Below are 72,089 nucleotides of genomic sequence, written 5' to 3'. Positions count from 1 at the left end.
GAGGTTGCACTACTGTGTAAATTTCCCAGCGGGGAGCTCTGTCGACCCACATTATTACATGTAAAACGTACAGACATATGTTTCCACGCTGATCAGCAGCCACAATAAAATCCTTGACAGGTGAAGTTTATCAGATATTCACATCAAACTGTGACGTTCTGCCAGAAAAAAACACAGTGTCCTAGACTCCATGTGGAGATTACTGTGACACATGCCGCCCACCTAAACACTGTGGCAGACCGCGCACTCCCCCCAATGGTGACTGCATTTCCTGACACCATCCACTACAAGGACAAAAAAGAAACTCCACAATTCAAAAAAAAAAAACCTCTTTATGCCTCGACCTCCAGACTCCCCCACATACAAAATTTCTTCCTGCCTTTTTTGTAGAAGCTGACACATTCGCAAGCGCAGACATTTCGTACGGTGAGAGGAGTTTTATTTCGATAAAGATAATGGAACACTGAACCCTTTTTTTTATACACGCAAGCCTTAAGAACTTGTTTTAGCTCCAATACAAATTAAATGTATAGGTCCTGCTAATCAGACAGTGAGCATTAATATCTAAAGGTCTCGAATGCTCCACACAATCAGACACTGCAAGACGGCCCTCAGACTCCATGTTCATGATTTAATGAGTCATAGCTGTTGGCCCTCTTGCACCTAATGTATCGTTAGGCAGGAGGTTTTAATGTGACTGATACAGAGCAAAAATATTCACTTCGCTTGAGCTTTTTCACATTTTGTCCTATTGCAACCATAAACCTCGCTGTGCTTTGCTAGGATTTAAGTGATGCACTAACTCAAATTAGTGTATGATTTTAAATTGAAAGGAAAAGAGAAGTGCATTCATTTACGTTTAACCCATTTACTTTGATACACCTGAGTAAAATCCAGTACGATCAACCCAGGAAAGAAGTCATCTAATTGCTAAATAAAGTCCAGCAAACAGTTGAAGACCTAAGAGGTTTGTTAGACAACATTACTGGAGAAACAGCATCACGATGACCAAGGAACTCAGTAGAAATCTCAGGAAAACCTATTAAGATATCCTCTTTAACTGACAGGCTGGCAAAGTGAACATTATATCTGACAAAAAGGCCAGAAGGCCTTTGAGGAGCTTGTAACACTGGAGGAGCGTTAGAGATCCACAGCTCAGGTATCAGAATCTGTTGACAGGAGAACACCTAATGGTGCGTTCTACAAACCTAGACTTTTATGGACAGGTTGAAGGATTGTTGAAATTTACAAAGAAAACCCAAACAAGTCATTTCTACAGTTTGTCACAAGCCATGTACGGGACAAGAAAAAAAAACACACAAAAAAAAAAAAAAACATGTGGATGTCACAATCCAGAAGTTTTTGAATGTTTTGGTTTCTTTAGGTTTCATTTTTTTCCTGTTTATATTCTTCAGTTGCTGCTATTTTAGTTCATACATTTGTGAATTAGGTTCTTAGTTCGTTCTTTTAACATTTTGTATTATTTCTGTTCGATTCCTTCCATGCTTTCCCCTCCAGTTGCGGTTTATGATCTCCTCGCCTCAGCTACTCTGTCGTTATTAGCATCACCTGTTCCCCAGCTCCACCTGATTGCGTTCACCTGTTTCTGCCGCACCTTTTCCCACACATCCTTACGTATTTAAGATCACTAATTCACATTATTCATTGCTGGTTTCTCTGTTGTTTTCATGCTCTCTGTTGCTCTGCCTGAATTTGTTGTTTTGTTTTTCCTTCTTGCTGTGCCTGCTTTAAGTTTGCTATTGAATCTTCTATTAAATCCTCGTTTTCATCTTGTGGCTTCCAATTTCCTGTTTGCGTTTTGGTCCTGCTAAAGCCTCACAAAACATAACGGTGGAAGAAGTGTACTCCGGTCAGATGAGGCCCAAAATTGAGCTTTGTGACTAACATGCAACATTTTATATGTGGTGATAATCAAACACCCTGAGCACACACACTAAACCAATAAACATGTTGGTAGTAATGTCATGCTAAGGGGAAATTCTTCTTAAACAAAGACAGGAAAGTTGGTGAAAGTTGATGCTAAGATGGATGGAGCTACTTCTAGGGCAGATCTAGAAAGAACGCTTGGTAGAGATTGCAAAAAAATTTAAATTGGAGTGGAGGTTCCTTTACATAAGGAAAATGACCCTAACCCTACAGCAAGAGCTGCAGTCCAGTGCATCTTTATGTGTTTGAATGGTTCAGTCGAAGCACAGACCTGAATCTAACTGAGAATCTGTGGCATCTGTGTGTGCAGTTGCTCTCCATCTAATCCAACTAAGCTTTTGTTAAATACTGCAAAAGACTTGCTGTTGTGGTCCTGACAAAAAGGCGGTTTCACAAAGATCCGACTGAAGAGTGCTGAACACAAATGCATAGCACATTTTCATATTTTTATTTGCAAAAAAAATAACTTAAAAGATAGTGTGATTCTTTCCATAGTTATGTACTACAATGTATTTATCTCTCACATATAATCCAAACAAAACACATTAAGATTTGTGAATGTTTTGTGGAAAAATGGAAGGGGGTGATCAAGAGGGATAAATACTTACCGACAATAGAAATATTTCATACTATTGTGAATGTTTATTATATACATATACTTTTAAAATTACTTTTATTCATTGTTACTTTTCAGAAAAAAAATTAAAATTCTCATCAGTACCAAAGAGACAACAGATCTGCTTGTGTTAAACAATACAAGTTGGACCTTTGTAATCAGGATTCTTTTAGGATTTGAACTGCCAATCAGAGCCGATCAAGGGAAAATTGGCTGATTCTGATCCGATTGATTGGTGCGTCTCTAATCCGGAATAAACTACAGTATAAACCGCTTACAGATAGTGAGTAAGTCCAAATTGTCTTTGCTTGTATTTCATGCTTTAGTGCATCCAAAGCAAAACGGGAATAAAAATCTTCGGAGGTGAATCGCCTTGCCGTGGCTTTCAGAAATCGATTCACAAACGATAGTAAATATTTCAGAAATACCTCAAAATAGATCGTGTTTTTGCAAAAGCATTAATAATTAATGTATTGAAAGGTTACATTATAGCTTCTTTATCTTAAACTCTAAATTTAAACCTCTCTTGAGCAAAACAGGAATTGTACAGGTTTTGAGCGAATGCTATGAAACAGAGAAAAGGTATATTCACATGATCCAATATGGCTGACCTCCATATAAGATTTAGACGATTGTGCCGTGACGTTGTGACGCGCGCACACAGTTCTGCCTTCTTTGACAGAACTTTGAGAGTCTTATTTTGTTTGGGCTTTAACGGCCGAAAAAATTTGACTGTGGAAAAATTACATAACACTGATGAGGATTATGTAAGAAAGGATGTATCTTTAACCAGCAAGCCTTTTCTTTTCCGTATAAAACACCCACTCATACGCACAGGGACACATACTTACACATGCACATGCTGTTAAAAATATGTCATGCTACAAGAGGCAAAGAGAAAAACCTCCCCCCGCGGACGGGTTTGGATGCTGAAAGCAATTCGGCTGGTGTAGACAAGCCTCCATTATGATAGTCCTATAATAAAACTTCAAAAGCACTCACCCAGAAATATGCAGAGTCCATCCTGCTGTGCAGCTTTGCTTAAAGACTAAAGTGTATTTGGCTCTAATGGTGCGCTTGTGACCCAAAAGTAGGCCAAGGACAAGCTTTGGTCATCTAAACAGGCTGGACCCAAGCAACGCGTCCAGATCATGGGGCTGCTGTTTGAACAGTGGCCTACTTTTTCTTTAGGTGGGGCAACGGCTCAGTATTTATCACATCTACCTTTCTAGCCCATTAGATGGAACGCCGTTCTTATGCAGCGCTGTAAAAAAAAAGCACTTCTCTCCTCATAGATTTCTTCAGTTTTTGCTTTTTATGTCACACTTATATTCATGCCAGCTCAAACAAACTTTTAATATCAGGCAAAGATAACCTTATTAAATACAAAATTGAGTTTTTTTTTAATTATTTCATTTATTAAGGGGAAAAACAATTCAAACCCATCTGGCAATGTGTGAAAAATGTATGTCACAAAACTATTCTTCCCAAAGTGTTGGAGACCATCAAGATGTTTTTATTTATTCAAATATGAGACGGGGCTATGTGTTATTTTGCAGTATGCAGTGATTTTCACTGCTGTTTTCATATCCATGGATGCCATTTTAGCAAGAGTCCTTCCTATTGTTGAAACATGAAACTTAACTGAGTCAAATGTGGCCTGCAGAGGCTTGGACGTTCTAGGTTCTTTTGAGACCTCCTGCACTCCTGGGAAAGTTCACCACTGTGGTTCACTGTGAGTCCCAAAACCTTCGAAATGGCCTTTTAACGCTTTCCAGACTGATAGATGTCAGTGACTTTGTTTCTCGTCTGCTCTTGAATATCATGAGATCGGAGCATGAAGAGGTTTTTTTTTTTGGGATCTTCAAGGCAACTTCATGTTGTCAGTCAGGTTTTATTTAAAGGATTTCTTGATTCTACAGGACTTATTTTATTCAGGTCTGGGACTGGCTGGAGGATTCAACCCAAAAATGTGTTTAATCAAAGTTAACACATGACATCGCAAGTTATCTTTGTCTGATATTCAAATCTGTTTGACGTTCTGATACATCTAAATGTGACAGAAAAGCAAACAGAGAAAATGTGTGAGGAGAGAAACACGTTTCCAGAGCACTTTATAGTTTCATTTATTTGTTTATTTGGGAAGTGGACTTTTTTTTTTTTTTTTTTTTTAGAAATAACAATCAAACCATTAAAATTAGCCTATACTGATTGATTGAAGCACATATCAGCTTTTCACTTGCAGAATCTAAGTCTGCTCGCTCCCAAAATATTCCGTCTTGCATGAAAATGTGGAACATTCCTGGTTTGTCAGGGACAGGAGACACCCACAGGTGGCAGCTCACTTGCTTGAGAAAGTGCCAATTTCTTAGTGTTACATAGAGGGTCGTCACTGTGAGGCGGTTGTTAGCCATGCACAGCTGCTCCCTTTATTCCAGCAGCATACCAATCCACAGTGCCGATGATGTGTGCAATTCACCATATGTCCGGAAACATGCCACGGTTTGGATCCTGGGCTTGGTTTTGTGTTTTACAACACAGATGGCCACTGATAGTTACTGATGTAGGAAGAATTTGTTTCTGAGAGATGTGATGAAGACTGCCTCAACAGATTAGATTGCCATGGCTGGTGCAGGAAAGCAAGCTTGGGGTTTGCTAGTGGTGCAGCTGTGCACCTGCTGAGGTTTGACAATCCTAAAAAAAAAGTGGGTAAGTATACTTTTATGCCCCGCTAAAAGCACTGACATTATCTGCTTCTTTTCAAAAAGTGCCATTAAAAATAGTTGTTCGTGCTGCCCGGATTCTGTCTGCAGCGTTTGACATTTTGACATTACGCAAGCTGAACTTTTAAGCCATTTTTGACTCACAGTTTGAGTCAGAAATGTTTTAATCCTCTCAGTCGACAGAGATTGATGACCTTTTTCTAAGTAATTTCTATCTCTAATGTGTATTTATAACATTTGAACTTTTTCAGAGTTTTGTCAAGACACAACTGCAGACACCAGCGTTCGATGCTGGATCAACATAGTGTTGCATTTAACCTCAAATAAAAGGTTGATAATGAAGTGTGGTATGAATGAATTTTTATTCATTTAGTCAGTACCTTTGTCAAACCACCTTTTTACTGCAATTATAGCTGCAGGTTTTTGGGGGGATTCTCTACCAGCTTTGCACCTGCATTTTCCCCCACTCTTTGCAAATGGCATATCTTCTACAGATCCTCCGACTGATGAAGGCCATTCTAAAATATGAATATCTTAATGTATTTGATCTAATCCCTCATTTAATGTAGCTCTTCCTGTATGTTTAACGTAACTGTACACCTGGAAGGTGAACCTTTGCTTTTGCTGTTTGTTTGTTTATTGTTTTGTTTTTTGCACCCTCCAACAGTAACCTAGCAACCCAGACTGATGATGTGTAGCGCTCTATGTTCTGCACATTTTCATTCTGGTGCTGCTCCCATCATATCCATTTGGGGAAAGGAGGGACATCCAGCAGAGCTTTCGGAGCTGATTGGGCAAAGTGACTCCTAGTGCCCGCCTACCAAAGGTTGGTTTTAGCCAATCACGGTATCAAATGCAAACGTATGCAGAAGTCGCCATAAGTACCACAAGTTACACTGTTCAAGGCTCTTCCTGCTGTCCTTCTTTCAAAGAATAAGATTCTTTTTTTTTTTTTTTGTCTGGCAATAAAAATTATTGTCTTAATGTCAAAAAGAGCCCAACAGATTTTGCTTTCTCAAGTGGAGCCTTACCGCGTTCGCCATAGTGCTCCGCTTGATTTGCACATGCAAGAAGCTTTATTATAATTAATGCAGCTCTTACAGTACAGCTGTATGCCCCGCCTTAAAGCAGAATAGCGCAACACGATTTGCCGACCCCAAAAATCGTGCTCTAATGTGTGAAAAAAAAAAGTAAATACCAAGTCTGTTGCGCATGTTATTTGTGTGCATCCTTATACATGGTGACAGTAAAAGGATTCTTGATTCTTCCTGATTCTTGACTTTGGTTCCACCCTGAATGGTTGAGGCAGGAGTGGGACAAGATAGATTCCCATACTTTTTATTTATTTATTTATTTATTTAATCAGGACAGTGCACATTAATGAACAATCATATACTCTTGTACAGATTGTAAATGAGCCAGATTATAGCATAGATGGTAATTTACATCTGTCGTCCTGAGGCAGGAAAAATAAAAAAACAACAACACAAGATCACAAAATACAATATCAGTCAAAATACAGTTGTAAATGCGCAGATGCAGCAAGAATTCAGCTTGCAGGCATGGTTACTCTAACATGTTTTCTTTCAGATTTAGCGCCATCCATCCTTCTATCGGTTCTGACCAGCTTCTCCTGCCCCATTGAAGCAAAGCATGATGCTGCCACCACCATATGTCACCGTGAGGAGGTGTTTTAGTGCGATGTGCAGTCTTGGAGGGTTTTTTGACAGAAAATTGGATTTAGCGCCTAATCTGGGCAGAGCATTCTTCCATATGTTTGCTATGTGCCCTACATCAATTGCAGTTACCTGTAAACAGGACTTGTAATTACTTTCTTTCAACAATCTTTTATTTTTCTTGCCACTCTTCCATAAAAAGCCAGGTTTGTGTTTAGTTGTTGTGTTACCCACCACAGCTGTAGATCTCTGGGCTCCTTCACAGTTACCATTACCCTTTAGGTTGCTTCTCAATCAGGTGTCTTGGTAGGTTGGGGGTTGTGCTGTATGTTTTCATTAAAAAGTGCCCTGTAAGATGTTTGGAGCTTGGGATATTGCTTTGTAATCTAATTCTGCTTCAAACTTCTCCACAGCATTTTCCCCTGACCCCCATACGTTGTTTAGTTGATTGTGTTTAGGCCGATCAGAGAATCCACACCACACATTTTAATTTAACTTTTTTCAAAACCGTGCATAGTTTCCTTTCCTATTCACAATTTGGCTCCAATTTTGCTGGCATGCTGCACCAAATTCTGGTAAAAATAAATTGAAACTTTGTGGCCGTCAAAATATTTGTTCTTTTTATACACAGTTGAACTCCATTTACTAATTAGGTCATTTCTGAAACCAACAGCTATCCGAGTAAAGGATGACAAATGCCCATCACACTGGTTGTCAACACAGAATTTCAATAAAATAAATTGAAGTTTGTTGACTAACATCACAAAAATGTGGAAACGTACCAGTGGTTTATGCCACAACTTATATGAACACATCTTATTTGAAACCGAAACGTCACTGAAGTTTGACAGAAAGGTTTGAATGTGTATTTTATCCAACTTCTTGTGAGGCTTTTAAAAAGTTGCTACACTAGGAAGATTAGAACAATTAGAACCTGCATTTAACTCACACTGTCAGCTAGAACGTCTTGTCAAAACAACTCTCACTGCTTGGCAACATAAGCTAAAACAACAGGCTTAAAGAGCATAAAAAGTGGGACATATTGGTATTATTACTCTTGTGGATCTTATAAATAATAAGAATAAGAATGATATATTTTAGGCTACTTTAAGTTTCATTACAGGTTCTGGTGAGTTGCATTCTCATGGACTGATCAAATTAATTTACTCAAAAAACAACTATGGCTCTGTCTTTCACTCTCAGATATGCTTAGATTCACTCTGCAGAAGTGAAACACTCAACTTAAATAAAAAAAAAGAATATGAACAACAAACACATTGTTCATGTTTTGGTGTGGAATAAAAACACACACTAACAGAAACAATACTGAAATGACACAACATGGCAAAAGAGATGATTGTTTATCCAAAGTGCAATTTCAAATCGGTTTCAGCGGCTTGAAGCACTGTATACCTGTCACGATGTGGTAGTGTCAGGACATAGACATAGATTCAAATGGTGTTGGAGATGTTTAATGGTGAACAAGAGAACTTGGAGTTAGACGTCGCACAGGAACTGGGTATAATGAGCATGGAGAAACAGGGTCGGATGAGGCAAAAATGCACAGAGGAAGGCAGGAATGATAGGGGATAGAATAAAGGAACCAGAAAATGAGAGGGGATGACCAGGAAGCTTAATCACAGAGAAGGCAAGGAGAGCAGGTGTAAATAATCAGATGAATAATGAGCAACATCGGAAAACAGTGAGAGCAGAGGGTTGAGGGAGAAAGAGAATAATCAGCAGGGGCAGAACAAGGAGGAAACACAGGAAGAAATCTAACAGAGCATGATTCATGGCAGACATCTAAAATAAATTGATAGAACAGGATAAATATTTTTCATAAAATGCACGATTATCATTTTAAAAAGTTTTACACATTTCTTTCTGTTTAGACTTGTATACAGACTCATAAATTGTTAAACTTATAAAAGAGTAATAATATCACTCAGCAGTATTCATAATGTGCCCTGAAAACATAATGATATTGATTCAGCTTTTTAGCATATTGCGATGTTACAACTTCAAACTTCATATTATTTCATTTGGACTTTATGTGATACAGCAACACAAATTAATATCGGAAGAAAAGGGGTTTGTGGTTTTCAAGGTTTTTAGTTAAATGTCTGAGAAAAGTGTTGTTCATATGCATTTATTCCTGTTTTCTCTCATACCTGTGGTAAAAAAAAACCAGCACAACCTATTGCCTTCTAAATCCAAGTAAAAAGTGAAGGCCTCAGAGGTTTGTTAGAGAACGTTGACGAACAAAAAGCATAATGATAACACAGGAACACAACAGATGGGTCAGGGAGAAAGTTTAAGGCGTTAGGTTATAAAAGTTAGGTGAGAGTTATGTTAGAATCAGGTTAAAAAACAAATAATAAGCTTTGAAAATATAATGGAATACTGTTCAATCTGTCATACAAAACTAGTAAGAGTAGAAAGAAATAAAACTTTCAGTTTTTCTTGTTTTAAACTCTTTACACGTGAACTTACAACGATAAGGCCCACCTGGATTCAGGGTTGGGTAAGGACAGTATTAAACTGGGAAGAGCTACTAAGATCCAAGCAACTAGGAGTACCAAAAGCTGACCTTCACGGAAATGTAGGAAAACATTGCTGAAAGAAAGCAACGTGAAGTTCCATTTGTGGCTTGCATAATGCCATGCTGGGCACACAACAAATATATGGTAGAAGGTGCTCTGGTAAATTATGACTAAATCTCAACTCTCTGTTAGGAATGCAAATTGCTATTCACAAAGGACTAAACACATCAATTCAATTCCATTAATCTTTATTTGACAGGGACAATGCAAACAAACATGGTGACAAAACAAAGCATGTTACTGAAGAGCTGCGTATAAAGTGTATAGCTAATGCTTATTTTAAACTCCTGACCCTGGTTGGGCTTTTATATAAAAATAGAATTTACATACTACACTTCCTCAATTTAAAAAAATAACAAACATGATCAAACTGTAAAACATGCATATCATACCCGACTCTTACCTACTTACAATAATTAAAAATAAGTGGGGAAAAGGTGGCACAGGCCTCTGTCAGTCTGCCCCAGGGCAGCTGTGGCTACTACCAAAGCTCACCACCGTCAGGGTGTAAATGTGTGTGTGACTGAACTGTGGTGTGAAGCGCTTTGGAGGTCGTCAGACAAGGTAAAGTGCTATACAAGTACAAGCCATTTACCATTTGATGTCAGATGGTAATGAGTACCAGAGCTTAGAGCCCTTAACAGAGAAAGCCGTCTGTCCAAAGCTGGTCCTGCAGTATCGTATTTTAAAGTCATGATTTGAGGAGCTTCTAGTGACTCAGGTGCTAAATGATTAAAGCATTTGTGAATCAGTTTAAGGAGACAAAGATTGCTCAAACTATCAAAACTCATTCATTTATATTTCTTGGGGATGGTACAGTGATGATGCCATATTGGCTTTTTATAATGTTTATTGCTCGGTAACGGTTGTATAGTGAGCCGATGCGTTTGATTGTGGGAGGAACAGCTTGTGCCCATGCTGTCATGAAGTATGATATATGAGAAAACACCAAAGCATGTGTGTACAGCAGGGCTGCCTGGTTTGGTATGTAGCTTCTGATTAATTTGAGACAGTTGAGATTACTTTGTATTGTTCTTGAAATTTTCGTTATATGCTTGTCAATTTTTAGTCGAGGATCTAAAACTAATCCAAGACATTTAAATTCTGTAACACTGGTATAAACACACCATCAACATACTGGTGAAACATAGTGGTGAGGCATCATGCTTTTTTTCAGGACGGCTGGGGAACTGGTCAGAGTTGATAGGAAGATGGATGTAACTAAACGCAGGACAATCCTGGAGGAAAACCTGTTTGAGGCTGCAAAACACTTGAGACTGGGGTGGAGGTTCACCCTCCAGCAGGACAACAAGCCTAATCATACAGCCAGAGGAATGAATTAGATTAAATCATGTTCAGGGGTCGGAATGGCCCAGAGCTACGTCTCATTTGGAATCTGTGGCAAGACTTGGAACAAAAAAATAAAATTCGCAGAAGCTCTCCATCTAATCTGACATGAGCTATTTTGCGGGGGGAAAAAAAGGTTTTGACATGAGACGTGTGGAAAAATTGTGCCGCTGTTATTGCCAAAAGATGCCTCTACAATGGCAAAGCGTTCGCTGAATAAAAACGCACACCGCTCTTTTCAAAACCTTGGATCACTTGAATGCACATCCATCTGTTGTTCTATCACATAAAACTGCAATGAAATACATTAACATTTGTGTTTCTTACGTGACGCAACGCCGGAAAAGACACAAATGCTCCCGCAGGGCGCTGTGTTATTAATGCATTCAATCGCGTGATTATTGGCAGAGTCACAGACCTGTGCAAAATGACTTTATTATCTCTTTTATTGGGTCAGCCTGTGAGAGTGTCACTGAGGATAAGTACTCTTTAAGCCCTGCCTATTTTATTGGGATGTCAATTGGGCAAGAGAGGCGGCGAGAATCTCCTCTCCTCCTCGTTGCTTTCCTTCACAGCCTTGACAACATGTAGTACAGTGACAAGCATCCCATAGCTTCCTCTTGTGCAGACAGGCAGAGAATGTGTCTGACCGTCAGACTGAGCCATGATACCACTAGGCGAAGCGAAAATTGTAACTTGAGCCGTCCCTGCGGTCCTCGGTGTGCTGCTGGCTGGTAGAGGTAAAGCGGGCTGCAGCAGAGAACAGTGATTAAGCATCGTGGGTATCTCCGCACATGCCGGCAGCATGAGTAACGGATGGAAATTGGCCTAAAAGGATCGTTTGTGTTTTAAGGTTATTTACCGATGACATCAATGAGGAAAACCTGTCCAACACGAACACAATAGCTGACCTGACAAGAAAGACGTATTGTTTCTCTCTTAACAGCGGGATGATGGACGCACAAACAGAACGCTGTAAATTCCTGTTTTAACAGCCATCTCACTTGCTCGAACAGGAACAGGCTGGTTAACTAGCATTTGGCACACAGATTCAGCAAAAACCAGTCGCACACTGAACAAGGTACCATCCTGACTAACGTTCGCCTTGCTTGTTAGCTTGCGGTAACCTTTTCCTGCTGATAATGCCCACCAACCCACAAGCTTGCTAATTAATAGGCAGCTGGGGACTTCTTAGGGTGCTAATGCATTCACTTGTCCACTGCAGCATGTAATGATATAGCTCACATCGCCCTCGTGGCATATCAGCATGAGTAAGTAGCTGGTGGTGGGAGTAAAGCCCTAATGTTAATCTGAAAAACACACCAGAGCAAGAGAATGTTACTGGGATTATGTAACCCTGTGGGTACAATGTATGGACTGTATTTGCTGATATTTGTGTTGGGTGCACACAACAAATGATTATATACACAAAGATGAGGTAGATGTCAGTAGTGGATGGGGTACAGAATTTTCTGAATGTTGTTTATGCAAAGATAGCATTGATCTTCCATTGTTTTCTGCGTTATTTAACAAAAAAAAAAAAAAAATCTGGCACTTTAATCCCTCAAATTGCATAAATTGAGTCCGGAGCCCTACAATATTGCTAGTCATAATCAGGAACCGTGAGGTGTAAAATTACCTTTTAAAAAAGATGTTCGCTGAGATGTGCTGGAGCTGAAAAGAAAATCTGGTCTGGTAATGCGTGGCGTTGAACACCATCTGCTGGCCAGTTTCTGTGCTGCTACTAAACATTTGGTCTGAGTTGCACATACTGCCATATCTGATTACAGTTAGTATTCATTCATAATGGTCTCTAAGATGACTTTCAATGTAGCTTTGCCATTATTAAGAAAGAGAAATTATTCACTGGGTTCATTGGAAGCCAAAAAGGGAATCATGTGATGTTTGGTGCAGCTGCTGCATGGTCATTCTGAACACCTAGGATGCAGGACCATCAGCAAGCTTTGCAGGATGTCGAACACCTGCAGCTTGCATGTCAGGTGCTTCTTTGTCCAGTATTGTGCACTATAAGGAAGGCATTTCCTGCAATAAAACAGGAAATGAGCAGATGAATGGAAAGGCCCGATGTCAGGAATCAAACCCCAGGGGTCTAGATTGAGGACCAACATCACCCCATCTCACAATGTCTTTTTTCATGTAATTTATTTAAACTCATCTAAGAACAGTGAGCATTTTTTTTTTTTCTTTTTGTGTTGGTCGTGTCCAAGGCCCTTAGTGTATCTGTTGTTAAAAAAAAACAGTTACACGGGTTCATAAATTTGTTTTGTTGCAGCGAGACAAGAAGAAGCCTCGTTATTCCTTTATGCCTGTTTGACAACCAGATCAAATTTCCATAAACTTATTTAAATGTATGAAATAAGAAATACTAAGATGGCAAACCCCTGTATCATAAAAAAAAGGTATGCTGATACTGGTATAGGTTATACTAATGATTTTGGTCCACCGAATAGAATGAGTCTGTTCACTGAAACAGGGGTCAGCAACCTTTTCAGTCCAAAGAGGTATTTTTGCCCTGGATCAATAAAATTTCTCACAAGCCACAAACCTAAGGGTCTCTGCAAAAAAAAGACAACTCTAAGTTTTATGAGCTCTTACCACATACAATTTATTTTCTTTAAAGAACTAAAGTTTTATTTCAATCTAGATTTTGACTCAATTAAATACTTTTACAAGAAGAGGATGCTTCTCCGTCTTAATAGAATCCTCCATGTTTGTGGGAATGTAGGAAAAATGGCTGCAGCTTAATACCACCGGGCTGCAAATATTAACATAACATATCCCTAGTTCTATTTGTGTTATTCTACTGTATAAATTCTATGCAGCTTTTGCATCCAAAGGCAAAATAAAACTACTGAAAAGCAACTCATCTCTGTATAATTTTCAAAAACTATTAAGAGCCATTATGATGATGACCTAAAGGACCCCATGTGACTCCAGAGCTGCAGGTTTCAAACCACTGACTTAAAATAACATTGGACTTTTACCCTTGTACTGAACATTCAAAAACTTCTACTTTTAGTCTTATTAGGCTTTATAACCTTGCTGTCTTTATCTTTTTCAAAGAGTACAAGTTTTAATGGAGAATTCAACCAAAATATTACTTGAGTAGGTGTTGAGTTATTCTTTTTAACTTGTTAGCCTTAATATCAGACAAAAATCATATTACTCCATGTTTCCACGGTGACTGTCTAATACGTCTGGGTCAAACTCAGAAACTCAGCGAAATAACCTGAACTGGGCTGTATTAAAGCAGCCAGTATTAGAGTATAATAATTTAAACCTAATTGTTGAGCTGTTTGAAGTTATCAGATTGTTGGATTGTAACCTTTCTGATGCTTGTAAGGAGGTCTCACCTTGATCGGTGCTAGTTTGTATCAACTCTTACTCTTATCTGAATTCTGTAAGCAGCTACTTTATTAGTACACTACGGATTCTGTAAAAGTGACTTTTCCTGTGAGCACAAGCATTGTGCAAGCTCAGTCTTTGAATCTGTTCATGGTTATAGTTCATCACATAATAATTATGAGCTAAATTTCCAAATCGACGCTGAATATTTCACTTTCATTTATGTGTCAGAATATTTACTTTTGTTCTTTTTCCTTATATTCTCTATTCTCATTCTCAGTTTTCACATCAAAACAAATAAACAAGACATTTTGCTAATTTTAAAGCTTTGCTTTGATATATATATATATATATATATATATATATATATATATATAAAAACTTATCCAAAGATGTCCTCCTGAATCATGTAACAAAAAGACAGTATCTGTGCTGTTAATCCAACAATATTCCAGTTCCACTAATCACAGCACGGGAGATGGGAGTTTATGATACGTTAGTCCATACCCATAATTCAACAGCACTTCTCTGTGACCATGACAGTCAAGATGGCAGCTGCAATGGAGATTTATATTGATGATGCCCACTATTATGTCCTGAATGGAACTGGAACTCAACAACTGCGTGCTCTATGTCCCTGTTAGTCCCACCTTTGAAATTGGCCTGTACTGGGGGCTTTCCACACTGATATGTTTCATATAAGGGGTAAGTTACTTGGGCTGACCAGGCTGGAGCCTCGTTGGCATGATGGGCGCACCATGCAGTATCCCTTCCTTTGCTGGCATAGTTGTTTTTTGGCAGTATTTTTTTAGCTCTGCCGAGTTAATCAGCATGCTTTGTTTTGCACAACTATTTTGTCCTGTCAGTTTGGAGAAGATCAGACCATTGTACTTTTTTGTTTAAGCCACTGTGGTGTGAACACATTTCCTAGACTTGTACTCGTACTAGTAATCATCTTCTTCCGCCTATCCGGGACCGGGTCTAGGGGCAAGACTCAGGAGGGACGCTCAGACTTCTTTATTCCCAGACACCTCCTCCAGCTCCTCTGGGGGAAGCCTGAGACATTCAGACCAATCGAGAGAGTCTCTACAGTGTGTCTCTACAGTGTGTCCTCTACTCCTAGCCCCTCCCAGATCAAGACACTTTACAGTCATTATGCAGCTATAATGACATTTTGGTAAAATATTGGCTCTAAATGTACACATAACACACAGACACAAATCAAAAACACGCATAAAAAACCAAAGACTGAGCATTCAGAAATTCTGAAACACAAAAACACAATATGAAAATAGCAAAATTTAAGGTTACGCTGTACAACAGAGGAGAAAGACTCATCAGAAGGGGAAACATACTGTGCAATTATTAAAAGATAATATGTCATATTCAGATAATAATGAGATGTTCAAGTTAAAGAGAACTGCAGCAGTCAATTCACAGTGCGATGTAAAAAAAAATATTCATGCAAAACTAGCAATTTGCATAGATGTACCAGACAAATACTCCCTGAAAAGCAAAAAGTATGCCAAACAGACATTGGCATATGTAATGTAGTTTAATATTTCTCAGTTGGATCAAGAACCTGTGGAACCAGTACCATGTTTGTAAACATGTAAACAGACTTGAAATCAGATGGTAGTTTATTTGATTTTCAGCTGCGGATGATTGCCTTCACAGCTTTAGAGAAGATATTACGTTTATTTTTGATAGATTGTTCTTGATTGATGTGGGACAAGCACTGCTTTGCCTGGGTGGGTGGGATCTGTGGCAATGCATCTGGCCATTTGACTTGCTTTCTCTCATGTGTCATGCAGCTCCCATTCCACACTGTCACGTTGAGACACAGGATGCTTTCTGTTGTGGCTCTATAAATGTTTATGAGCATCTGAGTAGAGAGACCAGTCTGTTTCAGTTTCCTGGGAAAGAAGAGTCATTGTTGGGTCTTCTTCATCAAGTGGGAGGTGTTCTCAGGCAAGGAGAGGTTAGAGAAAATGTGAATGCCCAGGAACTTTAAGCTGTCCACACACTCCAACAACTCCATACGTATGCAAAGAGGAGTGTCTTCATTCTTCCTACACTTCCTGTAGTCCACTATAACATCCTTGTCGTTGCTGGTCTTCAGGATAAGGTTATTCCTGCAGCACCACTGTATCAGATTGTTGACATCCTCTATGTAGTGGGTTTCATTATTGTTGGATATGGTGAGGTTGTGGGGCTTCAGGGCCAGCATGTCCGGAAGCGTGCTGTTTAAGGCTGTGCGGACGTTCACAAATAGAGTCAAGAAGAATAAGGATCAAGAATCTTTACTGTCATTATATGTTACCATAATAAAATGTTTGATGAGGCAGACACCGGCTCCGAATGCACACAAATTACACATAATCCACAGACACAACAAGACATAATCTTTCTAAACTTTTTTTATCAGTTGATTGCACTGGCTAACAACACTCCCTGAAAGGCTTGCGATGCAAATAGTCCTTAGCAGCAAGTAAACAAATTTTTGGTGTCAAAAGTCAAAAAGCAGTCTGCGCAATAAATTGAGATCTTCTATATCTATATAATAGTGCATTGCCCAAATGAGTGGAATCTGTGGCAATACTTCTGGACCTTTTCTGGACTTATGCAGCATAAACAATGCCTAGAGCTTGTAGATGAGTAGATGTAGATGTAGATTGTACTTGGCATTCTTCAATCCCCTGTGCTGTCCTCATGATCCATACTAAATCATTCCTTTCTTGCACCAAGCAGCTCCCATACCACACTGTCACACTGAGACACAAGATGCTTTCTGTTGTAGCTCTGTAAAAGTTTATAAGCAGCTTAGTGTAAAGTCTAAATTTCCTGAGAAAGAAGAATTGGTGTAGGGCCTTCTTCACCAGGTGGGAGAAGAAGCCTCCTAACATAGAGTTGGGAGGGCTGTAGATGAGTCAGAGCCATGTGAATTGCTAACGAGACAACATCTGATGTTTTTTGGGCACAGACACAATGATAGAGGACTTCAGTCAAGCAGGGACTATGAAAAGCTGCAGGGAGAGGTTAAGGATGTCCAGAAAAGCCTGTGCAAGTTAGTGAGCAATGATGTGTGGACCTGAAGCCTTCTCGATCTTACGTAAGATGAAGGTTACTTGGTGCAGCTTCAGGATGAGAGGCTGAAGCTGCACCTCAGGCTCAGAAAGAAAATCAGATCTTCTGCTAATCGAGGGATGCCGTGAGGAGTCACGCTATTCATTGTATCTCTGATGGAGTGCCTGGCCACCCTGTGGAGGAGGGTCATTTAAGCCGCTTGCATCTGAGTTCTCCTTCTTTCAGTCATGTTCCAAATTTCATAACTATAGATGAGGGTAGGAATGTAAACCAATCAGTATATTGAGAGCTGAGCTTTTTGCCTCAGCTCTCTTTTCACCAGAACAGATCGATGAAGCATACACATTACTGTGGTGGCCACACCAATCCGTCGGTCGATCACCCGATCTATTCTCCCCTCACTCATGAACAAAATCCCAAGATACTTAAACACTTCTACTTGAGACAAGAATTCTGCCCACCCCAGAGAGGACAAGGCACCTTGTTTAACTGTGGATTGTTTTAGCTTTTTTATTTAGTCAATAGTGAATAAATGTTAGTTAATTCATAGCTCATTTAGTTAATTAATTAATTTGGTCACCAGAGCTTCTTGATTTTTCATGTATTTTCAGTGTTGTTTGTTAACAATTTCTGACCTTGAAAATATAAAGAAATATCCTGGTAATGTGTAACTTTGGGTAAATATAAACTGTGCTACCATATTGTTTTAAAAGAGAAAACAAGAGAATGACAAGTTGTCATCACATTGCAGGTCATTCTATGAAATACAAAGTCTTTTATTTTACCCACACAGCTAACACAGATGGAGGAAGACTTTTATTGTATAATTTCAGGTTGGCAGCTGGGCTCCAATCCTACAACTCGAAGAGCCTTTTTCTTCAATATGTGATGGAGCAATGAGAGTATTTCTACCCCAGAGCCTACCAATAGATGCTAATGGTGTTGAAGGAGTGAAAATAAGTAAAAAATACACTGCTGCAGAAGCTTTGATTTGCAGAGAGCGAGAGGGATAAGATTTTGCATCTTTAATAGACTGCCTAGAATGGAAAGTGTACATTTGGTACGTGTTTGTTCAAAGAGAGGCAAATCATTTGTGAAGAAACAACACACCTTAAAATGACTGCCTGAGCTAGTTTCCAGGTGTTGCCCTTTGTTGCAGAATTTATGCTTACGATAGGCTCAGTATTCTGCTAATCTTAAGATTATATTTGCTTTAATTGATTATATAGGGATGTTTACACTTCCTTAAAGAGAGTGTAGCAGTCCAAAATGACAGTAAGAGGACAGACTGATAACTTTTCCATTACCTGCCATGCTTCTTCTAATGCTAATCCATTGAAGTCCCACACATTGAGACCTAATGTAAACTACCCATCACGGCTCTTGTGGGGATCTTTCTTAGATTTACAACAGCTTCATTAAATTATTTTTGTTTTTGAGAAATGAAAACCATTGGTTTAGATGGCCTTACTGAGCTAGACCAAACATCACCTAAAAACACATGCAGACAGGTGCAAGACAGTCTTCCAGCTAAGTATGTTTCCACAAAACTTTGTACAAACCACTGTGTTAGAACAGTTTGCTGGCATATTGGAAATGCAATACCTAACCATCTGCATGCACCAAATGTTTGTTAAGAGATTTGTAAAAGCTGTTGGAGGCGTTAAGGAGACATTATTATGTTTAGTTTCTTTGTTTTCTCCAAGTGTATTTGTCTTTGCTTACTCTCACTACAACAGAGATTTATTTTTCCTTGTTTCAATCTGACTCAAGATTTATATCTTTAGCATTTCTTGGTTCACATTAATTGCTCACTGTTGTGGAAGCCAACATGGACATCTCTACTAAAAGTACAATTTTGTGACCTATCACTCCCATAAACACCAACATGTTCTATGCTAAAAGTCATTTTTTGCTAAATGTCCCTTTCTCTCAAGAAACATTGAAAAAATTGGTTGTGGAGATGGAGGCCCCGCATGCAGGCAAAGGACATATAGAAACGGCAAACAAGTGAGGCGAGAAACAGCATCTGGTGAAAAACCTGAGTAACAAATCACTAACAGGAGAATGTGACGAATGTGACTGTTTATGTGCAGGGAGCAGTGATTTCTGAAATTGAAACTGGCGATGTTGAAACTGATGTGCTTTAGCGTCCGGTGGGCCTCAGATAGCCAGTGAGTTAAGCTTTAGGAGATCTAGAAAACTTCCCCTTACTAACATCAGATGAGTTCATCATTGTTGGTGAATGCCTGTCTTTGTTGTCTCCCTTTGACACAACTGTAGGACTCTTGGAAGCGGAGAATGTTTCTGGTTGTAAGGTTTTGCCATCCTTATCATGTGAAAGGGGTTTTCTAAGGCTGGGGAGGCTGTATACTTCTTAAACCAATGCCATTTCCAGAGGAAAACCAACCAAAATAAATGAATAACCCCTCCTGTCAATGTCACATGGACAACAAATTGGTTTTCGCAAATAGCACACATTCACTAAATTGTCACAGTTTATTATACTACTACTACTGCTTGTAAAAGCATAATTAGACTATAACCGTGAGCAAAGAAAATGCTGTGTTATTTAAGCATTCTCATCAGCCATTATTCTTGGAAAACACTAAGTATCAAATACAACATGATAAACATCGCAGCTGCCTGTTTTACACACTTTGGCAGTCATGTGCTTTTGTGTCCACATGAAGCCTCAAGAAAGGAACCCTGTTTCAAACCACTTTGCAGAAAGCTTAAATTCTTCAGGGAGCTTAAAAAGTGAAATAATAATAAATAAATAAAAAGTCAAGGGAATAGAGCACATAAAATGTCTTCAACCAGCAAGTTACAACTAATCTGTGAAAATTCATAAATTATCTTGAAATAGTCTGATTAGCATCCCTTGGCCGATTGGTAGCAAGATTTTTCTTTTTAAAGGTCATTACTGATGTTTTTCCTTCCCCGACATTGTGTTAAAGGGGACACATCACAATCCTCTATTTTTGCCCTTGAATACATTTTGTTGTAGCCTGACATGGTCATACTCAATTCTAGTCAGAATTTGAGTCTGATACAGCTCCATAGAGCTGTGATTATGGGGCGTGTTTCGAATGAACCAGGAAAAAAAGTTCCTCTGCACTCAATTGGATAGACCTACAACCAATAAGAGCAACGGAGTGTGTGACGTATGTTGAGCGACGCATAGTTGTTGTCAACAGAACTCAACTGTTAGCCTAGCATAAGAAAATGAGCGTTAACGATTTTTGCCGGTGTTGCAAAAAGAATGTAAGGATACAAGGAGTCCTTCAATACACGAACCTGTCGATATCTTCTAGAACAGACCTAATAGCAGAATCTACACACCTCAACTCTCCAGCGGCAGCCATCTTTGTTGTAAACAAATTCAACCCAAGCGCGCTTTGGTGACGTGGTTGATTACGTTACTGTTGATCATCTGTCCATCATCGTATAAAGCCCGCCCTGACAATTTGATTGGCCTGCCAGATATTGGGCGAGCATACTCGCACTACTATTGAGCAATGCCAGACCGAACTTCCCGACGTAAAACGTTGTGGGCGGGACTAAGTTCGGAATGGCACCCAGGCTAATTTTGTTGTGTACTTGGAGTGTCTAGGATTGCAGACAATTTGAATGTAGTCTCTCCAGGCGCTGCATAGATATCTTTATATTATTTTTTGGGTAACATTTTTCAAGCTATTCTGTTTTCTCAGTTTTCTAATATGTTGACTATTACGTCACAGTATTTGCCGAGGAACTGCTAAACAAGATCATGGCCATCCAGCTTACCAGTCCCGCAGATCCGCCATTTTTATTTCTCTGAGCAATTTTGTAGTCCAAGCTGAAGGATGCCGAAGCTACAAGTGGATAAGTCATTGGTTGTTCATTATACCGTCCCTCAACATACTCCAAAAATGGCCGAATGGGTTGGAGTGGAAGGCTCCGCGACCTGGAGGAGGTGGGGTGGGAATTGGTGAAATACCTCCTTTAGATTTAAAGACAGCACCAAAACAAGTTGGTCTCAGATACACCTTGGAAGAGGGGTAAAGAGGGGGAATGTGGGAATTAATTATTCAGGAAAAAAGCATTGCATTTCATTTTTATATAGTCCACAACTGAATGATTTCAATGTGAAAAGGAAGAATTTTAAAGGCATATGTCCCCAAGCACACGAAAACCTTCAGACCAACATTCTGCCTGAACATCTGCAGTAATAGAGGTCTTCCCACAGCTAGCAATGAGTTAATCAGATGAGAATGTAATAAAGACCACAAATGTCAGCACCAGAAAGATAGTCTTAATTTTTACGTAAGCCTTACGGGTGAACTAGGTTCGCTTCACAGTTGAGACTCAATTCAAACAAAACACGAAGATGCTGCAAAAGGAAAACATTTCAAGATATAAATCTATCATTCTAAGTGTGCCACTTTAATATACAGCATGCACTTTTCAATCCCTCTGCATAGAAATATATTGTTTTTCTGTCTCATTTTAGGATGCAATGTTTATTTAGTTTGCATTTGTTTATTATCCTTTAAGTGTGGTTGATTGCATCCTTAGTGCAGTTGAAAGATAACTAGGCTTGGTTTGACCTTTTTACCAGCCAAAGGAACCAGAATTGGAGCGAAACAATTATTCAAATATACATGTAATTTATGTTATGGTTTGTGTCCTTGTCAGAAATAATTATTAAAAAAAACAAATGTGTCAATCTTTATTTTTTTCACACTTATTTGACCCCAAGGTGAACATTTAAAATTACATCATAAATCAGTTATATTGTTTTTTTTATAATTTTTTTCTGTATTTCCTTTGTCCCTGAGTTAGATCTTGGACATTCCCAAATAAGTTTTAAATAAATTTTGACCTTATGCCGTTATTGACAAATAATGCATAAATCCCTTATTTTAAAGGAGCAATAAGTGAAATTTCACAACTAGGTGCGCTGTTGAGCACTCTCTGTAGACCAAAACAAAATGTGTGGCAAGCCACACCTCTCTCTACCTCTAAAACTCTAAGACCATTTATCTGCTTCAATTCATAAAAAAAAAAAAATGCCTTGAATGCACACAAGGATCGTGGTGGGCAGCTCACAAGCCTACTGGACTGCATGGAACAATGCTAAAAGTGTTAGCTACTCGCATCACAACAGTAACGCCTGGCCCATTGCTGGTCAAACTCCAACAATTAACCCACATGCCACAATTGTGGCATTACATTGACATGAATCAGCATAGCAATACAATCTAACAAGATTGTATCAACAAAAACAAACATTTGACTTCATGCTGTTACTCACCTGTCCGGAGGAGAAAAGCTAGCTCAGAGTTAAACTGCAGCTCCTTTTGCTCTCAAAATGCTCTCCACCTGAGAAACACGAGGCCAAAGTTAATCCTCGTTTTGCCTCTTTACTTATCTGACATCTTGCAAAATACCTTTTTTATGTGGTAAAGTTGGGTCGTGATCGTCTATGGATGAACACCGCGGTGGCATTTTGCACACGCAAACTTTTGCACACGCAAAATGCCGCTGCAGCTGGCCCGGCTATGTAAACACGGAACTAGTTCTTTCTATCTAAAATAGTGTAATTTTGCTTATTGCTCATTTAATAGAATGTATAATACATTTGTAAGATAGCTTTGTATTTTACATATTTTGAAAAGAACAGTGTTTTTTATGTTTTTTTTATTTCCAGATAACTAAACAAAACTTGTTTGAAGTTTTTATCATTCTTACAAACATACAAACTGTACATTGTGGGTACGGGGCTCTCAACATCAAGGTGCATGAGTTAAAGCTACAAACTATTGCAATTTGCATAGATTAGTGTGTTCTGGTTATAATAATATAATTCTGGTTGACTTTGGAAAGTGCCTTGAGATGATATGTTTCATGAATTGGCGCTATACAAATAAAATTGAATTGAATTGAATAGAAAAGGGGGCAAGAACCGATTTAGAACAGTGCAGCAGACTTTTGTGGTGCACAAACGGCACACATGGAGCTCCACAACAATAACAGACACTCATTGTTCATTGGAGATTGAATATCTGACACTTCAGTGCAGTGCAGGGAATTCACGTCTTTACTTATCATAGCTATTTATGTGCCACACATGGCCAGCTAAGAAGCAGCTACATCACGCTAGCAGCCAGCAATTAACAGCATCACCAGTCAGCATCATCATTGCAGCAGAAGACCTTACTCTTGGCAACCTTAAATCTGTTTTGCCAAAATATGTGAAATTTCCAGTTAGACGGAAGAAAGCATTAGACATGGTTTATTGTAACGTTCCACATATGTACAGAGATAAGTGACACCAGCTACACAAACAGGACTCTCCTGGACACTCTGAACCACTTCTTCTTTAGCTTCGACTGAGGAGGCACAGTGACCCACACTCAACCAGAAGAGACGGAGGAGTAGCAATTACAACTAACCCAACACCAGGTCAGATCAGGTCAGTCAATGTGAGGAAGGCTGCTGGCTTAGACGACCAGGCAAACTGTACTCATCAAACTGTGTCCTTCAATGTTTGCAGCAAGATGCTGCAGATCTTCCTGTTGTGAAGAGTGTGATCTCCTCTGCCATCATCTCTATGGGGAGAAGCATCAGAGCATCAGGGAAATAACCTACCCCTGCACATTAGAGAGGCGCCGTTATTGCCCAATTGCCCAAGACATAGTTTGGCCTTGTTTGTTTTAAACTGGCTAAATCATTAGTATGGTATGATATTAGAAACATGTTGGATTCAGTGTTTGTAAAGCATTCTTTAAACTGTATACAGTCAAGTCCAAAGTTATTCTGTCCTTTGGAAGATTTAATCATAAAATTATTTTCTGATAGGAAATGAAACAGGTATCTATCGAAAGATAATACTACAATGTACAAGGAGTGTCAATTTTGAAATAAAATATGTAATTTTATCACAAGAAATGTACTTTTATCAAAAACCAATTGAAAAATCTTCATTGGCGTCGTGGTAATTAAACCCTCGTGATAATTGCTGACCGACTTGTACCATGTTACTTTGACGACCTTTTGCGACGGGCTCCATGTCTTTGAAGTTGGAAGGCCCTCTTGCCATCACCCTAATCTTTGGCTCCCTCAACAGGTACCTCTCAGATTCAAGTCTGAAACATTAAAGTTACTTCTAGTCAGAAGAAACCTGTTGGTGAAGTTAAAATCCAAATTTAAACCTAAATCTGCCAGAGGCATATATATATAGTCATGTTTATACAATTTCCAGATACTAATAAGGGTTACAGATTTTCCTTCTTCTTATATGAAACAGTTACGGTCAGACTTTCTGGTTGGGTGGCTCACAGGAATAAACAGAGAAGCACTCTGCCTCTCAAAGCCCACGGAGTTGACAGCAAAACAACGAAACGGTGTCACGGTCTGTATTCTTTTGAATCACTCTGAAATACCTTCTCGTGCCCACAAGCTCACCAGAGCAACATCCACATCCATCTGAAGAGTCTTCACAAGGCAGCTCTGCTGTGAAAACATCCGCGAAGACACTCAGGTATAATTCAACAACTTCAAAAACAAAAATAGCCTCTTTCAGTGCACCGAAAATGAAAGTGTCTGAGTTGTACCAAAAAAAAAAAAAAAAAAAGAAAAAAAGCAACGCACTTTTACCTTCAGGCAAATTTACAGTAAGACATGCTGCATAAATTCTAATCAGGGCAGAGGAGAGCCTCCAAACATCACAGAGAGGCTGAAAGTCAGAAGCATCTCGTGCCACTCCTCATGCACGCCTTTCATGTGCTCGTGGCAAACAGAGGTGAGATGACATGTGAGGCACAAAGCAGACAGATGAGGAAGGATCTGTGGAGACTCGCAGCGCACTGTTCTTATATCTCAGCTACAAGGCAGCCTCTGACAACGGGCCCCTGGGAGCTGAAATACTAGAGGAAGAGCTTATTAATCATTTATAGCACTTGGGCTGTGTTCTCAGAAAGACAGTTTTGTGATAACTCATTTATGTTACCTCCACTGTCTGTCTAAAAGAGACAGAGGAACTGCTTTTAACTGAACTCTCTTTGTCACCGCTGTCTGTGTGTAACATCGGCACCGGTTTGTCCTAAAAAGAAATTCTACAATTCAGCTCAAGAGCTAAAATAATAGAAATGTGTCCCACAATTTACTTCTTAGTCTTCAGTGAAAGCAACAGACCTATGCAGATTTGAAGAATTTAAAACAAGGCAAATATGAAACAGACTGTAAACAGTCTTTGGCTCCTTTGTTTACTTTAGTATTTCTTCTCAACTTCAGAGGTTCTGTGACTTGTTGGACTGCTGGCACTTCTTTAAAGAGCAAGAGCTACGGTATTTGTCTCCGTTCAAGCAACGCAACCCGAATTAGAGCAGCTGTGGACTTTCTGCAAAAAAAAAACAAAAAAAAACAAAAAAACTCACAACACCCTGCAGGAGACAGAGATGATTGCCACTAGAAAAAAAAAGAGAAAGCAGCGAGTGTTGTGATTTTGTGTCACATCTGGCAGATTTGTGATCATTTCTCGTGAGTTTCGATAAAACATGTTACAGTGATATTATCAGTGACATTCTTCAAAGCCCCAAATAAGTCTATTTTAAGCTCAATTATCAGCAAATCAAAATCAAGGACCATATATCCAAAAAAAAAAAAAAGCAAACAAAGAAATCTTTTAGTCTGTATTCATTAACAACCTCTCCCAGTAGCTCTCTTCTTCGCAAACCTACTGTACCAGATAAAATATTGCATGCTTTTGGTGTTTTATAGGTATTTCACATTTTGAATAACAAGCATTTTTCTTACAGTGTCACGTGAAAGCACATCTTATCAAGTTGCCACAACCTTTAATGCATTTTCTGCTCTTCAATTTAATCATCAAAATAATGTACAAAATCAAATTTGGGGGGAAAAAATTGTTTGTGTTCAGAGCTGCTGAGGGGAAAAAAATAGCAAAGTAAGAAAGGCTGAGTTATTAGGGTGGTACTACTAGTTATATGACATAATGTAAAGCTTGTGCATGCAGCCAATTACCATTCGATGTTGCGCTCAGAAGAGGCCTTTTACTGTCTTGACTGTTCTTCATTCTTATGGAAGCAACACATGCACGACAACAACACATTTGTATTCACCCCCCTTGGGTTCATATTTTGCAGAATGACCTTTTGCCGTAATTACGGTCTTTTGGGGGTATGTCTCTACCAGCTTTGTAAATGTAGAAAACGAAATCTTCGTCCATTATTCTTTGCAAAGGAAACCCTGTCAGATTGGATGGAGAGCATCTGTGAACATCCATCCTGAAATGGCTCCGTAGATTTCTAATTGAATTCAGGTCCGGACCTTTTGACTCTGCTGTCCGTTGTAGCTCTGGCTGTAAACTCGGCGTCATTCGGCTGCTGGAAAGGGAACATTCCGCCCAGTATTAAGTATTTTGCAGGTTTACTTTGAAGATTGCCTCCATCCATCTTCCCATCAACTCTGAACAGCGCTTTTGTTTGTTCAAGAACAGCAACCCAACAGGCATGATACTCCCCCCAGTAGCGTGTTTCGCATGTTGGGGCGGTGCGTTTAGACTGATTGGTTATCCCCCCTAGAAATTCCTTTCACATGGTGGTGAAATAAAATCTATCAAGGTTTCATCTGACTCAAGCACCCTCTTTCATATTGTGTTTCCTACACCTCTTGTAGCTGTAACTAGACACTTGGTGGCGTTCTTTCAACAATGGATTTCTTCGCATCCCTCTTCCATGAACAGGTGTAATAAGCTGAGGAATCTCTACAGCTCCTCCAGAGTTACCATGGCTGCTTCTCTGCTTGTCACTTTATTTAGAGGGTCAGGTTTTGGAAAATTGCACCACATTCTTTCCATGTTTGAATGTCAGATTCAACGGTGCGTCATGAAACGGGATATGGTTTTGTCACCTAACCCTGCTTTTAACTTCACCACCACTTTCTCCCTGACCTGTAGCCTGTAGTTGGTCTTCCTGGTTCTGTTTTTTTTCACGATGGCAATGTTTCCTTCACAAACCTCTGAGGCCTTCGGAGAGCAGTGAGAATAACAGTGGATGAAATAAGACACAGGTAGACTTCTGTTGATTCCCTAGAAATCATTGAAGGAAATTGGTTGTACTAGATTTTAATAAGAGGTATCAGAGTAAAGGGAACTGAATATAATTGCAAACCACATAGCTCAGATTCTTATCTTTTCATTTTTGAAAACCGTGTCTCATTTTCCTTCCATTTTATCTTCCTTCCGTTTCACAGTCTAATACATACCCACCACCAAAATAATTTTTTTTTTTAATCAAAATGTTGTAATATGGCAAAATGTGAAAGGGTTTAAGGGGGTGAAGGCTCTGTAAACTAAAAACCTAAAAAAAAAAAAAGACACAACAAAAACTGTCAATCCTTCACTAACCGAAATGTTTACTCAAACCAAGAAATTGTGTTTGATTAAAAAAAAAAAAAGGACCGTTTCTATCAGATTACAAAACGGGACAACCATCGTTAACAAAAAAAAACACACACACACACATTCATAAATACTGCATGTTTGTCCTTGTGAGTCATCTTGAATCACCATCGCGGGTGGAGCTGCCAGTATTGAGGTGTGTCTGGCTGACTCGCATGTGTGTGTGTGTGTGTGTGTGTGTGTGTGTGTGTGTGTGTGTGTGTGTGTGTGTGTGTGTGTTGATCTGCCTGGATTTTACGAGCACCCTTGCTCGACAAAATACAGGCAAATTTATTCTGATATGTTGTTGAGGTGACACGGAACATGGCATGGCATGTGCTATGATTGAGAAGAGGTTGGAAGAAAGGGTTAAGTCACTTAAAGAGCATGGAGGCCCTGAATTTATTTCATGCTTAACAAAGACCAGAACCAGCATAACAGGCACATACGAAAAAAAGGAGATAGGAAATGCAGTATTTATTATACTTAACAAAACAAAACAAAACATGATTCAGATTTGTTTGAAAAGCTGGAGAGATGGAGGACATGAACGCATTCCTCATAATTAAAGAAGTCCCTGAAATAAATACATGCTGCTTTCACCCATCTTTACCTCCAGGTGGGTTTAAAACAAAGCAGGCGATGTAAAAGGAACAACATTTGAATTGCACATGCCCAAATCGGCTTGCACATTATCAGTCACCTTAATGGTCGTTACGTCTTGTCTATCTGCAAAATGAATAACCTGTGGGCCATTCGTTTTGAGCAGCGCGGAGAAAAAAAAAACGAACAAAAAGAAGCACAAGGACAACACCTCCGAGTGCACTTGTACTGCACATATTTTATCTAATCTACAGAAGCACCGGGACTCTTGCTGCTCTCTAGTCGAATAGTGAGTGCGTTTAGCTCCAAATCATGCGTAAATCCAAATGGTCAAACAGAGAGAGAGAGAGCAGGATGATGATAGTGTATGAAACCTTAAAAATAATTTGGAATCGGTTTACAAGTGCCTGTGTGCACCTTTATGTTCATACGTATCAAAACAGCACTGGTCTCATTTGCAAGAGAGGAAATCAATTCAAAGCTTCTATTTGAATAGGGAAGGGCTTCAAATAAACGAAATTAAAACCAAATGAGAAAAATGCCTATGAAATTGGGTCTCAGTGCTGCCCTCTATTGGCCTCGTGGAATGTTGTGAAACACGTGAAAAACAAATGATGTTCCATTTAAGAAGAGAGCAGCGTATTTTTGCGAGATAGATAATATTTTTTGGGGGAAAAGAAACAGACAAAAGTGGTTCCTTTAAAAGTAACTTAACAGTGTGAAGTGTAAAAAGACTAAACTGAAGTGGGGGAAATATATATATATATTGGGCTATATTTCATTCTGTTTGATAAGAATGTGTTTATAACTTTATAACTGTACAGCTGCTCCTTACTGATGAAGAAGTAAAGACGAAAAGCAAGTATGAGCAGGAGAATTTTCTTTTTTTTTTACATCTTTGATAAGCTTTTACTATCTTTTTTAACAAAATTTTGTTAAGTTGCTGTAAGGACATAAAGTCCATTGCTTCAAAATTGATTTCAGACACTATAATGTTCCCACAACAAGCAGCAGTTTCCATTACATCCCTTCTCATTGGGTGTAACATGATAGACAAAGCTTTTGTTAGTAGTGAACATGCAAGGGTTAAAATATACAAATAGCTTATATTGGTTTGCATTGGGATGATACAGGTTTGTACAGTGTGCTCGTGTCCTTTTTTTTCCCAAACTAGGAACAGGTCTGATTTACACATGCAATTGTGCAAATGTTTGTTGTTGCTTACATTTGTTTTTTAATTTTGACACACTGGAAGGCATAATTATTTTTTTTTCACTGTCTCATCAATTGTTTTTTTTTTTTATATATATATAGATATCAAAAATGGTCTGTCTGTTCATGTGAGGGAACATTATGGTAAAAAGTTTCTTAGTTATTTATTTTAAAATTTGTGTCATAATCTAGTTGGATGCATCTAGGCAAAATTGCCATTTTAATATCATACATTTTAACAAAATTGTTCATGATATAAAAAAAATATAAATAAGATAGATTAGATAAAATAGTTATAGCTAGACTTTTTTTCCTTTATTATTAGATTCGTCCTTTCCAGAAAGGAAATCTTTATTTTATTTTGACCATATTTTAGATGGATTTCTTGAGCAAAACACAATAACAAGGCTTTTCTGAATTTTGTTTTATTTATTTATTTATTTATTTATTTCATTTATTTATTTATTTTGACTGGGACCATGAAAATTGCAATTGCTCTAAAAGCAGAAAAATGCTGTAGCTGCTCAAGTTCTTTATATTTGCTTTAGTTAATTTTAATAGTTCTTTGTGTGGTGGATTTATATGTTGCTTACTGAGTAACAGTTGTTCACCACATTGGCCATCTATGTGCTAAGCAAGTGAAATTTGATTTCATTTGACAGCTCTTGTCCTCAGGTAAATATGAGCCACAATAAACCCGGACCTTAATAACACAGATATAAAAGCTAATCCCACGCAGCTCAGCAAAACTAAGAAACCACTTCAAAATGTTTTCTTTGATTTTTCTACTTGTAAGTATATGTTTGTGTATAATACATTTGTTTTATTCTCTAAATTTCTTTTGAGTATTTATTTGCAGAAAATAAAGAATAATCCAAAAATACAAATCTAGTTTTCTGATATTAAACAGCACTAAGAAATGTTATTCATCTTCATGTTTAAACCAAACAATATGCCCCACTAATAGGGTGACTTAAGAGGAGTTTATAAATGAATATTTGGTGGAACAAGCCTGGTTTTGACTCATAGCTTCCATGAGTCTTGGCATGCTCTCTCCACCAGTCTTTCATCTTATTGTTGGGTTCGAGTGATCACCCAGTCAGAACCTCATTAGGTTGAGTGAGCCCTGCTTATGTTGGAGTTTAACAGACGCTGGGTTGAAATGGCTATCGTACAGCAACAGATTTCCAACATGTTTCTTCCCTTTATAACTCCTAACTTCTCAGTTTTCATGAAAAGTTTTCACAGACTCCTACGAGTGCCTCGCGTTTTTAAAAAACATTAAAAAATATTTTGGCTAACGACAACTGCATGTCCACAAACGCTTCATTATTCAGTTATGATACAGACTAGAATAGAAAACCAACTCATAGCATCCAGGACCCAAACAATATACAATACTTCAACATCTTTTCTTTTCTTTTTTAAATTTAGCGCTTGCTTCAAGAGCCTGTTGAGTAAATATGTTGCTAAATATACTTATTTTCAATAAAGGACAAAAAAAAACTTAAACAAAACTTTTGAGTTACAGCTACAAATGTTGAAAGAAAGCAAAAATATATCCAGCCCTCGAAAATGTGTTTATAATGCATACAGAAATGCATCTTTTTGCTCATCGTTATATGACTGCAAGAGCTCAGGTGGCAAATATGATAGAGGAAGATGTGAAACACAGCCCTGGTTTCAATAAAAAATAGTTTGGTTTTATTAACAGCATAAATAAACTTTTAAATTATGTAAAGGTATTTCTGCAGCCTGTACCTCCTATTGACTCAAAAACACCGTATTGAGTAAATATGTTACTAAACATATCTCACAACTTAAAATGAATGGGGATAAATATATTTGTCACATAGTATTAATAACGACAAGGTGGAAACTGTTTTTGGGTATGTGTTTGTATGCAAATGCAAATGTTTTTTGCTTTTGATAACCGCATGATTGGGAATGCCTTATATGTCGGGGATGATAAAACACTTGAGAAAACTAAGCAATGCTTCCAGAAGCATCCAGCAAACACTTCACTTTAAAAAAAAAAGTTTTTGCAAAGAATTTGTTGTCAGCTATTAATTATACAAGAAATTCAACTTTTGTTTTTCTTGCAGACCCGTTTATTCATTTATTAAAGATTCATTTCTACCAAATTCACAATGTGGAAAAAAAAAGTAGTAAATGAAGCTGACGTCACGCATATACTGCGTTAGTATAGTATTGTTTTGGTCTAAACATGCTTGTGTTGATTGCAGAAATATTAATACTTTTTTTTTTCAAATACTTCAACCTTCAGTCCGCTCAAAGCATGCAAAGCAAGTTTGTCAGACACTGGTCGTTGCACGGTGAAGCCTCCCCCCTGCTCAGGTTGCCGGTTGAGCCGGTAAATCAGGCGACGTAGAAACGCGGATGTGCACCTTTCTGCGTGTCCCGTTTCTGATGCCAGAAATGAATCCCCGACGCTTAATTGATATTAAAAAGCCGTCCTGCAGGCCCGCGTAGGCCCGGGTGATTTATTGAGGGATTTCAAACTATCGCATTAAGGCCGGGCGGCGGTGTTCCTGGTTAATGTAGGTCAAAGCAGTGACGGAGAGGGGTGTCCTCCGTTGAACCCGCGGTATATTAATCCTCCAAGCAGACCTGCAGATGGCGCGCACAGTCAAGGGAGGGCCCCCGCGGGTGCTCACTACGGAGTGTGCACTCACGAAACATATCCCGCGCGGTGCTGGGAGATGGCGATGGTCTGAAGCGACACCTCTGTCTCCTCTCGCACAGCTGTGCAAAGCAGGGTTCAAGAGGGCAGCTTTTCTTGGAGGCAGCTCGGGTCCCCGGATGGTTGATCTGACTCGACGGAGCGTTAACCTTACTTGACCTCTTTGGCAATTAAAAACAAAACAAAACAAACAAAAAAAAAAAAGATTCAACCCCGTCAGTGTTTACTATAAAATAATGTTTCATTCAAAGTATGTATTTATTTATTTTATTCTACGTGGGTCATTATTCCGATGTGGGCAACACACACACACCTGTCACTGTCTAGACAAGGAGGGGGGAGCATTAAGGCGGAGGGGATCCCACATGTGACCCGACACGGCTTCTTTTTCTTTTTTCTTCCACCAGCCAGAACATATCTCAAAGCTACCTGAAAATGACAGCACCAAACAAAAAAGCGAGGCGGAAAAAACACCCGACTCTACCACATCTGATTGGCCGCTTTTGAACCGACACCATTTTGTTCTCCCCCCCGGCTCCCAAACCCGAGGTCAGCTCGGGACGTTAAAAAATAAATAAATGAGAAAATAGAAATGCGTAGAAAGTAGAAGACGCGGGCAGACAATCTAGCTTGTTGTGCGCCGGCGGAGGATTGACGGGCGCCGCCGTCCAATCAGCGACCGCGGAGAGGCTCGCTCACCGTACAGGCACCGGCGTCGTCCAATGAGAAGTTCAGACGAATGATAGACGTAAAGGTGACCCCACCTTCCCATCCCCCCCGCGCGCTCCCTTTTGATCCAGATTTTAGAGTTCATTCACATTTGTGAAGCAAGCGTTAAAAGCAGCACGTTGCGTATACGGTTTACGCAAAAAGGGGAGGGATTTATAGGCTGAAGTGGCATTGTGCATACTGTGCCGAACTCATATATGCAGTCGCTGCTTGTTGTGGAAATGAACTTGAATTAGTGGAGTACTATCACTACAACTCCCCACCACCTCCCACAGAGAGCCACAATGGTCCCACCGTGATTCCCCTTCGCCCTGTGATTGGGGCGCTGTGATGTGGACGGATTTCTGCTCCAACCCAAGACAGCGCGCTGCGCTTCCAATGGCAGCTTCAAGTGAGAAGGCGTGCCCGCCCATAGACTTAGGACTATAGACGCCGCATCGGCGTTACGTGTCGTACGTCTGCGTCGCCGCCATATTGTGAGTGGCATGTCTGAAGCAACTCACAAGAAACTCAGCAACACAGCTCTGTTTTTACAAGTCTTAAGTCAAGCATTGTGGCAGTTTGCTTCTGTGCTGATAAATAAAGGGAAAATAATAACAAAACATGAGTCATAATCAAACACGAATAGATCTACAACAACAAATCTACCAACAATGCATAGATTGTTATTCATCTCATAGTAATTTCTTACTTGCATTCAGTGGTGTTCTGTCTGCCTCATTATTATTATTATTATTATTATTATTATTATTATTATTATTATTATTATTATTATTATTATTATTATTATTATTGTTGTTGTTGTTGTTGTTGTTGTTGTTTGTTGTTGTGTTATGCTTGTTATGATCAACCATAATTTATGCTTAATCTGTCACAACAAGTGCACAAGTTTGGTTACAATTTATTTATTTTTTATTTTGTAATTTCTATGGATGTTTATCTATATAATGCACAAAGATTGGTCACTGCAGAGAAATAACAGAACATGCCATGGTGAGTACAAAATGTTTCTTGTTTCTAAGACTAAATCAAATTAAGTGGTCTAATATTCAGAGGTGAGGTAAGTTCATTTTAGCAAATGTTTCTTTCACGGGTTCCAATTACTAACAATGAAATAGAAAAAATAATACAATATTTTTTATCTATATAATAAACAGACCCATTAAACTGAGATAAACGTAAATCTCGTGCGTTCGGAAAACTGCGCTTGAGAGCTTCCTTGCCCCTCGCAACATGGCGCATGCGCTGACGTATCATTTCTACTGGACTACGAAGCCAATGGGGCGTCTACTCCTCTATGTCTATGTGCCTGCCCATACACCCCCACCCCGTCTCTCCCCCCCCACCTCCTCCACCATCACCACCCCTCAAAGTACTCGATGTATAGTTAAAAAATGGGAGGGCACACTTGAACCTAGCTCTTCTATGAAGGTAGGCTGCAGCGTGTGTTTATTGATGAGATGAAAAGAAGATGGAAGTGAGAAATGAAACAAAGTAAAGGAACATACTGAGAAAGAAGAAAAGCAAAGTAAACACGCTTCGTCGGGGGGAAAAACAGGGAAACACTGTCGCCACTTTTTTGAACGAGCTTCGAAGTGCAGGTAAGAAATTTGAGGACAAAGTAGGAAAGGGGGGGATTGGTCTTTCGGCTACAGCGGCTCGTAGGGTATTATATTTAGGGGAAAGGCATGTTATAGAATAAAACTGTGATCGGGGAGTTGACAATGAGCACACGCGTGAAATGCAAGGGACTTCAGTGTAGTTCGAGCTGGCTTTACTATCCAAATAAACGAGTCTGTGTGATCTAAACTTAACTGTTATTGCGGACCTTTAATAAAAAAAACACTGGAAATAAAACGCCATTAATAGGAGTTGCCTGTATACCGAGTTCGGACTACCCAAAACGCGTTCTCTTGGCGTGACGCAAGTTTCCCATCTGTCATTTTTCGTTCGAGCCCCCTTCCTTTTACTTTCAAACTGACATGTGGGGACACTTGTAAAGAGTCCTGCTCTGGTCAAAAGTGTGTCCACAGGTCGGCTTTTCTCTCCGTCAGCGATGCTGGCTCACATTTTACACACGGAGAGCCCCGGAACAACTGAAGGCAGCCAGCACGACGTGCGCATTTTGGCTTTTAGGTCAGTTATTTGAGGCGGCTTGTTTTTTTTATTTTTTTTATTTTTTTATTTTTTTTATTACTCCATGTTACGCGAGTTATATAGCCTATCGCAACCTTTGGTTGAACTCATCAGTATGATTTGGCTTTATTTAAGGTGAAGTCTGTCACTTAGATGTGTGCAGGGCGCATTTTTCATATCATTAAAGTGATGCATCCAGGCGACTGGATTGAATTTGGATGGGAGACGGAGGGCTATTATTGGGTTGTCAGGGCGCAGCAGTAGTGAATTTGGGTGCCATGTTTATGTATCTAAAAAAAAGAGAGAGAGAGAGAGAATAAACTCTTATGCCCGCCAGTTCAGCTCTTTTTATATAAATATTTTAACTCGTAGCTTTCAGGTCAGACATCCCGCAATGCTCCCGTGTAATTAAAGTTGCAAGAGTACATTTTGATACATTTTCATATCCGTGCGTAATAACTCGCGATTCCCTTGCCCTACATCTGCAGCTCATCGCGCCGCTCTTAAATAAAGTTAAATCGTTGTTGTTGTTGTTGGTGTTTTTTTTTTTTTTTTTTTTTTTTTTTTGCACGGCTATAGGAAAAATAAATAAATAAATGAACGGGGTACGCTTTTAAAAAAAAGGCACAGGGGGGGTTCACGGGGAGTTTATCCCGAGCATCTTGTCAGCCCTGCTCATCTTTATCGCCGCTGGAGCGTGCGCGCACGTGTGAGGCGAGCAGATGTTGTCCCAAAGCGGTTCGGCTTTGTCAAATAAAGAGGGAATACAGCGTGTTCCTCGCCACAATGGGCTGCACGCACATCGTTCCTGCGTGCTCTCGATTGCAGCTGAGGAGTGAAAGTTGAACGTCGGTTATTTATTTATTTTATATGATTAATTTTTTTCCCCCCCGTTCAAGTCGTGGCTTGGAACGCTTTGGGTCGTTTTAAATCGCCTTTGTTATCTCGTTGAGCTTTTCAAACGCGCAGATGTGCACCCGTGTGTAGATGTGCGTAGGTTTCTACAACGCGATTGTAGGCTACGTTCATCACATTTTTTTTTCCTCCTTCCTCCTCTTCCCCCTGTTGTGATCACTCCCTCTCTCCGCCTTCATTCACAATGTGGCTCCACAAACGTAAACGGGTTGCAGTCCTATAGGATTTGCTCGTTTGCAATCGCAGACTTCTCTCTTGGATCATTTATTTTCTGAATGGACGCGTGGAGCGTGCTTGCACGGCGGAGCTGCAATGAAGACAGTTGTAAATCTGCCCCCCCCCCCCCCCCCCCCCCACATGCCTCATAGCATATATATATATGATTGTATATGAACGTATGCATGTGGGTTAGATGAGAGAGTAAGTAGCCCCGTATCTGCGATGAAATTCCACCTGCACCTTTGTTTAGTGCATCATTTGATGACTTGAAGGGTCATTGTCTGGTCTGTAAGTAAGCTCTCGCCATCACGACTTAATGTCAGACACTCAACAAAGAGGCGTACAGTAGCTGCTGGAACAGAGTCAGCCATTATGTGCTTTGGGAGTGTTTGTATTGTGAGTATTGGGTGCCCCGTTTCATCCCAGCCAGGCTATTTTTCCACCCCTGGCCGGTTCTGATTTTTGGGTGTTATTTGAATTCAGACTGATTTGAATTTTATTTTCATTAATCAAGGACTGGGACACGTCAAACGCAGCAGCAGCAACAACAACAACAACAAAAAAGGGTTATCCACGTCCCATGGTACACGTTGTAGTCTGAGTCTGGCAGAAATGAATTTTTTGTTTCCCAAATTTGCGTCAAAGCAAATTATTTCGGGCCGTAGAATCAAGACTATCAAATGATGGGCTGTTGGTGCTACGCTGGCTGACCTGAAATGGAGGGAGAGTTTTTTTTTTTTTTTTACTTTTGAAGATTAGCTCCATGTTTTACATCAGAGCATTCAGTGGTGGAATTTGCAAGAATTGCATACATCTTGCATGAATTGCATGCAGATCTATTTTATCTCTTAGAGAACTTGGAATTACAGAAAATGGCAAAAATAAAATCCTTTTTGGCATCCTTGGTATTCAGTAGAATCACAAATCGGGTTTAAATAATTCACTCTGGGGTATATATATATATATATATATATATATATATATATATATATATATATATATATATATATATATATATATATATATATATATATATATATATATATATATATATATATAGTAGAATAAACCAATTTAAACATTTTCGTGGTTGAAGTAGGAATATTCTGTAATATAAAGATTACTTTATAGATCGTGACATAGCCCTTTAGTTTTGGATTAACTCTATCAACTACCTGTGATGCACAGCCATATGTTTTTAACAGTGCTCACTCCATGCACTACGTTGGGGTCCCCAGTCCTCATTGACTGGAAATCTAATTGAAAGCGTCCCTTTTTTGTTACAGAAATGAAATGGGTTGCTCCCAGGCAGAATGGTGCCCTGTGTGGGGAGCCATGTCACTGATATTAAAAGCAACCACTAAAAGCGAATGTCCCCGATCCTTAACTTTTTTTAATTTTATTATTGTTAAACTAAAAAAAAAAAAAAAAACTTCTTCAGTTTATGTGCGTTGGGTTAATGAGTTTGGAGCTTAAAAAGTGGTTGAAGGACTCAGTTTCGGTGCATTTAATGAATAGGGGAAAGGAAAATCAGATCTTTCAGTCTTGGATCATTGATCACAGCTGATCAAAAGAACATTGGCCCATCTCTGACTCATTGACAGCCCGTGTCTTTAGTTTACATCCGTACATTCAACTCCGGCATTTACATTCACCTTGTCGGAGCTGTTGTCTTTTGACCTCTTTTAGGTGTCACGCTGTAAAAGACCCACCCCTGACTAATGAATATTTAAGAGTGTGTCTCCAGATGAAGGAAAGTCATTATTACATGAAGCAGACCCATGCAGAGGAAACTGTACACCTACAAAGGGGAGGAGGGTGGGGATGGGTTAATCCACACCCAGCAATCAATCCCACTTTTCTGTTTTGGCTTCAAACATTTTTTATTTTTTTTTTTCACTCGTCGCCCTCGTTTCTCCTTTTTTACGATTCATTTATTGACCAAGAAACTGTCATAAAGTGTTAACAGGCCTTTTTAGTTTGGAAATGCTTTTGACTGATATTTGTCACGCTTTCACACATTTCTCCCACCTGATCATTTGGATTATGCTCAATTGAAGGAAAAAACGTGTGAGAGTATACATACAATAAAGTGCTTTCTGAGGGAGAGGACAGAAAACAATCATCTTGTACTGTACTTGCTCGCAGATGGCAGACCAGCGTTCCAAACGTTTTTTTTTTTTTTTTTTTAAGTGCTATTGAAGAGGCACTGTTGCCCAAACAGACGAGATAGAAACGTCACTTTGAAGCCTCGGCAAATCTGGATCTCTGGCTCTTGGTTTACTCACAGTATTCGGTCACTCTCCTCAGGCTTTCACCTGGTAGTGCTTGTGGCTTTGCTCTCGCATAACTAATTTTATGAGTTTATTTTGTCTTTCTAAAGCGCATTTTGGTCTTAGGTTATTACAGCACATAGTGGAAATAATTGGAGATGAGAAAGTGGCACAGGAAATAAATTAAACTTTTGGAAGTCCACATTTTGCTGTAAATTGAAGCCTGCTCTGATAATATTCTAATAAAAATGTTAATCAAATGCCCTCCATAGCCTTTTCAGATGAAACCAAACTAATTCTGGGATTCCCAATTTTTCCAGTTAGGTAATTTTTACCATCGTGTTAAGAAAAAAAAAAGAAAAAAAAAAGACTTGCACTTGAATCCATTGTTGCACTTTGTCTCGCACAGTTGAACATATTTGGCAGCCATTTTGGGAATGCAGTCGAGATCCATCGATATAACGAGCCACTTTGTGGACGGCATCCAGAATGTCACAGTGCTTGTAATCAACTGGTCCTTTTGTTTTCTGGCTGTGTTCCTCCTTCTCTATTTTTTTATTTATTTTTTTTATTTATTTTTTTTTTCCATTGAAATGACTAGTCTGAACAATGTCCCTCTTCTGAGCAAGTGGCATCTTTGTTGAGCTTTACCCACTGAGGCTGTTTTCAGATGCAACGCCGTGAAGTTAAGAAGTCTTAAATTCACGTTCTTAAATTAACCACAGGGTAGCATTAAGCCTGTAAGAGACTTTACAGTTGTGGATTTGTTTATGTTTTGTTATTTTTGTGGAAGAAAATTGCAGAAGGTTTCTCACCTGTTGTTTTTTCTTTTTCTTTTTTTTCTTGTAAAGATTTAGGACAAGATTGAGATTTTAGAACAGGTAATGTTCTAAAAGGACACTTAAATGAAACGTTTTCCGTCTCAGCTGTGAGAAACCTACACTCTGGAAATAATCTTTTGCTTTCTATGTAAATAGATCCGCACCAGTCTGGCTTTCCCTGGGCGATACTGATTTTTGGTGTTCTTCAGGGATCCGATATGATCATTTCAGTTTGACCAAATTCTCGTTTTTTTTCCCCCCATGACAATAACAAATCCTGTTGTTGTGCATTTGTATCAGAGACACTGTGCCACTACCAATTTCTGGGGTTTCATTGACTGATTTAGATTTTTTTTTTTCTTTTCAAGGACATAAAACAGGGGAAAAGTGCTGCAGGTTCTTTGATAGCAACGAGGATCTTTGGATCCAGCTGAAAATGAAGGAATCACGACATTATCCCCATTCATGCATCAAAGTATATGTCCTTAACTCTTATCTGATTTCAGTTTACTTGGAGAAAAAAAAAGTGCGTCGGAGTACGCGCTGTTTGTTGGTTGAAGCCTTTATTGACGAAAAAACAGTGGTACTTTTTTAGTTTTGATTCTTTTATTCAATTGGAGAACAAAAAAAAAACAAAAAAAAAAAGATTTGCAGATTAGTATTTGCTCAATTAAAGCCGATTAAGGGGAAAAATCGTCTGATTCCGATCTCTGGCTGATTGATCGGCGCATCTCTAGTTGCAAACTGTAGAAGATTAATGTTACAAAAAAAATGTGCTCTGATTCTGAAGGCTCACAGCGGGCATAAAGGGTTAAAAGCAATACTATGTTACATTAGGTTAGTTTCCTAACATTGTTCCCTGTTCTCAGTAAAGTTTTGAGGAAATGTGTTGTACACGACAAAGTTCACCTAAGTATCTTCATTCAGCCTCTCTGCTTTTCATAATTTAAATGAAATGACATATACATTTACGTTGACCTTTGGCACATATGATATGCTTTTCTTTATATACATTCTCAAAAAGTCCAATGACTTTAGATTAAATTACAAACGTTACAAAACCTATAGAGAGCTTCTATAGACTGCCTTCGTAATTTTGTTGGATTATGCAACACAACAATGTTAATTCAATGAGTCATGGTGAGTGAGTCCCCCTCTAGCCATTAGCCAAATATAGAAGGAAATGTGCTCTGCTTCAAGCGAGGAAAATCTATTTTGTTTATTGTTTTTTTTGACCAGACCAGGACATGTGTATGTTTGTTTTTAAGTAAAAGGCGATCTTTATTTTTTTTCTTCTTCTTTTTTTTTTTTATGCAACCGTTACGCTCCTGTGATACAGCTGAATGAAAGCTTATAGATGTATTCAAGGGAGAAACCTGGTCTATTCATTCCACTGAAAAGGAGAATTAAAAAAAAAAATATTCCACCTTTTTTTTTTCTTCCAATTAATTTCCACCGAGGATTCAAAGATCGGTTATGAAAAGAGAGATTTTAATCCAAATTCATATTAGCAGCTCTGTAAGTCTAAGATCATGCAAAGTGTAGGAAACTGACTAACTTCATGGCGTGCTTTTCGATTTTAAGGGGACTTTTGTTTGGAATCTTCTCTCCCTGCAAGTATCGCAAGAATGCGTAATGAAAGCACACACTGAGACTGAATAAGTATTTGCGAATGTGCCAGGCAGTTGTCAGGACGCTTTTGTTCACTTCTAAAACCTTATGGAGTCTTATGAAACACAGTTACAATTCCCAAATAGCTAGAAGGTGGATACGGTCCACCTTTTTTTTTTTTTTTTTTATCAGTGCCACTGTTTAGTATCTCGAAAAAAAAATTCTTTTAACAAAATGCAGCGGATAAATACACCCATGCAGGTCTGTTTTACGTTCCTATGAAGTGCACTGTTGATGTCATGCATTTCATACATATCATGCATTTCAAGAAGACTTTATTTTTAACATGTCATTTGAGGTTTAGTTTGAAACGGCCCTTTATTGTTTGGACGGTTGCTTTATGCAGTGCGTGCACTCCAGTTACGATGAACTAAAGAGAAATTGACCATGTGTTTCCATTACCTATGATAGAATTACTAACAGACTGTTGATCTGTACTTCTGTATATCTGCAGGGCTGGCTTCATTAAAATTCAGGTCGTGTTACAACTTGACCTGAAGATTTTTTTTTTTTTTTTTTTTTTTTTTTAACAACAAGCGCATTTTGTTTTAGTTTTCCAGAACCTGAAATGCAAAAAAAAAAAAAAAAAAAAAAGTCTCAGTTGTTTCCTGGTTTTGCATGACAGAAACAAGCGTTTAAACCTGCATTTTTTTCTTTCTCTTTAATGACAAACTCAATACCAAAGTATTCAAATGATGTGTAAAATGTATCTTGGATTCTAATAGGAAAGTTGTATGTGTGCCAAGGTGCATGTGTGTCCTCAGTTCACCCCGCTGCCCATATGGTTTTTTGCAAGTCAGGGCGTGCTCGCTGCATGGTTGAAGGGAAATCTATTGCAAGTATTTGTTCTAAGATTTATCCAGTTTTTTTTTTTTTATTATTATCATTTAAAAGTTGATGTCCTCTACTTTTATTTTTGCTTAAGATTTTTTTTATTATTTTATTTAATTTAGACTCATTGCTTAAGAAAGTGATCTTGCACTTTACACCACAGTTGAAATAGAGAACCAGTTAAATTATAATCCACCTCTCTGTCAATATATTAATACAAATATCTCGGAGCAGTTTCCTCCAACAGTTTGTTCCTTACATTAATCACAACCAGTGCTGTTTTGAGATCAACCAGAAGTGGGAAGAAATGTTTAAAAAAAAAGACATATAAAAGTGTGTTTACAAAATCTTACATCACATCTGACCTTATAGCTCTTATTTGGGATAAATACAGTGGAAATAATGAACTTTGTTAGGGTTTTCCCCCCCAGACGTCCACACATAACTTAAATATGGTAACGCCAAAGATCCGTACGGAATGAAAGTGCATCTTAAATGAAAGTAAGTTATCTGCATGACTGTAATGTTTTAAACATTTTGTTTTGACGATGACTAATACGGCATTTTTAGATAATTTTGTGAACGATTGTCACTCGGCGTGATATCAGATTTCTTGAACTCGTTCTGTGTTCAAACCTTCTATTTTTATCTCAACTTAAGTTTTTGTCATACCCAAATACCACGACGTTTGCTTTGCACAAGTGAAGGAACAATTTAGTTATTTTCGTTAAATCAAATGTGATTAGATTGAAATATTGCTGCCTGTTTGCTTTAGAACCCGAGCTATATTTACTGATGGGATGGGAGTATCATCAGCAAACATGACAGGAATAATAATAAAAAATAAAAAAACTGAAATTTTTAATATTTACTTGATAAATGTATCAAATTACTTGGTCCCAACACAGAACACTGTGGTGCACCACTGAAATATTTAAACTTAGTCAGACCTACAGTAACATCACAAAATGTTGCCTGCTTTTGAACTCTCCCATAATATCCTTCCAGTTTTTGTTTTTTTTAAATGAATAATTCATGCTTGATTGTGTGAAATGCGATTTTAGGATAAAATAGATATCCCAACGGTAAGTTTCCCTCAAAGTCTTGAATTACAACTGTCGGTCAAGGTAACAAAGGAACCACACGTCTAACCTGTTAAACAGCAAACAAATGGCAACACAAATATCCAGTTTTGTCAAAGCAGCTGGCCATGTTGCACAATGGCTTTGACATTTTGAAGTAATTAGAGAGATAGAAAAAGGAAACGGTGTGATTGTTGAAGTGGTGGTTGTATCACCGGCGATGCATTTTCAAAGTAGATGCAGTCCACATGTCAAGCTTCATGTAGGTGCTTTTTTTTTTTTTTACCCAAAATATTAGTTGCGCCTTTCGGTGGCACTTTTTCGCCCAAGGGCTTTAAATTAAAACTGTGGCATCTGCTACGTAAACCTACATTAAGCTTATTTTTTTTTTATTTTTTTATAGTCTTTTTGAATAGGTTAATGAATGCTTCCAAGACAAAATGTCCTTTAACCGTCGTGGGATTTGCTGCTGGCTACGGTCTCATCATTCATTCTTTAATGCATTCATTCATTCACACAGTTTTCTTCTTCTTCTTCTTTTTTTTTTCTTATCTTTTTTTTCCCCATTCCCACTCCTGTTCAGGGTCAGCCAAGCGTATTCCAACATGCTTTTACAGGAAGGCAGGTCACCAGGCTGACACACACACACAAAAAGGAGGAAGATGGCTACAGAGTTAGCAGGATGTATCTATTTAACGTATGCTATTGCTGTACGTTTGCTTAAAACGAACCCCCTATTTGCAAAAAACGAGATGACTTAAAAAATCTATATTGAGGCAAAGCCCTTCACAGCCTCTCCGTTTAACCGTGACAGTGCAAATGAAGTATCCTATATTTAATATGACCTGCTCAAAATAGTCCCTGCCATAGCTGCGGGATTTTTTATAGTAACATTAGCAGCAAAAGCTGGTCAGCTTAGGTTTCACTCCTGTGCTTATGAACTATAGATTGTTCTTTTTAAAAGAAAATCTGTCTGCTCCGTTCAACACAGCACGCTGACCAGCAATTCATGGGCATTAGGAGGGCTAAAGGGCTAGATGATTACCGTATAAACAGAGGTGGTGGGCGGTCGTATTATCTCCCCCGCCTTATGAGGTCACTCCTCTGTAGTAACTGTTTTTTTTTTTTTTTTTTGCTCATGGAACAAATCAGAGGACAGACTAAGCCTGGAACAGACCATGATGGGAAGGAGAGCGATGGTGAGAAACGTCCCGTCCTGTTGGTGGTGACAGCCTGATGGGAAGTAATTCTTCAGTTCTAGGTTATTTTACAGGTTGGAGCAGTTTTCTAAGTGGAAAAGTGGTGTTAAAAAAATGTGAAGACAATGCTGACCTGAATTCAAAGCTGAGAAATGGTGAAATTGACAGGCTGTGGACGTAGAGCATTAATCAGAGAATCAGAGAAGATGCGCTCGCTAACTCTGGGGTAGCCGCAGGACTCCGCAGCTCAAGTGGTAAAATCTAGGTGTGCTTTGACAATGGGACTGTTCGTATTTTTCCTGTAGGTGAAACCAGAACTGAACATTTTGGCGTATGTGATAAACCCTATTTGTGTGGGAGAAACTCACATTGCACATCACCCTGAACTCCATTCCCTCATGAAATATGCTGGTGGTTGCACAATGCTGTTGGCTTGTTTTTCTTCAACAGAGACAGGAAAGCTGGTCAGAGTTGATAGGAATACGGACAGAATATAGAGAAATCCTGCAAATAAAAAAACATGTTGTAGGCTTCAGAAGTCTTCAGACTAGAGCAGAGGTTCCCCCTTCAAGCAGGATAGCAACCATGGACACACAACTAGAGCTACAATGGAACGATTTCGAGCATATATCCATTTGTTCGAATGACCCTGTCAAAATCCAGAATGAGAATACGTGGCGAGACTTGAAAATTTATATTTTCCTTCCAATTTAACTATTGAGATGTTCCGCAATAAAGAATGCGCACAAGTTATCATACCCCCAAAACCCTTCAGCTGGTATTCATCAAAATGTGGTTCTACAGAGCATTAACTCTGGGGAACTGAATCTAAATGCATGCCACACCTTTCAGATATTTCTCAGTTTAAAAAAATAGAAATAAAATATATATATTAATACATTGGAAAGCATGCGTCATATTCTTTCGACTACACAACTCTGCACCACTTCATGTTGGTGTGTCGCATAAAATCCCAATAAAGAACATTTAGGTTTATGGTTGCAGTGTGATAAAATGTAGAAAGTTCATAGGGTAGGGCTACTTTTGTGAGGCGCTGGATGTGTTGCTACCATAAAAAGAGCCAAGATTATTAAAACGTTGTGACCTCAATATGGAATGATAATTGGCTGTGTGCTCAAATTTTACAATATGCCATATAACTAGTAGTACCACCCTGACAAGTCAGCCAGGCATAGTTTTCCTGCTGTTTTGCAGGCAGCTAGTAATAACAGGTTCAACCCTGAGAGCAAATCTCCCTGGGAAACGAAGCTAGGCCGAATGTTTTACAATAGAGCTTCAACAAAGGCTTAAAGGCAGTTGGCGTCGTTATTTAGCATTAGATATTTTGAGTCTGTTGATTTTTTTTTTCTCTTTTAAACAAAAGTTTCCTTCAGTTGTAGGACTCTACAGAAGGAATGAGTACAGTTACTGACGCTCAATTGGTAAATATGTCTCAGGCGAGTCTAAGAAATAGGGATTTTATCAGATATTTTCAGATTTCATGTATTCGTTAGTTTTTGTTTTTTTGGCAATGATGTACATATTCACTGTGCTTCTTTTATTGTTCGTTCAGCCTGGCTATGTTACATGTGACACGTGCCCTGAGAACCAACGCTCTCTGTAGCTGAATAACCTTATTGTCCTTAATAAAGCCTAATTTCTATTAAACCAGTGGCATATCTGCTGAGTTTATGTTCTGAACCGATATTCCAAGCTTGTCAGCCTTCCAAACAACGTCTTTCGCTTTGCGTTTACTTCAACATTACCCCGTTTCACTATCTGTCTCTCTTGCACGGGGTGTACGTAAGAGTCGGTTTTGGCCTTTATCTCGCTTATTTCTTGAGAAATTCCATAGCTGGCTTGCCTAAGTTTGTTTTGCAACACGGTGCTGCCTGGATAAACTTTCCCAGTGTAATTAGATTGCCACGCCTTGCCAGATTAACCAGAAGCGTTCTTTTTGTGCCAACACGTGTGCAGTTCAACGGACCTAGTATTACCCAGCCAGGCTGCAGACCACCGACCCAAAACCCAGCATCACTTGGTGATGGTGTGTATAGGATTCAGTGGTGCTCGGTTGTGTTTCAGTGTGTCAGCGTTACCCTTTTTAGATGTCATTTGTCAAATGAGCTGTTGAGACATATATAATCTGTATTTACTGCACAACAGCTTGTGGGACTATAAATACACTAAACAGTGCTAACCTCCGTATTGCTCAGAATAAGCACAGCGTGTTTTTATTAAATCCTTCAGATTTAATATCCTACATTTTTTTATGGGAAGTGTGCATGTGTGTAATGACACTCAAGTTTGCAGCTTAATGCACAAAAATAGGTTCTTAGGTTGGTAATACTCTCGGCACACAAAAGATACATTAACGGAAGCAAATGGGAGTCTCTCCACGAGTTAATTTAGGGTGTACATACCACAACTTTTTTCTCTCACTCTGATATATTTGTACTGTTGATACTTTAGATGCACTCTGAGGTAATTTTCAACATCATGAAACTTTTTTTTTCTTCCCCCCCAATGCCATTTCTTTTGTCCTCCTTTTACTAAAACGCAACAAACAGCCGTATGGTGTGACATTTTAAGGCAGCCGGAATCCTTTCACCTGCCAAATATCGAGGCTCTCAGATTCTACGAGGGAGGCCACAAAGCTGAACCTTGAAACCGGGACCTGCTGCCAAAACTTCAGGATTGAGCTCGAACCACTTGACGCCTCCCCACCCCTGTGCGTTTGTGAATGTTCAGTTTCTCGCGGCAGCTGCACGAGGGAGCACGAGCCGGCAGACCCTCGTGCAGCTGCTGGTGAAACACATGGCACAGAACTCCTGAATCTGCTTACAGTCACATTCACAAAGTGGCGTAGTAATGTAAATTTGCTGTTGGTGTCTAAACTGCCTGTCAGATTATAGCCAACAAGGCCCAGTGTTTATTCTAAGTGCCTTGGTCAGCAAATCAGTGAAAACAATTGCTCACTTATCCATTTGTGTCTTATTAACGACACGTGGCTGTAAAACTTGTGGCGGCAACAATACTATTTATTCCCAGTAACCATATATGAAGCAACACGTAAAACGTTCAGAGTGCTGTTCTCGGGGCAAGAAGAGCTTGCTCAATACCAAAAGCTACACATTGTCTTGTGTTATATCAGCTCACAGCACTTTTTCTGCTTATTTATCTCCTAAGGACAGAAAGTCAGGAGACACTTTGTTTTCTTCAGAAGATATAAAGTCCTATGTGCTGCACAATTTGCTTCATGAGTTTCTGCTTACTGTGATGTTTATTTCCCCCCTTTTTTAAATTAAACAGTCAGTACGAGGCATTGGCCGGTATGGGATTCTCATAGTATGACAGCTTTGTCTAAAAATCTAGCAATTTCATGGTCAGTATTAAGTCTATTGCACTGGGTACTATCTGCACCATTATATGGTCTGCTCATTGTTGCTATACATCCTGCTGCTACAAATACCTGCAATATTCATATTTATAGAAAGTGACTTTTATGGTTTGCTAATACTTTATTATCTCTAATAATAATGCTCCTGTTGCTCAAATGGAGTGTGTGTGTGTATATATATATATATATATATATATATATATATATATATATATATATATATATATATATATATATATATATATATATATATATATATATATATATAGTTTTTAAGTGCTTATTCTGCAGAATATTACACAATTTGTGCCGTTTTGCTCTTTATTAAGTAATACAACTATAAGTAGCTGATTCTACCTGGTTGATTGGTCAAGGCAAGATGGGTGGAAATACTGTACTAAAATGTCAATATTTTTCTAGTCAAAGGGAAGTCTGTCTTGTAAAGCGCCATGCAGCTGCTTTCAAGACGTGACTTTGTCTGGTCTAAGCTATTGTTATAAGATCTGGAAGTTAATGTGTGCGCTTTAAACTTGACATATTGATTCATATTTCAGACTTTTATTTTGAAATGACAAAAAAATTGTTGATTTGCCCTTTTATTTTGACAATTTGCTAATAAAGACTGCTTACCAGGTTTGCCAACAAAGTTTGGTTAGATAAGCACTGAAGAAGCCACTACCATTACGATTTGTTAGCAACGTAAAAATACTTGGCTAACCATTAGCTGCTAACAATGCTAAAGCTAGCATATGGATTAAAGTTTCCCATCCACAAAACTTGATGGCTTTTTTGCATTTTTTAAGAAGTCTGGACAGCATTTTGATACTGTAGTCAAAAATCTAATATTTTCAGACTTATCAGACTATAAATATGTAATTTTACACCATACAAATAAGGGGTGTTTTCAGTTATTTATTAGCATTTAGAGCATCTTAGATTGGAATGAGCTTTAAAAAAAACCCCACAATATATAGATTTGTCAAATCTGGCTGGAATATTGTAGTCCAAAAGCTGCTTACAGATTCTCTAAAACACAGTTTCTGATTTTCAAAAATTAAAAAAAATCGGGATTGCCCCAAACCTAACATTCTGTATTATCTCATGTCTCCTAAGCTGGATGTGTTGTCACGCCCCTACTCATGACTGCAACCACCAGTAATGGATAGAAATCTCCTACATAAGCACCCGTGTAGGTCCATGAAGATCTCTTAATGGCCTGTGAGGTCTCTTTTTAGGCAGCCAGAATGCCCTTGACTTGTGTAGTGGCTGTAGAGAGGCAGTTGCTGTGGACCCTTGTGCCTAAACGATAACGGTTAGAGGTGTTTTTCAGAGTCTGTCATATGAGTAGTCAGATGTTTCGCTTTTGGTCAAATGCTCATTAACAAAAAGCAGAGCCATTTGCCAACTCTGATTTTTTTTTTTTTTTTTTTTTGGTCAAATGCCTCTGTTTCATCACCAAAGCGACTCACAGTCTTTAATTTAAATGGCCATGAGCCAGTAAGGGCTGCTTGTTTTCTGGTACTAGATGAGCCTTCATTAAAATCAGAGAGGAGATTTCACTGATGGCACCGATTCTTCAGTGTCTGTGTGGACATTGACTAGAAAAGTGTATTAGAAGTTGATTATCCCACCTATCTGTACAAAAACAATGAAGCTGCTGTGGTTAACAGGTCATGGTGAATGTGTTCTTTCCACAAAATGAAGATGCCGAAACAAGCTGTTCTGTTGAAGGAAAAAAAAAAATACTTTAACTGTCTTCAACTTGCGTAATGATTTTGAAGTGTTTATTATTATTATATGCTTGAGGAATTAATTTGAAAGCAGCACATCCTGTCACAATGAGCGCCTTTCTGTCGGACCGAATGCCTTAACAAATTAATCTGCTTTTCTGTTTGAGACGTTTTATTGGCAGTGGAACTAATCGCGAACAGTCAGATTAAATTTAGGGTGCTTTACGGCGCTAACACACGTTCCTCTGATTCACAGAAACGCACAATCATAATGCCGGTCACTCAGGCACTTTGAGCTTACGTGTGGTCATAACATTTCTCTGGCGTAATTATTCCATGACACCCTGACCGAAACAGGAGGGTGTTTATTTCTGTGAATTGTGTTTGCGTGTTTGAGCTAAAGTTGGGAAAGTGGACACCCTTCCGTCTTCTCGTTGCTAAAGTTTATAAAGATTCAGGTATGGAGGAGTGTTTATGAAATTTCCTTCAAACCTGTAGAGGAAACTGTTTATTTATTTAAAACTATGATTTTTAATGACGCCCCCTAAGGTTTCAGCCAAAGGAGAAGTCGAAATGAAAACTAAAATGTAAATGTTGTGTGAACATCTTGGCTTCACTTGTCAGCAGCCTACGTGTGCTTGTTGATGATTTCCAAGCGTCTGCTGTAAAGGCAAATCAATTAAATCTTGACACTGCGATTTGTTTTTCTGCTGCCTTTTTTTTTTTTTTTTTTTTTTTTTTTTTTTTTCATGTAGCGTATACGAGTTAGATGCATTACTTAAGTGTTAAGTGCTTCGCAGCATTATAGGGAAACACTCAAAGGTAATAAGAGATACGGTGCTCTGAATTACTCGGATTTAATCAGCAATCACAACTTTGTTGGCTGGAGATGAATAATTTTTAATAAATTATTATGGTGTAGATAGAGGAGTGCCGCGATCCTTCAACGTTCCCTGACATTTAATTAGATTTTTTTTTTTTCTCCCCCCCTGTTCTTTTAGGAGAAGTTGGTGATAACAATGAGTTGTGCCTTGGATACTGTTTGTCAGGTGAACATGGTGTACCTCTATCAAACACACCCTTCTCTATCGCCTATCAAATCTGCGCCATTATCGCTGAGCATTTTTTACAGTGTCCCTCCTTTTATATATTTACGCCGCGGACTGAACTGCGCCGGATCGCAAAGTGCGCGAAGGGTCAACTGGCCTGAAATTAATTATTACTCCTTAAACAGAGGACTTTAGAGATTGTAGAGGTTGCGAGCGGAAAAACTTCAACGAAAGCACCCTTCATCCATGTGCACGTCTCCATCAGAGTCATAGAGACGCTGCGTGCACAAGCGAGGACATGAGCTTCTCCATGGTGCCCCGTGGCCCTTTTGTCTCCAGATTTAAATGTACCAGGGCCCTTGAATATGTGCCTGTAGTGTTTGTGCGCTGTAAGCATTATTTGCATATTCAACATGTACATTATTCACGTGGCTGATACTGCTCCTTTCATAATCGGGCCTCATGTGACTCCTTTCAGACCCATCCCCCATCCTCACCATTTTAACCCCCAATTCCCCCCCCCCCCCCCCTCCTCTACCCACCACCCCCTTCTTGATTAACTAATGTCCAATTTGATGCAGCGTATTTCAGGAGCTTGTCACCTAATGCAGGCAGCTGATTAACCTGGAGCCTGGCTGGTGAAGTTGCAATCCCCATCCTGTCTTAATTTCTTTCTTTTTTTTTTTTTTCCTTCTTCTTTTTTTTTTTTTTGTCGCTCACCCCCTCCTCCCCATTCTCCGCCCCTCCTCAGCCTTTTGTTGTGGTGGCAGCAGCAGAGCATGCATTGCATTGGGGCGGTCTGAAGCATTGTGTCTGATTTCCAGCAGACAAAACTGACCTCTGGGGATTTATTGACAGTAAACTCCACAGAGGCAGACACAGAGCTGGGAGAGCGTAGACGCAGCTAGAGAGGCGTGGGGTGAGTGGGGGTCGTTGGGGAAGATTTGTAAGGAGAGAGGCAAAAAAAAAAATGAGAGTGTGTGTAAGGGGGGGGGGGGGGGCGCAGACGGACACATAGACATATGGAGTAAAAGAGTTTCAGCACCATGAAACAGGAAACAGGTAGAGGCACACACGCGGGGAAAAATCAATATGACGGGCCGAGGGGTGCAAACATGTGGAATTAAGTTCGATTTCTAAATTTTATTGTTTTTTTTTTCTGTTTTTTTTTCCTATACTATTTTCTATTGGCAAGTGAGAGAAAATGGCCGCCTCCTACGAGGATCTAATTAATTTTGAAGGATCATCAGCCCCTTTAGTCCGAGGCAGGGTACAGGAGGGGAGGGAGGGGAGGCAGACCCCTGGGCTGATTAGAATTCACTGCAGGTAGGCGCTGGCTGCTGCTCACCCACTGTGTCACGGCTAAAATGGAACCACTGTTGTGAGTGGCAGTCTGGGCAACAGTAGCCTGCCTTCCCCTGGCCTGCTCCTTTTGTTGCCAGCGTTCACCTCACTTTACCCCTCAGGCAGGTGGATTTACATGTCTGGATGGGAGAGGGAAGCCGAACGGGGGAATATATATCAACACACATGTTTGCATTGTCAAAAACAAAGAAAGGAAGAGAAAAGGGGTCAGTGACAGCTGGATACAGTCGCAGCTCGAGGTAAGCCCCGCGGGGCAAGAAAAGAGGTCAAAGATTTACGATTGAGCGTACATTCAGGTGTTTAACAAAATGTGTGTAAATGCACAAAGGGCCATGAAAAATGTATTTTTTGTTTGTTCGATTTTTACATGAAAACGTTTCCATAATGGAGGAAATCAGCTGGTTGTTTTGTTTTGTTTTTTTTACGAGAGGTGTAACACTACATGCAGCGCACAAGATAAGACAAGATCCCAAGTTCTTGGGTTTTACCAGTTTTTTTCTCTTCACAAATCGGAAACTGTGTTTTAAATAATAATCTGTGTACAGCGAGACTCCAAATTAATCTTATCCTTGCAGATTTAGATTTAAAAGCAATTTTGTCAACATGTATCTTTCTTAGTGTAAGAAATGTTTGAAGCAGACCAGCCAGAGTACCAGTTTAATGTACCAAGGCTTTTGAACTTGTACCAGGGAGTCTGGGAAGGAAGCTTAAAAGGTAGGGTGATGGTAAGGAGGCCTCCAAATCACTGCAATTTGGAAGGGATTTTTCTTTACTGTGTGTCTGTTCAGACCGGGTAATGAGGAAGAGTGTTTTTTTCCTTCATTTGCCTTTTTCCAATGCGAATCTAGCCGAGCCAACTTTATTTATGTCGCACTTTAAAAACAACAGGCACTGGGCAAAGTGCTGAACAAGAAGAATTAATTCAAAATATTAATTAAAAAAAATCTAAAATCTGATTTCACACTTAGTATAATGGTCTGCTACAGCATCAGTTCACCCCATCACCCATTCAATATGCATGCCTACACATTGCCATTTCATCTTTTCTTACTTCTTATTCTCAACCAACCATTTTGTGCCCAAGCAAAATGATTGCATGGGTACAAGTAACATGAACATGTTGATACTAGTGATATTAACTTCCTGGAGTCCCCACCAGAGTCCTGACTTGAATCCGACAGAAAATCCGTTGAAGGAGCTCAAGATTAGATTGATGTCAAGGACGCCTTCCAACCACAAAGGTTTGGAGCTCGTCAACAAAGATAAACTGTCAAAATACAAGTGGAAACATGCAAAAAGCTGATGACAACAGTTTGATTGCTTTAATGGCAGTATATATTAATCCACTGATTATTGAGAAGGATATAACTAGTTTTTGACTTGACATGTTTAATAAAAGTGAACACAATTTTTTTTAATCGATACTCTTTTATATTGTTTCTGATAAAAAAATGAGACAGGCATTCATTTTTAATCTAAAATAATTTTTTTTTATCCAAATCTACCAGAGGGATAAATATATGATATATAACACATTTTTGTGTGTTGTGATTTCTATGTTTGTCTAATTCGAAGTTGGTGCGAATTACCTGCAAGAATCTTTGTTCAATCAATGTTAAATGTTTTTACATTTTGTACTAGAACTGATCAAATGGAGTCCAGAGTTACTAAAAATCAAAAAAGCTCCCAGTTTTATTGCTGATTGTAAGTTAGGAAGTCAATGCCAGCTTTATTTAGCCAGTGGTAGTTTTACAGTACAGTACAGTACAATGGTATCTTGTCTGGCTGTTGATGAGGAAATCACCTACGCACAGAAAAAAAAAATATATTCCATTTACCTTTTCCTACCAAGTGACCAAATCACAAATGAGTCTAAAACACCAATAAAACACGTTCATATCCAGGGCCTATAGTCACTTTTTCATATCAGACTCTTTGAGACAAGAAATGCCAGAGTATTCTACTACAAACCATTTTGTATCCTCCGTGTGTCAGTTTGTACCCACAGTGGGGACATTTTGTACCCGCTTTTGATTTTTGTAATCTAGTCATAGATTGCTTTAAGGAACTGTAGTTCTGCGACTCCAATAAATTGCACTAGCTGGTTGCCCATAGTTATTTTGGTTTAATCAAAAGTCAGATATTATGGGTGAGCAGAGAAAATCTTTAGAAAAATAAAATACTTAACTATAAGGTATGGATAGACCATATGGCAAAAATATTATATCACAATTTCTTTCACTATAAAATAACAATTGCCCTGTATAAAAAGCCCAACGAGCATTTTTAAACAGATTTTAACCAGTCTTTTATAATTTTGCCAAATTGTGTAAAGCCTAAGTGGCATTTCTTATGTTGACATGTTGTAAGACTTGAATTACTTCATGTCTCGGTGCCTAATTCAGGAAGATGAGGTTTTAAGAATGAGCTCGGGTTAAGATTAAACCTGCTACATAACAGGGACATATGAAAATCTAAACTGTAATACAACAATATAAAATATCTTGATATCATTGATTTTTGCAAACTTAGCAAATTTCTATAACCTCAGCATAAACATCATTAGTAGCAATATAGGTAGTTGTAAAAACATTATTTCATCACTCTCACCTACCCTCTTAGAATGTTGTTTTTTTTTAGATGTCGGGCCTGTCAGGGAAAATTTGTGGTCTGTAGCTTGAACGCACAATGCACCCAGCATTCCGAGTCTTTTACTTTAACGTGTTTTTATTCAGATTTACAGAAATCTATCTGAAGGTCGCAGCACTCTATACGTGGTTAAGGCTCTTATTGAGGTTTGCCGTGTTCATGTTTGCTAACGGAGGTCTAAACCGTCTTGTAATTGTTCTGGCTCCTGGGCCAAAAATCAATCCACACAAGGACAGTAGTCCACAAGTCTCGCAGACTAACGAGACAAACATCCAACTGAATGTTTATTTATTGTGATTTTTTTTTTTAGCATTAGCTGCTACATAGCTAGTAAGTGCTAGGGGAGAGAATTATTCTTGTAGTCTACTTCTGCCTGTAACGTTAAAACGACTTCAAAAGGCCCCACGTGCACAGGCACTTATATGGTCCAAAAAAGACACAATAAAGCCACATTAAGCACTTGGTGCTCTATGCTGATTAAAATATACCCACTGGGCTTGTACTGCCTTCTGCGCGCAGCTGCAGGTAGGCGTCCGACACGATGCGGTCGATGGCCAAGCAGAAAGCTCGGTTTTAAATAGGTAGGTACCCGAGAATGACTTCAAAGATCATTTCATTTTCAAACCATAAGGACCGACTATACTAATACCTTACTACGATGTTATTTACTGACACCACCAACCATTTCTCTTTTCTTGCTACGTTAATTTAGAACGCTGCAAGAAAAGGGAGGAAACGGAAACTGCCGCGTCTGACCAGGAGCATAGAACCAAAAAGCGTAGAACGCGCCTCACACGCCGTCTCTCTCTTCTTTGGCAACTCGTCAACGCCTTCTAATCCTCCACGATCTGATACTGTCGTATCGCCCAACCCTCCTACACGGAGAAATCAAGCGATTCGTCAAGGTCTCATGTAGGTTCATGGGTTGGAAGTAATCTATTTACAGTAGGCACAAAATGGGGGGTACAAATTGGCTATGGGACAAATTGACACAGAGCCAATAAAGTCCTTAAGAAGAAAATCGGATTGAGCCGGATGGAGCTCAAAGGAAAAACTGAAACCAGTATAGACTGGGGACGATATGCCCAAGGCTCGTCGGCATGGTGCACACGGGTGATTTTAAAGTGAATTTCATAGCAGTAAAAGTAAAAAATTTATTAAAATGTCATATTTATGGATTCTACTTGGAAGTAGAATCTTGTCTTGACCAACAGTGGTCAAAACAAGATTTTACATGATCAGCGGTGCGTTTGGGACTGCTCACCGTGACGCAGAATGGTTCGTCTCCGTTCGGAGTGATCACACTCTGCTGTTAAACATGCCGTTGCTTATCCGTATCAAATATCTGAGGTGACGAGCATGTTTCAGGGCACGCACACGCACGCAGGTGCTGTGACTTCAAAACTTCTCAAAGTGGAAGCAGGCGGACCCAAGGTGGCCCGAGTGAACGGGGACTCGTTTCGTCTGAGCGTCTTCCCTCCTGCTTCTCTCCGAGATATTCCGCTCCACAGCACAAAAATCAGAAAATAACTCATCCTCCTCGAGGCGCATCCGTTGTCTAAAATATATCTGTTACCTTGGCACAGAAAAATCTAATAAAGGTGCATTAATCTACCAGACTGCAGGCGTCAGAAATCTGCGGTTTGGTTCTTCCTTAGAATTTCTTGATAGCTGCGAAAGAATCATTTGTGTCAACAGTAGTGTGCAGGTCTGGTCAAATCCCCAGCCTCGTTCTGGTTACTCAGCGGCCCGGTGTGGTTGCTGGCATTTTAGAAAGAGAGCACTTCAATTTATTGTTGTGGCAAATGGAACAGGTACTGAATGTGGTTTTTTTTTGTTTTTTTGTTCCATGTTCAATTTACCCCACATAAAAAAAAAATATTTAAGAGTGTCAGGTCAAACTGAACCAACATTAAGGATAAGTGTGTAATTTCCAGATACTTTTAAAGCTTCGCCGGTTGTAGTACTTTAATGTATTCCCAGCGATGTGACACTAATAAAACAGAACGTGTTTGAAAATGATTTTTCTCTTGCTTTTCTGTATTTTCCCACTTTGCGTGACTCTAAGTGATGTGTTACTGCTCTGCGGTTTATCTTACACTGTTTTTTTTGTTTTTTTGTTTTTTTTGGTGCCAGTTTTTGGGGTCAAACGTTTACGTGCTAACGCATTTGTCGAGTTGAAGAGCAATTGTGTCAGGCTTTCTTGGCGTCACCAAACCAGCACATCACATGCCTCATGCTGTTGAATGCCTTTCTTGTGATTTCCAGTGAAAGCCTTGCGTGCTTAATATTTGACTCATCTCTATTATTATAGAGCCTGCATTTGCTCCACATCTGTATGCAACATTGCACAGATAACAATTTTTGGATTGATGGAAAAAAAACCTATCGTCGTTTTGATTTTCTTCCAAATTACTGTTTCAGACAAAAGGAAATCCTTGAAATTTACGAGAACGAAAGATTATTCGTCTTGACAAGGGTGGGGCTTTGTTATCCCGCAGTTGAGGGGAGAGGGAAAAAAAAAAAAAAAAAAAAACTGGATACCAAAGGCAAAATCATTTTCAACATTGATTTGTGATTTTGAAGTCATGTGATCACAGAAACGTCCACTCGCCTTGCTGTAAAAACTCTTCACACATCTGTTGCAGCACGTCTGTGGCAGATATTCCTGTTACTGTGGCTCCGGGTTCATTAAGGGAGTGGCAACATCGACAGGCAGAATGTGGCATTAAGATTTGTCTTTGTCTCCCCCCCCCCCCCCCCCCTTCTCTCTCTCTCTTTTCCCCTTCCCCTCCTCTCCAAACACTGTAGCAGAGGAACCCATGATTTGGACAGAGAGGACTGACAGCCTTGCCTAGCACCAGGTCACTGATCAGCCATCTCCACCAGCAAATTGACCCGCTCTTCATTGCCAGCCCCACAAGCATTTTCATTTAGAACACAAAAAAAAACATCATCTAACTGTGAGTAATGGGCACCTTCATTTTTATTTTTATTTTTATTTACCTCACATTTTAAACGGTAATTTTGACTTTTGTTTAGAAAAAGTAAATTTGCTCCACAGTTTTAATAATAACGTTCTAATTTCTGCTTGAGATTTTGTTTTTTTTATACTATTTCTTTTTTTTCGGACACATATTGTATATACATAGTTTTTCTAAAATTATATATCATTTTCACATCCCTTTTTTTATTTTTCAGTGTTAAAAGGAGCATTTTTTTTTATTTGTAAAGAAGTATTTAAAAAAAAGACAACAGCTTCAGGTAAAAACAACGCAATACTTGAAAAGCTTTACCATGCCAACTAAATACATTTTTGACCAGCTTTAAATATCTCAGTTGTCTCTTTCTTCCTTATTTCATTTGAATATTCCTTTTCTTTTCTTTTTCGTCCACCCGCTGAGGCAGAAAAAGCACATTAGGTTATCTCTGATCAGCTAGGTCACATTTAGTGTATTCAAAGGATAGTTAGGAAACGGCATCATCATGAACACATGGCTGACAAAAGAGGCCTGTTGTCCTTTTAGCCCAGTGCGCCACCTAAAGGCTGTTGTAGGCACTTCAGAAAAACACCGTCTATGAGTGCTTAATAAGACAATCATCTTAATTGTTCTTCACTCAGGCGAAATGTATCTTTTATATATCAGGCAGAGTAATAGGCAGCATCAGTGTTTGCTGTAGTATCAATATAAACAAAAAGAATACTCTTTGTGGGCAAACAGATTAAGCATTTATTTTGTATTAACTTCACTTTACCGGAAGATTTTGACAGTATTTTGTCTTCATTCTTAATATAGATTTTTGTGTTTTGGAAAATTAGCCAACATGTTGCCGTCGTGTGTAGAAGGTAAAAGCTTTCTTGGTGAACAGAGCGAAAAGTTCATTTATTTTGGTAATTCAGTCCAAAAAAATGGAACTCATTTGTTATAAATCTATATTCATTACAAACAGACTGTTATATTTCAAGTGTTTATTTCTGTTCATTTCGACATTTTTTCATGGCATGGGAGCGATCAGCCTGTAGCTTTGCTGAGGTGCTCAGGAAACCCAGGTTGCTTTCTTAGCGCCATTCAGCTCACCTGCGTTGTTGAGTGCGCCGTATCTCTTCCTCTTGACATTAGTCCATGTATTCTCTATGGGAGCAGTTTGCCAGCACAGTGATCTGGTCATTAAATCAGGTATCTTTGATAATCTGGGCGCCACGTTTTGCCTAGAAATAAAATCAGAATCTTTATTAAGCAGCAATTGCCCTAAAATGGCTTGGTCGCCAATTTCACTGACTTTGGACTTGATGAAATACAATGGACTACCCTGCAGCAAATGACAGTCTTCCCATAATCCCCCCCCCCCACACACACACACACACACCTCTCCCATTGATAAAATGCTTCTGCTTAACGCATGCGATTTAAAAGTTGTAGCCTATGTCCTCCATACATCTGTGATTCTTGAAGCGGCCCTTTTTAGATCGTAGTTCTGCATTAAACACAAGACCACAAAGCCTCAAGAATGGATTAGTTTGTCTTTTCACATCAGATACGTCAATCTGTCGAGACTGACGTGTCGGATGTGAAACCTGACCGCAGCCTCATCATGGTTAGGCTTCATAGAGGCTTCTGCAGCTGTCCTCACATTGTTCCATACCACTGCATCCTGCTTATTCCACAATCTGGTATTACCCGTTACATTACATAGTGGTCACCGGCTTGTGATTACCTTTCGTGGTGGACCAGGGGCTGTAATGTTGGCCCTGTTAATTCAACCGCCCATTGCAGGTCAGGTTAATTCGGTTTAGCGCCAGGTGTAAAGAACACGTGTAGCTCATGGAATTAAATCGTTACCTGAAAGAGGCCCACTGACTCCAGCCACAGTCCACCATTGGTGAATTTGCCCCAAAGGCTTCAGTGTGCTTTGCTTCACAGTGTTCTCAAGGCTGTGGTTATCCCTGTTGCTTATGCACCTTTTAATCTGTCACACTTTTTTCCTTCCACCAAACTTCCCTCAATATGCTTGCATCCTGAGAAGTTAGCTTCATTAGCGATGTCCTTTAACAGCTTAGCTTCTGTTATTGGCACCGTCCTACATGATTGTGCCGGTTACAAAACCATATTTTAGAATATATCCGTTCCAATTTTTCTTTTATTGAATTGCTACAATAAAGGAGCTTTTTGAAGATGTTCCCATTTATAGGACTGGACCTGTTAAATGGGAGGTCAGAACAAGGTTGTCAATGCTTGTCTCGGTTTTTCAGCCAGCTTTGTTGCTCCCTCTTCGCAGGTGACATCAGTTGCAAGGGGATGACCGAGCGCATTCATAACATCAATCTCCACAACTTCAGCAATTCTGTACTTGAGACCCTCAATGAGCAGCGAAACCGCGGGCACTTCTGTGACGTGACCGTTCGGATCCATGGAAGCATGCTGCGAGCTCACAGGTGCGTGCTGGCCGCTGGAAGCCCATTCTTTCAGGACAAGCTGCTCTTGGGCTACAGCGACATCGAGATCCCCTCTGTGGTCTCGGTGCAATCCATACAGAAGCTGATTGACTTTATGTACAGTGGAATCCTGCGAGTGTCTCAGTCAGAAGCTCTCCAGATCCTCACCGCCGCCAGCATTCTGCAGATCAAGACCGTCATCGATGAGTGCACCCGCATCGTGTCCCAGAATGTGGGCCTCGCCGGTCCAGGGGGGTTCCCAGTGATACCGGGCGATTCTGGCCAGGAGACCCCCCGTGGCACGCCAGAGTCGGGCACCTCCGGGCCCAGCAGTGATGCAGAGTCAGGCTATATGCAAGTAACATCACAGCAAAGTGTAGATCGTGCAATAACATCACTGTACTCCTACCCTAACCTATCTCTGCAGAATGGCACCCGCGAGCGGTCCCTTTACATTAACCCCCTGTCAGCAAATTATCCGAGCAATCAGAGGGATCAGCAATCTCAAGATCCAGCATGGATACACCGCATTCAGGAACGGTCCCAGCAGGACCGCTTCATGTCCACAGCAGAGTCCACCCACTGCCGCAAGCAGCCGCGACCGGTACGCATCCAAACAGGCGGGATGCACATAAAGCAGGAGGCCGAAGACGAGTTCACCTGCTTCGAGGACATGGGGGACTGCCAAGACGACACCGACCACAACGAGGGCGGGGAGAGCGAATCCAAGGTTGAAAACTTTGACTCAGGGGTGAGCTCGTCCATCAGCACGGAGACGGATACCATGGAGCAGCAGTCGTACATGACCGGCTTCAGTCGAGACGGCGTTGGGGAGGGGCAGCAGGGCGAAGGAGGTCCGGTGCAGATAGAGGTCAGCAACTCGTCCCCGGAGCGGATGCAAAAAACGGAGGACGGGGACACTTCCCACAGCACTAGTGACGGTAGCATGATGCAGGTCCTGCCAAACTCAGTCAAACTCAGTCCCATGTCCCAGTACATGCGCCAGATAGAATCACACACCAGCAACCTGAGGATGCCGCTCACCGTGACCAGCAATTCCCAAGTGATGGGCACTGCTGGAAGCACCTTCCTGCCCACACTCTTCCCCACACAGACGTCTAGAGACCACAAGCCTTTCCTTTACCTTCCCGGCCAGCAGCAGCCACAGTTCGTGGCTGTGCCGCAGCCCGCAATGCCATCATTCCCGAACCCCATGTCGGTACCGCAGGCGCCATCTCATCAGCAGCAGCAGGCTGCAGGAGGGATCGGTCCAGGGGAAAAGAAGCCCTATGAATGCACTCTCTGCAGTAAAACCTTTACTGCCAAACAGAATTACGTCAAACACATGTTTGTCCATACTGGTAAGTCAACATTTCAACTATAAATGTTAAATAATCCATTAAATAATTATTTTACTCATAGTTACCAGTAGGATGTGGCTGTTTTATGTTTAATTTTGCTCAGAGAGTAACAGAATATAAACACTTAACATGTGGGACATGAAGAAATGTAGTCATCCAAATCTCAAGTTGAAACCAACCATATTATTTTCTGAGATGTTGGAGGAGGTTATAGTTGAGTAGATTGGGTTAGAACAGGAGTCACCAAGCTTTTTGAAAATGAGAGCGACTTCATTGGTACTGTGTAATATGAAGGGTTACCAGTACTACTGAAAGCTCACCTTAATGTTACGGAAAAATCAACATTTTTCCATGCTGTTGTCATTTCTAAATCTATATAAATGCAAGTGGGATTGAAAAGGAAACAGAACTAGATAAAATACTCTTTTAGATCCAGCTCACTGGTGGGTGCTGTTATTTACTTAAACAGGCCCGAGGGCACCATGTTGGTGACCCCTGGGTTAGAATAAAACATGCCTTTACTGTAAACCAGGCCTGGTAGCAGGTAAAGTAAAAAAATAGGTAGGAATTTTTAACCATTCAGTTTTAATGGTTTTAAAAATGTTAAGTTTAGGATAAAAGAGGAAGATATCATGCCTTTTTGGTGCTTATTTTTGTTGTTTTACATACAGTAAATGTTACACTATCTAAACCTTCACTGAATTGTTCAGTTCTCCTAAGTGGGTTTCCGTGAAGTATTTGTCAGCAGTCAGCAATTTACCTGCTCAAGATTAGTTATAGGTGGGAAGTCAAGCTAACAGCTGGTTATTTACAATGTACTGGTGTGTGACCGATTACTCGTAATGTTCTATGGCAATACGGTATTTCCGTTTAACATCTTAGTAAACTAAGTCAGGGCAAGTAAATGCTCCAAAACCATTAAATAGTTAAAATTAGTATGTTGCCAGTTTGAACCTCCAAACCGTTTCTAGTTGTTAGTATTCATTTGGATCAGATTTTCTGTTTCGTTCTTTCTGTTTTCCAGGTTCTCCTCCCAGTTATGCTCAGCATGTTTTGTTTTACATAGAACATTTTTGGGAACGTGCTGCAGACCATCACAATATGTCATGTATTCATATTCAATATATATTAAATCATGTAGCCATAGTAATGAAAGGTACACCCTTCTCAAGTTTAAATAATCTGGCATTTATGTTGGTTACAAACGATAAAACCATGGGACCTTTACTGTGAGTCTTCCATGTTAATAAGTAATGGTAGTAGAGATATACCGGTCCTGATTTTAGCTGGATTAATTTTTTCAATTGACTCAATTGTTGTTTAAGTTTTACAGTGATATATTTGGAATATATTTCTCTATAATAGTTTTAAGAATATTGCTTTTATCCGACAAAAATAAATCACATTGTCACAGTCTTCATTTGAAGAGGTAAAAAAAAAAGTTTTATTGCAACTTTATGGGCAAAAGTGTATTTTATAACAAAGATAAGATGAATACAGAAGTGACTTTCTAAGCTATATTAGAGTGGCTATACAGGCAATTAGCTTTGTTAGCGTTACTAACTGTAAACAGGGGTCTCATTGTGTTTAATCCTGGAAGATCTGGACCTTTACCGTAACTCTCAAATTTCCAAAAGGCCGCCAACATTTCCAAATCCAGCATTTTCCCTAACAGACAGAATTTGAAAGGTTAGAATAAGACAGGCCAACATTATGGTTCTCTGTTCAGGCTTCCTGTTATCTGCTGAGAGCCTAAGTACAAGCCTGATTCATTAAACTTGCTTCCTTTTAAATACCTTACATCTCTTCTCCTCCTTGGTTGATAACTTTTAACATCTCCCCGACACTGAAAATTGCTACAATTTCAGTCTTCTTCTCCCACAAAAGACTTCTACACTGAAGAGTGTTTTTTTTTACCAACATTGTTTTATCTATTAAGGATTTTTTTTCTTACGAATTAAGAATGATTGGATTTTTGTTGTTGTAGTTTTTTTAAATAGTCACGACCAGTAAAGCTGGAAATTGGCCAGTTCCGCTCACCAGCCAATTTTTCCATACATCCCACGATGGCGATCTAAAATTTTAGGAAGTTACTTTTGCATGGGCCTTCATTACAAATCAGACATTGTTTAAAGATGGAAGAAAATCTAACAGGTTTTTGACCATGGGTCACTTAGAGAGCTATTTAGTAAAGGTAAGAGACTGACTACTCGTAACCTTTCCACAGAACCCAAAATTCAAACTATCCCTTTAAAGCAAACACAGCACCACACTGTAGGAATGTTTTAATAACCGCACCAATCAAAGTACATCCATCGAATTTTAAAATATATGATTATAAAAGTATTTAGCAAATAGACTAAATTAGACTGACGAAAACGTCCTAAAATGATGTTTATTTGGTTACAGCTGATGGTGTCTGTTGTCATTTCTACTTTGCTTCGAAATAAACGTGGAGTTTCTAAGCCACACTTCTTTCTTTAGGCAACGTCGGCCTCATCAGTTAGATACTGGGGAAATCATAATGACAAAGGAAAAGAATCAAATGTCATATAATTAGATGGTCCCATAAAAAAGGATACTCAAACAACCATTATTATTCATTACCATCCATTTCCTGGCCAGAACCACTCAATATATGGAGGCTTCTGACAGAGCCGTGTACGGCAGAGATGATAAATCAGCAATCGCTCACTCGGCAAGATTAGATCTGAATATTCCATGGCAACCAATCATTATGTTTACTTATTTTCTGAAAAAGAGGTATTTGATTCGGTTGGACTCTTGAATCATAAAAGAATCCCTTTCTGTAGCAAACAAAAGTCAGTAGAATAAAAGTGAAAACAAAGCCAATGCAGGTTTACTTAATTCCAGCTCATGGTGTGTGCTACCACAGTAGCATAGATGGCTTCAGGCATCTGATGTTTCTCCACACGATCCAGCAACATGGTCCATATATAGAGTCTGCTGGCTGCGTATCAGGAGAATTAAGCAAAAAACGGACTTGACTCACTTCCAAATCACTTATTTGCTCATTTTTGTGTTTAATAACTCACTATATGCTTTCAGGAAGCCTGCTATACACTCCACACCATGAGGATGCTGAAATCCTTCATTAAAAATGACCGCACCACACAGATTTTGACATTTCAGTCAAAGCCCTCATCAAGTTGGCTGTTTACAGGATGAACAGATGGAGCTAAATTAGCTTTAGAAACGGAGATGGGAATAGAATGGGGAGGTTAAGATTTGCACGGTTTTCCCAGGAGTGATGCAAATAGTATAATTTTTTTCTCTCAAACTAAAGCACAATTTTAGCATTAAATTCAGAGTAGATTTGGACAGTTGGCAACAGAATATCCCTGAAACGTGTTTAGATGTAATTGTTCAGCCACCGCAAATGAGTATTCCTCTCAATTGTGCAAACCTTATTGTTTCTGGTTGTTTTTTTTTTTTCTTTCCAATCCCTTAATGCTTTTGTATTGTGTGCACATCCAGGTGAGAAGCCTCATCAGTGCAGCATCTGCTGGCGCTCGTTTTCCCTGAAGGATTACTTAATTAAACATATGGTGACACACACAGGGGTGCGCGCCTACCAGTGCAGCATCTGCAACAAGCGTTTCACCCAGAAGAGCTCACTGAACGTCCACATGCGGCTGCACCGTGGAGAGAAGTCCTATGAGTGCTACATCTGCAAGAAGAAGTTCTCACATAAGACCTTGCTGGAGCGCCACATGGCTCTGCACAGCAACGCCAGCGCCATCACGGGGCTGTCTGTGAGCGCGGGCAACCCGGGCCCGGTCTCCATCCCCATGCCGATTGCCGTCCCCGAGCCCGGAGCCGGAGTAGTGGCCCTCGCCATGCCAGTGAGCGGCGGCGCCGGCGTAGGGGCCGGGGTTGGAACGGGAGTGGGTGTAGCAGCTGAAGCAAGCTGCCAAGAAGGGACCACCTACGTGTGCTCCGTCTGCCCTGCCAAGTTCGACCAAATGGAGCTCTTCAATGACCACATGCGAATGCATGTCTCCGATGGATAAGTACAAATAAAAAAAAAGAAACTTCTTTACAACTTCTTTCTGAAAGAATGACAAATACAATGGCACTAGAATTTCCTTTTCTTATTTTGAGGTATGAAGAGTAATGAGTATAGACACTGGCACATTAAGTTTCCCCAAAAAAAAAGTTTCCTTTTTTTTTTTTTCCTGTTATTCTAAAAGAAAAAAGATGGTGGCCTTAAGGCTCAGTAGTTTGATATTGATCTACTGGATGGATCCAAACTACGGGCCTCTAAATGTATGCTTTCCTAAAATACTGATTTATGTGTTGAACACTACCGAAAGGCCTACGAAAGAAACACATACACACAAACACACCTGTAGTCTAGATATGTCTGAATGACTTTAAATGAGCAAATATGTTTGAACGTCAGTGTTTTTTGCATATATGTCAGTCTCTTTATTTGTCCAAGTGTGTGTGTCTGTGTGTGTGTGTGTGTGTGTGTGTGTGTGTATGTGTATGTGTGTTGCCGTGACACAAAAATCATGGCAGTTGTGAATCCATATTGACCAGCTTGGAAACATAGATGTCCAAGCTTACTGTGGTATAATTTACAACAACGACAACAATAAAAAGACAAAAAACTGGAAAAAAAAAAATATCTGGGGTTGGGCTACATATTCCCTCTAAAAATACAGACGGTCACAAGATTGCCTTCTTATATCAAATAAAAAAAAGGAGAGTACTTAATTTGACACTGGGTTTTATTTATTCCTGTGGTATTAAGGGATTATAATGCAGCTGTTGTCAAGGTACCAGTTTTAATCATTTTTATTAATTGTAACTTCCTGTCCAAGGTGATGGGGAAAATGATCACTTCTCACCTGTTTTATGATTAATGTCCATGAATTTGACGGTCAAGATAACGTTTACTAAATTTCTGTGTGGTGATTAGACAGTATTTTAGCAAAAATATGTTTCCTTTTTTTTTTTTTTTTTTTTTTTCCTGGAGTTTGGAGTTTATCTCATTTGCATACACTGCCTTCTTAATATCCTAAAAGACTGTTAAGGCTACTTAGATTTCTTCCACTGCAAAACATATGAAAAAATGGAAGATTCTTCGGCTGATGGTTGTTGTTTTTTTAGCCTTTTTCACAGTTAAGGCAGGCTGGAATATGGGACTAAACTCTCTCCTTCATAATTGCTGCTCCTCAACCTGCACCCGACTGTTATGGGATATAGATTTTGAGGGAGGAAAAAAAAAAAAAAAAAAAAAAACAACAACATGGATTTGTCACTTCAACTATTGTTGTTATTGAGTAGCTTGTTTGGTTTTAATCTCATAATTGAATTACAGCGTCGCGGGGAGGGGCTCGGCCCGTTGCTGATTGGATCGGTGTTTTTAAAAGATGGTGTAAATTAATTTTGAGTCTGACTAAAAAGCTAAATAATTGCCGCCCTGATCCTAGAATGCCTGTGTAACCTGTTCATTACGATTGCGGAGCTATTTCAGCAGGTGGGGAGCCGAGTGCATTACTCTTCGTGCATTCTCTCTCTCTTTCTCTCTCCCCGAAGGCTCAAATGGCATGCAACGTTTTGAAAGGGAATACAGTCTGAAAGCAAAACAAGTAGCTCCCATCAATCGATGGCACGCTGTCTCATGATATACCACAAGCTGTAGATGGACTGTGGGGGAAAAAAAAAACAGCATACATTCCCAATTTTCTCTGACACCAAGACACAGCATGTGTAGAATAGATGTGGAAGCTTGTGTGTTCATGTCGTCATTCATGCATTGTGCTACTTAAGGTTGATTTCAGATATTTTTTCGTTCCTTTTTTTATTTATTTTATATCCAAAATAGGTATCTCTCACTCTCTCTCACACGCGCGCACACACACACACACATACACACAAACAGAGAAACACATGCACACGTGCAACTGCAACCTGAGGGATTTGCTCCTGTAAGCGAGCAAACACTTTTGGCGGTTGTACGATAAAGCGAATAACTAACTGCATTCAGGAGGTCTTCAAAAGACCTCCTGTCAGTTCAGAAAAAAAAGTGCTATTTTGCACATTTTCTTAAAATGCCTGTGCTTAATATTTAATCGTTTTCTTTAAATGAAATTTCTTTTATTCAGTTTCAAAGGAAAAAAAAATACTTTTTTTTAAAAAAAAATCTTGATAAGTGGACTGCATTATCTTCTTGCATATATGTTGCACTGCTTAAACCAATAAGTGCACTACTGTTAACAGAGATATAGTTTTAGGAAAGATACGTTTTTTTTTCTTTTAGAGTTCACATGAATAGCGGTGTTTCGTCTTCTTCATTTAGTAACTTTCCGCAATTCTCGGCTTTCGTTATCGCTTGCTGTTTCAGTATATTCTTGTGCCGTGTTAATGCAAGCATTTATTTTATTCAACCATTGTGTGTGCTCATCTATGTTTAAACCGTTGAAATATTCTATTGCGTCGGTTCCCTATAAGAGTTTATTTTATTTCTTCTTTTTTAATTATTTTTTTTTTTTTTTTTTTTGAGAAACAGTGCAGAATTTTCCTATGATAACATCCAAGCCAAACATCATTAACAGTAAAACAACAACGGTAATAATAAAGAACCTCCCGTCCAAATCTGGCGGCGGAAGTAATATTATATTATTGATGATACATTTATTGTGTGTGTGTGTGTGTGTGTGTGCGTGTGTGTGTGCGCGCGTTTGTGTGTGTGTGTCGTGGAAAAACTTTCTGTTGTGATGGAGTGCAGCTTCTTTGATATCAGTCTGTCACTTGTGCACAGTCGTGTCCCTTTCCTTCGGTGTTCGTGTGTCGGTGAGCGTCTGTGAGCGATAAATAGCCTAATCAAATTGTTGATAAGTGGAATATCTAAAACTGTAGGGCTTCCTTTGCAATATGCAGCGCAGGTACTATAAGAAAACAGCTCTCCAAAGCTTTTGGGCTAATAAGGCACCTGTAACAATTCCTACGCTTAGGTCAGCTGGTGCGCATCCGGCCCTGGCTTCTCTTCGGCTTGATCAGAAGAAAGGAAAAAAAACAAAACCCGCTTATGTAAGAAAGGATCTTTAGAAAGCGTGAGGTCTGTCCTCAGTAAAAGTAGCACGTTATTGAACATTTGATTGGGCGTGTCTCTATGGTGTGCATAAAAAGCCTATAAAGTGTATGGTTCCTATTCGTAGCTGTTGTTGCCTAGTTGGCAATATTGCTGCATGCTAGTGCTATATTTGTCTCTACACAGCACGTGGAGGGTTAAATCTCATGCCTTAACAGACAATGCACTAAATAGAAATATGTAAGCAACTGCCGAGATCTCTTTCCAACAGTATTGCCACTTGTATGGCACAACGCAGCTTGTGATGTTCGTCGTCCGTTCAAGTTCCAAACACTGCCAACCTAACATCATCACTTTTTCCAAAAAAAAACAGAAAAAAAAAACGAAAAACAAAAAAGGAAAACAAAATACGAAAGCGAAAGGCTGAGACGGCGAGACAAAACTGTTTCGATATAGTGGGTGTATTTCGGTGATCTAGCATTCCTTCATGGCACCTAAATTTTTACGTACATGTTTTTATGTGAACACGTATATCAAATGCACTATTGACTGTAGCTAGATGAGTACAACCAGCCTTGTGGTATCATTGGTCTAAATAGTAGTAGCTTGGTGTTGATTTTTGAGATGTTTGGTTTCATGATTACACTATCAGTTGTCTCTTGATCACTTTTCTTTTCTTTTCTTTTTTTTTTTTCCTTTCTATTATGTTTTGGGAATAACAAAAGTAGCCAATGTTCATGTGATCTGGGTGAGGGCTAGAACGTGTCCCATTGGTGGTGGACTTCTTGTATGATAAGGTGTTTGATAGGAGACTAGGTTTGGAAGGGGAAGAACCTTTTGCTCCAGTGTGTCATAATGTGCTATAGCATACCCTCCATTTCCCCCTTCCCCATGTTGCATTAGCATCACACGCCCTTAACTGTCCATAGTCATATATTCCTTAGATTACTTTGGCTAATTGTGGTGGTGCTTAATTCTTCTCTCGGTTGCAAAAAAAAAAAAGTTACAATTGGTGCCCTTTGAACCTTTTCTTGTTTGTCACATTACAACAACAAACTTTAAAGTATTGTACTGGGATTTTATGACAGACCAAAATAAAGTAGTCCGGGACTGCGCGGTGGAGAGAAAAATGATACCGTATTTTTCGGACCATAAGGCACACCGGATTTTAAGGCGCATCAAATATTCTTCCCAAGTGTGTAATATCACTCCGCCCCTTCGCGTACACGTCTCTCTCCAGAGAGGGAGAGCTATCCGTCTCTGTTGGAGGACAGAGTTGTTGGACGACACTGCCCTGCCTCTAACATAAGGCCAAAATAAACAGACCTTTCATATTTAATTAACTTACTTGGTTTATTGTTGCTAGCGTGTACTCCGGGCACGGGCTGCCTTACATGAATGCTCTTCTAGTTTTGACATTACAGTCAGGCAGTCTTGTAGACAGCACAGGGGTCCAATCAGGTAGTGACACAGTGTACCGCAATGCTCCGAATATCCTTCGAGTGGAGCGGCTTCGTTTCCAACCAAAGTCGTACTTACACATTATAACAGATTTTTTGAGCCCATTGTACAACATAAAATCAGTCAGTAAGACTAACGGCAATCATATATAAAATGTGCAGGATTAAAAGGAGCATCACCATTTTTTGAGATAAATTAAGGATTTAAAGTCTTATAGTCCAAAAAATATGGTACATGGATTTCAGACAATTTTACGATTTTTTTTTTTATTTTATTTTTTTTTTATTATTGTCAAAGATTCTCAACTGCATTCAGGTTTTGGCATTGACTGGACACAAATATGCTATCCTGTATGTAAACTCCATTAAAGCTTGAGCTGTATTTTTAATATCACCGTTCTGCTGGGAGGTAACCTCTTCCCGACTCGCAAGTCTTCCGCAGACTATGTATTTAGCTCTATCCATGTTGTTATCAAATCTGACCAGCTCCGTTCAAGAAAAGCATCCCCACAGCACAATGCTGCCACCACTAAAAGCTTTTCCAGCCTCCTTCAAAGAACGCCACAAATTTATCACTGAAGACTTGTCTTCCTTGGTCTTCATTAGTGTTTTAGGGGTATCACTGTAATATTTTCTGAATATAAATGCATGCCAAACAATTTATATAAAAAAGGAAGAAAACCATGTATCATTTTACTTCCGCTTCACAATTACGCGCTACCTTGTTTTGCCATATCCCATAAAATCCCAAGAAAATACATACAGGTTTGTCAATGTGTTGTAATGTGGGAAAAAAAAAAAAAAAAAAAAAAAAGTCAAAGGGTAATAAGTACTTTGTTAGGCACTTAAGAAGTCGTTGCAACATTATCCTAAAATGAATTCCTTTTTTCTTCAATCGTGCTTCTTATAGTTGTAGGTCTAGACCTTTTTTCTTTGCGACATGCTCGCGTATTCTCCGGAACGAAACAAAAAAAATAAATAAAAAACATATTGAAAAATAGATGATAGCCTTGAGCCTGCAGCCGTTTGTGTTGTGTTTGAAATATATTCCTGTTTGTTTCATTTATATTAGCGTAGAGACCCGGGGTCTACAGTACATTGTTGTCCTTCTTGCAGTAAGTTTCAAATTTCACTGTTGAAGTTGATTATTTCAGAACTCTTCCTGCTTCTCTGGTGGTCATTGTGGTGTTGTTCATAGCAATTTGCGTGGCTGGATTAAAGGAGTAGTCGGCTTTTTTTTTTTTTTTTCCTCTTTTGTGCTTTTTATTTTTTTTTTCTACCGTGTACTTATATATCCATGTATGCTTTGCATTGAGGTGAAAAATGGGTCGTTTTCAAGCGTGGATGGAACAGGGTCATTTTAGTCTGTCTTCACACGTTTCAAAGTCAGATTTTAGTTTTTATTCAGGCAAGTCACACAGTTCAAAGCAGAATACAAGGAACACCACTCAGACAGTAATGAACTGCATGTTGTCCTTCCAGTACATATAAGAGTAAAATGGTTACAAATATGCTATATATATTTTGAGTATTGCCATCTCCGTGCAGATAAAGAATACATTTTCAGATAGTTTGATAAAAAAAAAAAATCCTAACTGCAGCTAGAGTATTAATGTACCTTGTGGGATATAGGGAGTATGCCTAACAAGTGCCTACCAGAACATGCAGCAACTATACAGAATATTCATAGTTTTTCTCTCCTGCGTTGCACAAATACAGTATATACGCTAATAAGAATATACTATTTATACTAGTACAGCTGAAAACCTAGTGCTTGTGAGTGCAGCAAATGAGAACCCTTTAAAAAAAAAAAATACCTGAAAGGTTTTATTCATATACAGTAAAAGCTACATCTGCGAGTTTTTTTTGTTTTATTTGTGTGTTCTGTTCATACCATCTGGAGGATTTGAAGATTTAAAATGCAATCATGTTTGCCTAATTAAATGTAGTTGAGTTTGATTTGAGCTCAAAAGCTCAGCTTAGTTACTTCTCTCTTTTGTTCCGTAGGCTGTTTAATCTTCTTCTTTCTTTTTTTTTTTTTCTTGAATTTACAGTATTTGCCATTTGCAAACAAGCCATATACTGGAAGGTACTGTATGAGCGGGGGAACGGGCAGTGGTGTTATGTGAGCAGCAGGGGGAGACACACGACAGCTGGACGGAAGAAAGTTTACACACCTGCCCGTCACAGCGAAATAAGATCCAGGTATAATCCTTGGATATTTCATATCCCCCTGTTGGTAAATAATGCCATGTTGCAAGATTTTGACAGCGTCTACGAGCACGGCAGTCGTTGCTCAAACTCGTGCTTTCTTCTTAATGAATGTGATGGTTTGCAATCTGTAGGAGCTGAAAGCTGCTTTCACTCCCGT

At 39.3% G+C, this 72,089-nt stretch overlaps 1 protein-coding gene across 1 annotated transcript; it reads left to right on the top strand.

The window, feature by feature from the left end:
* The first annotated feature begins 34,428 nt into the window (after positions 1 to 34,428).
* Positions 34,429 to 65,250, top strand: zbtb20 (zinc finger and BTB domain containing 20). Its single transcript, XM_012855342.3, has 4 exons — positions 34,429 to 34,661; positions 57,212 to 57,363; positions 59,678 to 61,195; positions 64,694 to 65,250. The coding sequence occupies exons 3-4, from the start codon at positions 59,698 to 59,700 to the stop codon at positions 65,227 to 65,229; spliced, it is 2,034 nt and encodes a 677-aa protein (XP_012710796.1). The 5' UTR covers positions 34,429 to 34,661; positions 57,212 to 57,363; positions 59,678 to 59,697; the 3' UTR covers positions 65,230 to 65,250.
* The last annotated feature ends 6,839 nt before the right edge of the window (positions 65,251 to 72,089 follow it).

This window comes from Fundulus heteroclitus, chromosome 11, assembly GCF_011125445.2.
Source record: "Fundulus heteroclitus isolate FHET01 chromosome 11, MU-UCD_Fhet_4.1, whole genome shotgun sequence".
Classification (NCBI taxonomy): domain Eukaryota; kingdom Metazoa; phylum Chordata; class Actinopteri; order Cyprinodontiformes; family Fundulidae; genus Fundulus; species Fundulus heteroclitus.
The sequence above is the reverse complement of the archived record's forward strand: the minus strand, read 5'-3'. Positions and strand labels throughout refer to the sequence as shown.

What these genes read in the sequence shown, in the direction of transcription:
- zbtb20 (XM_012855342.3), top strand. Translation starts at nt 59,698, where the DNA reads ATGACCGAGCGCATTCATAACATCAATCTCCACAACTTCAGCAATTCT. An exon ending in ACACATGTTTGTCCATACTG is followed by an intron (nt 61,196 to 64,693) that starts GTAAGTCAACAT and finishes GTGCACATCCAG; the next exon opens with GTGAGAAGCCTCATCAGTGC.